Raw genomic sequence first — 70,225 nt, 5'->3', positions numbered from 1 at the left:
ATCCCCCAAACCCTAAGTTCATCTCCTCCTCTCAGCCGCCGCTCTTCTCTCTACCGAGTGTCCCTCCTCCCCCCCCCCCCTTCTCTTCTCATTCCCCTTCCGATCTCCCTCTTCTCTCCCTCCCAACCTATACCCCTTCTCTCCTCCTACAGCAGCAGCAGCAGGCTGAGCCCGGCAGCAGCAAGCGCCCGAGCCCGGGGCCTCAACCACGGCAGCAGCAGGCGCCCGAGCCCGGGGCCTCAACCACGGCCGCTCTCGGATCCGGCGACCTCAACACCGGCCGCCCCCGGATCCGGCGCCCCCGACCAGCCCCGCCGCCATGGATCCGACGACCTCGGCCCCCGGCCCTTCTCCTCCTGCAGCAGGCACCTCCACCACCCTCCCGACCCCACGCGCCGTCGTGGGAAGCCGCCGCCGGATCCCGTCCCCGGCCGCCTGCCTCGCGCTGCCGTCCGGATCCGGGCTCCTGCATCGCCAGCCGCCGGTAACCCCCCATCTGTGTGTGCGTGTGTGTGTGTGTCATTCTCTCTCACTGTCTCTCTCACAGGCCCCGACCATCGCCGCCGGATCCGGCCTCCCGTCGCTGTGTATAGCAGATCATGGACATCGGCTTTTCTTTTGTGATTTGTTTTTGTAATCTCTGTTGTGAATGGATGCGACCATGTAATTTTTATTTCTAATTCTATTCTGCTGTGAATGCACGCAACTTGATTGCTAATTATCTTCTGCTATGAATGCATTCGACGTTTTGATCTTGATTTTCCCGTACTGCTGCTACTATCTCTACTGCCATAATAATATGCTGGCCATGAGCTTTTTTTTAATTTCGCTCTAAACTCATCACCGTCGGTCACCAAGTAGGCTGCCCGCCACCGATGATACCCATCATCAGTAACACGAAATTAGTAACGGTTGCCCCGACCGTTACTGATGTTGTTTTTCAACCGTTATTGATAAGCCTTTCTGTAGTAGTGTGAGTTCATTACATATGTGTCTAGACTCCTACAAATTTTCAAATACAAATTCATATGCAGAAATTATTAATATATGGCCATCAAGATTGTTTTTTTAGAGCGGCCATTAAGATTATTAAGAGTTTAACAATGTACCCTAGCACTGAAGAAAACATCAAAATTCGCCTCAGCCCGGCAGCCGGTGCCCTAGCCGGCACAGCCCGCAACCCATATTTGTTCATGTTACTGGCTAGGTTTGTCCAACAGCCCGTTGAATTCAATTTCGTACACAGGGAAAAGAAAAAAAAGGCCATGATGCAATCAAATAGGCCCATATTGGATGCGATCAAACAGGCCCATGAGTTATTTCTTCCTGAGATAACAAGTATCCTCTGTCCATAAAAGGATGTCGCATCCTTCCTCCCTTCTAGTTCAATTTAAATTTTGCTAAAAACCCCTCAAACATGCGGATCGTTTGAACTTTGGGATTCAAATTGAAAAATCAAAACTGGAATCTTCCCCATCGCCGTCCCGCAGTCCCGCTACCTTCTCGTCGCCGCCAACTTCCGCAGTCCGGCAAGTAGAGCTCCCGCCGGCCTCATCCAATCTCGCGGACGCATCAAATCTCATGGAGCCGATCCAATCTCGCAGAGGCAATCCATCTCGCGGGCGCCTGCATCGCGAACGCCGGACCTGGCAGATTGCAATCGCGGAGGAGCAATCGGGCGGCCGGCCGACCGGCTTGCTAGCGGTGCTCCCTCATACGGCCGCGCCGCTCCCGCGTGAGTCTCCCCCGCCTCCGCAGCTCCCTCGCCATCTGCCGCCGAGGAAGGAGGTTGCCGAAGAGGAGGTCATCGCCTTCTTCTGAGGACGAGGACGAGGTGGCGCTTGTCTTCCTCTGCTGCCGAAGAGGAGGACGTCGCCTTATTCTGATCTTGATCCTCATTTCATACTCTGCAGCAACAAACAATACACTTGTTTAGTTCATAATCTTCAGAGCACCTGCAGTTCATACTCAGCAGCAACGTTCAATGGAGCAATAGAACTGGAACTGGATTCTTCTGTGATTGAACAATACACAAGAGTATTTGTCCAAGATCTATAGAAACAAGTTCAGAACTAGAACTGGATTCTTCTCTGATTGAACAGTACTGGTCTTTTCTATAAAAACAAGTTCAGAAATATGGAGTATCTGAATAGAGAGATTCAAAATGCAGCAATTTAGCTTTTCTAGGAGTTGTGTTGTGTCTGTCCTGTTTGTGTGAACAATGGGAATTGGTTCTTGACAGCTCTGAATTTTGATGACAGATGAAATGTTGGTACATGGCTGTAGAGTTAACTGGTTATGTTGTGAGTTAACTGAATTTATTTCAGAATACAAAGATTGAGGTTGCCGAGTTAGCATTGTGGAATAAAGAGGCTGTATTTGTTTCAGAATACAGAGATTGAGTCTGTGTCCCTAGTTAACATTGTGCACTGGAATAGAGTTAACACTTCAGAGAACTATAATAGAGTTAACTGAATTTACTTTTAACTGTTAACAGTAAACTTCTCTGTCTGAATAAAAACAGTTAACAGTTCTACCTGTTAACTGAATTTGTCCCTAGTTCAGTTCTAGTTCAGTTAATAGTTGTGCCTGTTAACTGAATTTGTCCCTAATTTCAGTACTGGTTGAACAGCTTCATGATATACATATTGTAACAGTTAACTCAAGAATTCAGTTGATGTTCAGATATTTGTGTGATGATGATGTTCCTCTACAGAATTGGATAACAACAATCTCTGCAATTGTGTGATGATGTTCAGAGAATTGTGCCTGTGGTAGTTGTGTGATGAATGTTAGCTGTAGTTGTAGTTTCAGTAACTACATCAGTTGTTTCGGTAACTAGTTGTACTTGGGATGATTTCTGTGATGATTATGGGATGATTTCTGAAAATATTTTCAGGAACAAGATGGCTTCTGGGCTTTGGCTTAGAAACTCAAAATTGTAGATGCACTAGTGCCCTGACTTTTGATAATTGTAACATGGCTTAGAAACCCACTGTGAATTCTGCTTTGGCTTAGAAACTTCAAGTTTTGAAACTTTTGAAGAAAATATTTCAGGGTCAAGATTTCTGCATAATTCGGTTAATTAGATTCTGCAAAAAACAGATCTAAACTACGGATAAACTGGAAAAATCTCACCGAGCAACCTTAAGCTCTGATACCACGTGATAGCCTCGAGGGTGTCCCGATCTTTCGATGAGATACCTAATTATCGATTTGGTAGGAGGTGACGTTGACGATCCGACTACAACCTAGGAGGCAGCGCCTTAGCGATCGATACACCAACTCCAGAAGGTTATTGATCCCGCGGGGGCACGATCAACCTGACCACGAAGGTCTTTGTTCCTGCAAGCAATCGAAGAACAAGCAAGAACAAAATGAAAAGCAATCTGAAATTGCGAATAGGAGATATGAAGATTCACGAATCTGAATACTCAATATAGTTGGAGTCTTGATGACGGTAAAACAGGTGGTCTAACCGACACACGCGATTACACGAAAGTAGCAAAGGCTAAACTTTATCTAATCAAAACCCAATGCTCCATAGTGGGGCTCATGGGGTATAAATAGGAGGGGAACTAGGTGGTTTTCGGCCAGGCCCTTGTGGGACTCCGAAACGGCCTAGGAATCCTCCTAAAACACAACGAAAACATCTAAAACTTGGCTGGACCCTATTACATGGCCTTAGGCCCAATAAAACAAGGTTATAACCCTCATCTTTGGCCCATATATACCTATTGGAAGGGGAATCCTCCACTTGGCCGAAATCCAATTGATGAAGAGGATGCGGCCTTCTTCTCATCTCTTTATGGCGGTTTCAATGTTCTGAAATCAACACTTGAGCTAACTCCCGCCACCTTGCTGCCACCTCCATGGTTTGCTGTCCAACGCTGATCCTTGAGGTCCAAGCTAGGTCCTTCATTCCTAAAACACATAAAAGAACCCATCTTAGGCAGCAGCATATTCTCATTAATATTAAATGAAGTACCGAGGAACGAAAGTACCTGATAATTTAGTTGTCGTGCACGACCTCTAGTAATTGGTCCATGTATCTCCGGTACTTGAGGTGTAGGTGCTGTAGGAGCTGTGGTTGTATCATTACTTGAGATGTCCTCATCAGGGTCAAGATTTCTGCATAATGCAACATGGATAGTTAAAATTATGAAAAATGAATTTTCTATTGTTCAGTTAACTGAATTTTCTGAGAATTTCAGTTAATTCAAGAATTTGTGATGAATATACGTGTACATGTAATATTCAGTTCACAATTTCAGTTTATTTTATAATTCACATGCTACCTGTTTGATCTGAACTGAAACAGATAACAGAAATTAAACCAAAACAATGACAAAAGTCAAGAGATGCATACCAGACCACGTTGAACACCATCAGGTTTGATCATAATGTAGCTATGCTCAACATCCTGCAGGAAAAAAAAATCCAGTTAGGAGTATAGAACACTGTCAAGTACTGCAAGGGGATGATGGCAGAGCAGAGGCACTCACTGACATCATGAGAATTCAGAAATTTTGCATAGAGATATAGGTTCAGAAAAACTCAGCAGCTCTTGTGTTTCTGCTAGCTATAAACTTGATCTGTTCTCCTGACAGGAAGAACTTGTTTGCTTCGGCTTCGCACTTCTAAAATTCAGAACTGTAGAAGGGGTTAAGTAGAATGGCTGAATAGTTATGAAGTGACAATGGTTGTAATGGTTGCTATTATTCTTGCAACTACGTTTTGATAGCTAGAAATCTTGAGTAGATGAAGCTTCTGATGTCAACATTGATGTAGTGGTGACTGTGAGTTATTGTTTCAATTTTTGAGTCAAACAATAGGAAATAAATTTGTGTACTGACTGGCAATGTCCAGAGGGTTTCGGACAACAGGCAATACCATCTGCAAAATAGGTGCCAAAGAGTTGAGGATGGCTCTAAGATAGCTGTTGGCTCCATAATTCTTTCAGAAAGTAGTCACTTCTTCAGTCCTGTGGGAGGTTTCAGCGGCTGGAGGAGGCCGCGCCTCAGAGATAGAGGGGGCCGGCGAGCGTGACGGCAGGGAGTACGGCGGAGGCCGCGAGCGAGCGCTATGACAAGGCGCAGGGCAGAGGCGGCCAGCCCGCGCGACGACTGGGCGCACAGCGGAGGCGGTCAGCGAGCCGGTGGGCTGGGTGCAACGAGAAAAACCCAACCTTCGACGGCGGAGGGAGGTAGCGAGGGCGAGCTATCCGTCGCGGCGTGCGGCGTACGAGCGGAGAGGCGGCGTGCGGCGAGGAAGAAGAGTGTGGGAGGACCGCCTGTTTGGTCAGGAATTTTCCGAGGGTTTTTTGAGCGCGACATCCTTTTATGGACAAAAGAAATTGAAATTAGACTACTATTTCAATCCACTAACCTATTCTATATAGATTCAAAACTAATATAACAGAAAGAAAAGACTCTGAAGTGTGGTAGAAAAAACTACACTTTAAGATTCCAACCGGATCCTTTCATTTAAGACTTGGATTTTTTTTATTTAATCCTTTTTTCATTTCTTCAATGATTAATTGGAATTCCAATTAATTATTTTGGCACTGTTTTTACATAAATAATAAGTAAAAAGGCAGTAGGAACTAAAATGAACAGTGCAGTAGCGATAAATGCGAGAATATTGACTTCCATATCCTTTTTATTTTTTTTTCACAATAACTCGGGATGTAATCCCATGGAGAAGAAAAGAGGGTATCCTGTAAATTCAAGGGTGAGACTTGCATTCAGAGGTAGCGCATTTTTGCCTAAAAAAAAAAGTACTAGCGCATTTTAGTCGACGAAGACTTATTCAGCATCACTCCTGGTCCCGTTTGACGAGCCGCACCTGTAGCCCTCCTTTAATCTTCATCGAGCCGGTCATCTCGTACTCCGGCGGCGACTCCATGCTGGCCACCGGTGCCTCCACGTCGATCCTGAACCTCCTGATCACGGCCCCCGCGATCGTCTTCATCTGCAAGTAAGCCATCTCCTTCCCGAGGCACGCCCGCGGCCCGGCGTGGAACACCGGGTACCTTGCCGCGTCCACGGGCATGAACTCTCCGCCATCACCAAGCCAGCGCTCAGGCACGAACTCCAAGAAGTTCTCGCCCCAGAGCTTCTCCATCCGCCCCATGGCATACGCCGAGTAGTTGGCGAACCAGCCGGCGCGCACCGCGGTACCGTCCGGGAGCACGTCGTCCGCGACCGCCATTCTCCCGTTGAGCGGCACCGGCGGGTACAGCCGCATCGCCTCGGTGATGGCCGCGTGGAGGTAGCGCATGCCTTTGATGTTGTCTCCCTCGCGGGAGACCTCCTCGTGGACGCGGCGCTCGCAGCACGGGTTTGCGGCGAGGAGCCAGAAGAACCATGAGAGGGCGGAGGTGGTCGTGTCCTTCCCGGCCAGCACGAAGCTGACCACCACGTCCCGGAGGAACCGGCGCTTGGCCTCCGCCGTGGGGAACATGGCGGCCAGCTCGCTGCTGCAGCCTTCCTCCTCGTCCATGGCGGCCATGAACCGCGCGAGCAAGTCCGGATCGCCCTGGTCGTTGTTTCCTTGACGGTTCGCTAATTCCTCCTCCTTGGCTTGGATGGCCGACATGGCGTGGGCGTCTATGACGCCGACGGCTTCTCTTAGCCGGCGCGAGTTCCCGACGTTGAGGAATTTGGTGAGCTTCCGCAGCGGCGTGGACGGCGTGAGCGTCCGCATGAAGGAGATCCGGACGGCGGTCTCGAAGGCCGCGAAGAGCGCCTCGTGCCGCGGGACGTCCGCCCACTCGAGGAGCGTGGCGCTCTCGACGCCGAAGGCCACGTGGCAGATGTTGTCGAACGCGAACCGCCGCAGCGCCTCCTGCAGGTCCAAGACGGATCCCGCGGCGGCGGCGGCGTCGAGGAAGGGCAGGAAGCAGCGGGTGAGGCTGACGGCGAGGACGTCGCGGGTGAAGCGGCGGAGGGAGCGGGAGGAGAAGGCGTGGGAGGCTAGCTTCCGCTGGAGGCTCCAGAGGCGGCCGTCGGCGCCGAAGAGGCCGTCGCCGATGAGGTCGAACTGGGCTTCGCGGAAGTGGGCGCCCCTGTTGTAGTTGACGAAGTTGGCGCGGAGAAGGTGGTCGACGCCCGCGGGGTCGGCGGTCGTGACGGCGTGAGAGGCGCCGAAAGGGCCCCAGGCTTCCATGGTGTTGGACGGGGCTGCACGGAGCTGGTCGGCGTACCAGTCGAAGAACCGCGCACGGTTGCGGATGAAGGAGATCGTGTTGCCCAGGACGGGGTTGGGGTGCGGGCAGTGGGCCGTTTTTGATTTGGGAGCGGCTCGGCGGCGCCGGAGGTAAAGGAAGACGGCCGTGATGAGGAACAGGAGCGCGTATAAGAGGTTCTGACTGACCTCCATCTCCATTATCGCTGCGTACGTGCCGGAACTTGGGATTTGGGAATCAGGTTCGTTCGTGCTTACTTGTAGACCCAGGAGGGCTGAATGTTCATCCATCGTTCACTTTCGCTGCTCTTCCCGTTTGTTTTTTCTCACCGTCGGTCTTCGGACAAGGACATACAACACAGACTTAATTTCGTCCCCGTGACAAACGGTCGACGACTTCAAATTGGGTTGGATGTTCAATGTTTTCTACCAATCCTATCACCGCCGGTCACGATCGGTGGAGCAACAAGAACTAGAACAGTAAACAAAAGTCGCCCAACTTATCCCACGAGGAAGCTTGGCGGCTGTTTCCGTTTAGCAGAAAGTCGCCCAACTTATCCCACGAGGAAGCTTGGCGGCTGTTTCCCATTTAGCAGAAACAACCAACGGTCATTTTTCTTTAGTCTCGAGTCAAGTCACCTTTATTACTCTACTCAAAATGGTAAGAGCGTTCCTTAAAAAAAAATGGTAAGAGCGTACCCTCCGTTCCTTAAAGATTGACATATTAGCTTTCACTGAGACAAATCTTTGACCACAAATTACTATGTTAAAGTGTGATTTATATGACATGAAAATAGTATCGCTAGATTCGTTATCAAAATTACTTCATGATACTTGTGGTTTCATGTCATATAAATCATACTTTAACATAGTAATTTGTGATCAAAACCTTGTCTTGATAAAAACTACTATGCCAATTTTTAAGAAATGGAGGGAGTACTAGCTAGTACCGAGTACAATTCATGCGCTGCCTTGTTCAGTTTCTTAATCTTGATCATGCCGCTAATTCACGAGCGATCCGGGCTCTCCCTGCCACTAGGTCTGGACATTTACTCGGTACTCGACGAGCAGTTCTACTCGTTTGGTGCTCGGTTCGTTAGACTAATAGGTAGAGCACCTTCTGAAATTCGTTAACACTAAAGAGCCTAAAGAGCCAACCTGGCGAGACTCGTGAGCATGCTCGTTAAGTCTGTCTTCTGTCGATTGATCGAACGAACCAAACTTACTTAGCTAATTGATGCGCTATTCACGACCATCTAAGTCACGGGAAGAATCAATGGCTTTTCTTAATCTTATTCACTTTCTTCTAGTTGGAGACACTTTCTGTCCTGACCTCGTTAAGAAAGCGACTCCATGCAATTTCATTATTCTTATTCTCATCCATTTCCCTAGAATTTATAGCTTGGAAATACCTGGCCAACTTCGCCAAACGAGCAAGGGTTCTCGGAATTACAAAAGAGGAAAATAATTGACCAAATTTATAAAAAATACACGTAAAAAACACGCAAAACTAGATCTGTTGTACTAAATTAATCTTTATATGGTCCAGCCTTTCAATCCTATGTAGAGATAACCGAGCAAACAAAATTCAACACGATCTAATTAAGGTATCAATAGAACATAGTCAAACCAACAAGGTAGTAAGTCAAAGAAGTGGAAGGATTAAAAGAAGAGTGAGTTAGGAACAAAAGCGGCATGTCACGAATGGATAAGTCAAATGGTTCAACACACAGCATGGACCATCACTCAACCACTTGATCCACCACATGCCATGAACCAACAATTTTACTCTTGCTCTCACATTCTCTCTCCCAATAATTGTAGCCATGCTCTCTTATCTATATAACTCCATGAGGCATGATTCGCTCTCACTTGAAATAAAATCAAAGGTAGAGGACTAAAACTGCAAGGGAACTCTAGCTTTGAGATCCGGAGAGCCCCGTTCGACTTGGACTGGACATCAACAAAAAAGTTTAGGATTTCGAGGGTATCCACCTCATAGCTCGGGAAGCCCGTGTGGCCTGAACTCGAGAGGGTTCGGACGAATTCCTAACCTTGTACCTTGAGAAATCCTGTTTGGTCCAAACTCAAGGATAACTTTCCCTTGACATGTTTCCTAGCATAGGATTAGGTCACGCCTTGTCGGGTAGACTGAACCTATTAAAAAACATTGTTGTGTCAGCTTTGTCAAATATACAACGACCTAACTCGTTGTATAGGCCACTTTATACTTTTACCATAGTGCATCGATACTCTCTATACAGAGTGTTGTTTTGGTGCAACAACAAGATCTAAAGCGCCGCTAAACAACAAGAACTCACCGGTAGATATGTCAACGATCACCAGAACCATGTTATTGGGACAAGATTCCAAAGAGAAAGGGAGACGGCTTTGATCCTACGGAAGAACAACATGCCACTACAACCCTACCAATGTCACTCACACATTGGTCCCTCCAGAAGATGCCGGTCCCCTGCTGTCAACGCCAATGCTGGCCCACGTCCCATCCATGGGACCTAGTCCCTTCATCCACAAATAAGTGGACATATATGAATTTTAAGAAAAATTATGGAGTGAGGTAGAAAGTGCATTGGAGAGGTGTCAACCATCATCTATCTCCTCTTTAATTCTCCCACCTACAATGAACTAAGTGTATGTAGAAAATGAAGAGAAATGTTATTGGGTTTGATTTCTGAGTGATGAGATAGAACCATTTTTTCTTATTTTAAAGTGCTTTGGAACGAGACAATCAGACTCTTTTGTGGACAAATTTTAAAGCTAAACATCCACTTATTTCTGGACAGAGGGAGTAACTCCAAAGCAATTCATTGACGGGTGGATTCAATAGGCCCTTCAAGGGTGTTTGATTGGCCAAAATGTTTCTTGTCACTGCGTGAACACTCAGTGTGCAATGATGGTCACTTCTTGTTTCCCGCCAATGGAAAATCGCTTAAGCTCCATTCCAGTCAAATGTGACACAAAACTATTGGCTACCCACAGTACTGATTAGTGCACTAGGCACCCATCACTGGTTGTTTCATCGAAGTGTGATCTGAAAATTACCACCGACGTCATGGGTCTGCCGAGGATGATGATCATTGACATCATTTATATGACACGTCAGTGCTGACCGATCAGCTGTAATGTATTTTGTACGTAGCAGTGGTGAGTCCAGTTTGTCGGGCAAAATAAAATGTGGCAAAAATGTCACAAAGTTTCTGTTGAAAAGTAGAATGTAGCAAATTGTTTTAATATGGGTCGAAACTGTCTGGATGTCACAAGAGATGTATGTGGATTTATTTTTTCGAAACGGAGGAAAAAGTTTTGTCTCATTTCATTAATTAAGAAGGAGGTTTACAACACGTATGTACTCCCTCCGTTTCATAATTCTTGTCTCAAATTTGCTCAAACATGGATGTATCTATTTTCAAAAAGTGTCTAGATACATGTACGGAGGTAGTACAAAACAAAGCAACAACAACATGAAGGCATACTCTCTCGACCAAATATTCCCCGAGGTTTTTGGCCGCGAGATGCCAATTAGCCGTTTCTACCTTCATTCTGTTGATGATGATAGATCGTAGGGTGGCCATGTTCCTAAACATCCTAGCATTCCACTCATTCCAAAGCTCAACATCTCGATCTAAGACGATGATCGTCCACCAATCCTTCACCGAGGTTGTGAGGTTGTGCCATCCCAAAGGTGAGGGTGAAATTTCTTCGGACCAAGCCAATCTTGAATTGCCGACCAAATTCTTTTTGAGAAGCGGTACTTGAACATTAAGTAGGCGGCCGGCCCATTCTCCTGCTTGCGCAAAGCCAAAGGCCGTTAAAATCTAACGGTTAGATCAGCCTATCCCTCCAATCTCTACGTTTGGGTAGAATCCCCGCACTCTCAAACTAGTCATAGTGGGAGTAACAAAGCTGGTAACTAAAGTGCCAACTAAGCAATTTTGATGATGTGTCATGTTATTAATGAGGAAAGAGAGGGTCGGGGTAACTAGATAGGTTATCATCACATCATATTTCCCAAGATAGAATTAGTTTATAAAGCTAATAAATGAGGTTTCTATGTTACCACTAATATGTTACTACCCACTATTGAAATAGTAACATAGACTAGTAACAAATTCATGTTACTAGTTTTTTTTGACCAGTTATATCCATGTTAATAGTTTATGTTACTCCCCGCTATGACTAGCCTCACCGCCCTGCGACTTTCCTCGCGCGGATTCCTGGCTCGATTGGCCGACTTGTCAGTGAGCTGGTGGTAAGACGGTTCGTCGCGTACGTGTCGTCGGCTCGTTGCTCGTGTGGGCTAATGGCTCATACCGAGCTCACGAACGATTTCAAACACAAAAGCGACCACGTGAACGAAGCTTTGCTCATCAGACCGTGCGGACGGGAGCCATTCACCAGAACCGAACCGGAGCGGTGGAACTGCAAAATGTGGGAAACTGGCAAGTGGGGCCGGCTCTAAGCGTCCTTGTCTTAGCTTAAGACCAGACCACGTGGGTCCCACAAAATTGCCACGTCGGATCATCCTTATCCAATCAAACTCGCGAGCCTGACCAGGACACTGGGTAATTTGCCCCCGACACCCACTGAAGAAGTGAAAGATCGGTATGGTCGACTAGAGTGGGGGGGGGGGTGAATAGGAGACTAACAAATTTTAGCTTTTCTTTTTCTTTTCTTGAAAGATACAAACACTTAATCCTAGGGTTTACTAGATTCTCTAAAGTGAATGCAACCCTAGAATGAAATGCAATAGCCGAAGTAACAATAAATAGCAAGAATGTAAGGGGAAATGATACCACATGTGGAGACGAAGATTTCATCGGAGTTCCACCTATTGGGATCGGTGTACGTTTCCGTTTGGAGGAGTGCTCAACCGCAAAGGTAGAGACGCCACGAAGGTTCACTCTATTCTCCAACTCACCACACCACAAAGGTGGGATGAGCTCTCACAACACCACAAAGGTGAGTTCTACTAATGGCTTCCTTGAGGGCGAACGCCGAACCCTTACAAACTTGATCGGGGCAAACTCCAGAACTCAATCGGAGGCTCCCAATCCAAGCCCCGAGCTCCTCAATCACCAAGGGAGAACTCGAGGTGAACGCTTCCGTCTAGGTTTTCTTACCGAAATCTACCACATAGAGAACATTTTCCACATATCCAACAAATGCTACTTTAAGAGTCTTGCTCCACAAAAGGGTCACACTAGTTGTGCCAAAGAAGGAATAAAAACCCATATGTGCAAGTTGAAGTACCGAAAGTAAATTGTATGAAAGTGACTCAACAAGCATGACATTCTCAATGGATGTATCCGAAGAGATGACAACCTTGCCTAGTCCCAATACCGTTGATTGTGAGGAATCTCCAAAAGTAACTTGCTTGGGCCTTGATGTACTCATTTTGGCGTCCACAAGCAATTCTTTGCTTCCGGTCATATGATTAGTGCATCCACTATCCACTATCCATGAAGATCCACCGGAAGCAACCTCCTACAAGTTTAAGCTTTGGTTTTAGGTACCCATCTTTGAATGGATCCTTTAGCGTTAGCAACAAGGGTCTTAGGAACCCAAATAGACCAATGAACATATTCATAAGGAGAACCAACAAATTTGGCATAAATATCATTAGTACGACAAAGAACATATGAGGGATTGAAATCCCCGACACTATTATCATAGGTGGCCTTGCCACCCTTCTTGTTCTTTGGCTTCTCCTTTGCCGCCTCCTCTTCCTTCACAAAATAAGCATTAGTGTGGAGAGAAGTCTTGGCCTTCTTGTTGTTGTTGCTCTTCTCATTGGGGTTGTACCCAATTCCCTCCAATTCAAAAGTTTTTCTATGATTATTCAAAAGATCATAAAGGTTTTTCTTCCCTTGGAAGAAAGTGGCTAGGACCTTTTCAAGTTGAGCCTTCAACCTAGCATTCTCCTCAATCATAGATGTATGCTTACAACAAGGGTTAATTGAAGTATCTTTATCATTAGAAATTAATTCTTTAACAAGAGAATATAGAAGATGATCACAAGACTCTTTGAGAGACTTGTACTCACTTGTCAAAGACTTGTGATCCTTTCCAAGTTTGTCAAAGTCCTCAAGGAGGTTCCTATGACCATTCTCAACTTCACATATCCTGCCCAAGTACTCATTAGCAAGGGAAATAGCATTATCATATGAATCTTTAACTTTAGCAAGTTCCTTAGAAAGCGACTCCTCAATTTGCTTCCCTATTTGCTTGTTCTTCCTCAAGAGCTTCATTAAGCTCCACAATCTCATGAGCGGCAACGCACTCAAGTCTTACCTTTTCATCCATTAGCTCATCATGTTCTTCAATAATAGCTTGAGCTTCACCTAGTTTTTCCAAGACGTTCTCAAACCTCTTTTTGGTCTCACCTTCAAAGCTTGTCATGAAGATCTCGAACGCATTCATGTTATGATTAACAACACTACTCTCCTCCACACAATCAAATAGAGATAAACTCTTAGGAATGACATGCTTGGTGGGAGGAGGGATTACCGAAGAGGTCTTGGCCATGAGGCACTTGGGTGAGTGGTTCTTGTTCTCATTGGGGGAGTCGAAGAGAGATGGAAGTGAAGGAGCTATTGCAATGTTTGCCTTCTCCATGAACTCTTCCTCATCATCATCTCCGTCACCCAAAGTATATTCTTCTTGAACAAGAAGCATTCTTGGTTGGCTCTTCTTCATTGGTTTCTTGTGGAAGGAGGGCTTGGTATTCCCCTTTAGGATAAGGTGACCACCATTCTCCTCCCTCTTCTCATAAATACACTCTGCAACAAAATGGTCATTGTTACCACAATTATAACATTTACGAGATCTTTGACCTTTGGGCTTGGAGCTTGAAGCTCACTTGTTGTTGTAGAAGTTGTTGGGGTTGAAGGTGTTGGTCTTGACAAACTTCTTGTTCTTCCAAAAAGCTTGAGCCGCAAGAGCCATATGATCACTAACCTCATAATTGCAATTTTCTTCCGTGATCTCAACCTCTTCTTGTTGGGGTGCTTCACATGGAGTTGAGGTGGGAGTCACGTTGGCCTTCAAAGCAAGGTTTGATCTTTGTGAGAGAAACTGGGCACGAAGGAGGTTGTCCTCGGAGGTCTTCTTTAGAATATCCATAGCCACAAACTCTTCCATCACTTGACTTGGAATCAAGCTATAGTAGTCATTTCTTTGCCTAATCATTGCGTCATGAACCTCTCGGTGTGGGGAGATGGCTTCTATGAATAGACGCTTGAGCCATTCATCATTGATGTCACGACTTCCATGGTCCTTCATTTTGGCTCCAAGAGTGATGATTCTCCTACATAGCTCATCCGGAACCTCTCCATCCTTCATGAAAAAAAAATTCTATTCGTTGATGACCACTTCAAACTTTGACTTTTTGACACTCTCATTGTTGTCAAAGTGATCACTAATGAGCTTCCAAGCATCTCTAGCGGAATCAACACCATGAACAAATGTTCTATACTCCAAGGGTTGAGCCTTTAGGAGTATTCCAATGACATGCTCATTGAGTTGATTGTCCACATACTCTCGTGGCGACATGTTCTTTGGATCATAAACAAAGTAACCTTCATCAACAATTCTCCACAACTTCGTTGATGTGCTCTTGAAGTGAGTCCTCATGGAATGAAACCAATAAACGTAATTAGTAGAGGTTAGCATGGGGGGTTCACCTTGGTTATACATAGGTGGCAAATTATGGTGGCGATGATTATATTGAGGTGGTGGAGTCACCTCACTATACAACCCATAGCCACCCCTACCATGGGATTTGGTAGCACTCTTTTCGATAGCCTTAGCCTTGTTACGGGCTTCGGCATCCGAATCTTTCTTAGTCAAATCCACCGCACTTGGTGGCTTTGGCATGGAAGGGCTCGGTAGAAGAAGAAGAGGCTTTGTTAGGTAGGTGCTCACTAATCTTTTTGTCCACACTACCTAGAATAAATTTTTGCATGCTATCCAAAAGCAATTTGATGGATTTAAAAGTTAGTGGAGCATTATCATCTATCACCTCGGTTTCTTGGGGTTTCACGGTGGGTTCCCCATCATCGCCGGCCATACTCTTAAGAGCGGTAAAGCCCTAATTAAGAGACGAGGCTCTGATACCAATTAAAAGATCGGTATGGTCGACTAGAGGGGGGCGGTGAATAGGCGACTAACAAATTTTAGCTTTTCTTTTTCTTTTCTTGAAAGATACAAACACTTAATCTTAGGGTTTACTAAATTCTCTAAAGTGAATGCAACCCTAGAATGAAATGCAATAGCCGAAGCAACAATAAATAGCAAGAATGTAAGGGGGAAATGATACCACAGGCGGAGACGAAGATTTCACCGGAGTTCCACCTATTGGGATCGGTGTACGTCTCCGTTTGGAGGAGTGCTCTACCACAAAGGTAGAGACACCACGAAGGCTCACTCTGTTCTCCAACTCACCACACCACAAAGGTGAGTTGAGCTCTCACAACACCACAAAGGTGAGGTGAGTTCCACTAATGGCTTCCTTAAGGGCGAACGCCGAACCCTTACAAACTTGACCAGGGCAAACTCCACAACTCAATCGGAGGCTCCCAATCCAAGCCCCGAGCTCCTCAATCACCAAGGGAGAGCTCGAGGTGACCGCTTCCATCTAGGGTTCCCAACAACCCAAGAGAAACGAAATCCACAAAGAAAATAAGGGGAATCAACTTTTTGACTTGGTTAAACCCTAGATCAAGATCTTCTCCTCCAATCCTCAAAGAATCAAGAGTTATGAGTGGCTAGGGAGGGAGATCTTGAAGATTTAAGATTGAGGTGTTCTTGAGGTGAGAGGTGTTGTTCTTGGTTGCTTGCTCGGTCATTTGGCTCGTTGGGGACGAAGGGGTATATAAGTGGGTTCCAAAAAATCGAGCCGTTATGCATTGGTCGGGATAGGCGCTGGATAGCCGGAACTTCCGGCTGACTGGAAGTTCTGAATATTCACCGGAAGTTCTGCATATTCCCCTAGGACTAACAGAGAGCACCCGGAGGTTCGAGCGGAAGTTCACCCGGAACTTCCGTCGCCTGGAAACAATGATGCCAGAAACACACCCAGAAAAATGTTTTCTTCTCTCACCTTTTTGGGTAGGCCTTTTAGTGGGTGCAATTTGGTGTAGATGTGTACGTGAAATTGATTCACCCGTTACCTTCCCTTGTGGATCCCTATTAATAGTACGGATGTCCTACGACTCAAATCAACCGAAAAAGCCGCTAAACACCACTACGCTTCTTTCCTTTTTGAGGGTCCACAATTCATCTTGTGTCGAGTTCTTTATAAACCCTGAAATGCTTAGCACAAGATTAGATAACAAAACACGTTGTCATCACCACCAAAACCACTTAGAAGAGAAATGCCCTTTCAAGAAGCTCGCCGCCGCCGCTCCCGCCGGCCGCTACCGCCGCTCCCCACGGTCCCTGCCGCCGCCGCTTCGCATCGACGCACCCGATCGAACCGCGTCGGCCGCTTCCCATCCGCACGCCGGCGCAACCGAACCAGGGTCGCCGCCGCCGCTCCGCACGGTGGCCGCCGCAGCTCTCCAGTGTCGCCACACTCGAGGTAAGCATGTCTAGCCCCTGCCAGCCCCGTATTGGACCCTGAAATTAGGCATTCAGGATTCCAATTTCCCCCAAATTTAGGATTTGGCAGGAACCCTAGGTCGGTCCGAAACCAAAATTGAGCTCGAGTGCCTTGCAGAAAGATGGGGCGAAGCGGATTTACGAACGACGGTGGCGAATCTAGGATGTCCTGGCTCCTGGATTCGGTTGGGAGTAGCTCAAATGGCAGTGTGGACAAGGTGAATCAATTCAATTTGCAACAATTTGTCGATTCGATTTTGTTTGGTCGTTTTGTGTATGTCCGTGAGCTCATGTAGTAGTATTGGAATTGTATGTATCACAATTTGGGCTACTTCGACCCGGACTACCTTGTGGAGCATGAGTTTGATGATGAAGAGGAGCGAGCCCCTCTTTAGCATAGACAGAATGTGGAAGAAGAGGGCCAGAATGCTGTATTGATGAAGGAGACTCGCTTGCTGAAATCAATGGTGATAGAAGAAGAGACGATGAGCAAAAAGTTTTATGAAGCGATGATAAATCATGAATTTGAGTTAGCTTTCCAGGACCAATTGGTAGAGGAGTTAGAAACCAAGATTGTTGAAGGGAAAAAGGAGAATGAAGCCTTGATGTGTGAGGTGCTAGAAGGCAAGAAGAAGATGGAAGATGTGAAAGTGTTTGCCGTGGCACGCTTTAGTGTTGCCATAACTCTATGTGCTGTGTTGTTTTGCCTCTTCGAGAAGATGTAGCTTATTGTAATGAGTGGTCCCTCAGTGGTCCCTGTCACAGGGCACTTTAACTTTGTTTGCTCCTGGTCTGCATGACCATATGCATGAGACTGTTTTGTTCGTTCGTTGTATGCATGAGAGTGTAATGTTTGTTGTTTGTATGCATGAAACATTTGAAATGGCATGACTGGAGAAACTGCATCGTTGCAAATACGGGCAAATACAGGGGAGCAAACAGGGTTAACATAGCGTAGCATTGTACTAACATTGTACCATTTGGAGTTTTTTAGTTTGAATACAAACCAAAATATACAGGGGCTACCGAATATATAAGGGTTAAGAGCTACTACACTGGACCAGTTGCTAATTAAAGATAAGACGTTCGTCGACGCTTGTACCCCGCCCCTGTCTCCATCTTCGTCCCTAGTTGCTGCCGCTATACCAGGTGATGCCCCCTCCTAGTACCATGAATACCGTCGCACCAGCAACAGCTCCCGTGCAAGATAGATCGTTGGTGATGTATGGGACGTCCAATGTAGGCCAGACGGACGGCGTCCATTGACATTAGCGTACACGGCGATGCGCTCGTCGGTAGAGAGACAAGCGGCTTGCGAAATGGCAAAACTTGAGGAATCCACTTGCAAGTACAAAGTGCCGCCCAGAGAGACGCCCACGTGCAAGCTTGTTGGGGCACACCGAATTGCATTGTAGCTTAGCGCCACAGACAGTGCCGCAGTGGCGACGGTGACAACCAAAGGGGAGCTAGGGGTTTCCACCCGGACAGGGGAGCCCCCGATGTTGAGCACGACTGCTAGGCCGAGCTTCGTCGTTGAGGTACCTGATAGGGGCTTCGTGTCGGTGGCTAGCTCGATGACGGCCTTGGCGTGCTCGATGATGGTGGTAGCTTGGTTGATGGCGGCGTGGTCGAGGTAGAACCGTCGCCCTTGCTGAGCTGCGCGGAGATCGACCGTCGCGAGGGGCCCGCGCACCAGAGTAGCCAAGTCGCGGCCACGGAGCTCTGATTCCGCCGCAATGGGGCGCGAAAGAGGCGGCGCAAGGACAGCAATGCGAGGGTACAAACGGAGTGCGTGTTGGGGGCGACAACGAGAAGGCGGAGCCAAGGCATGGACGGGAGCGGCATGGCTTTCGGCCGTTGGTTGGCAAGCTCAACGGAAATGAAAGCTAGGGTTTAGAATGGGGAATTTTGGGGGATGAGGGTGAGGTCGGGGATGGGGGCGCATGGGAGAAGGTGGCGGGCCCGAGAAGAAGAGGGGTTGACTTCTTTGTTCAAAGCTTGTTAAAAAAGACTAAGGAAAGGAAAAAAAATTGCCCCTGGACCAGCGCACGAATGGAGAGGCGACTGGCCCAATTTTTAATCGCGGGCGGGGATCGAACTCGGGTCACACAGGATAGAGAGAGGGTCTTGACCAGTGGGGTACATGTGGTATCTTGTCAGGTAAAGGGACGGATTGTTTTTATCCGTGTAGGGTGGGAAAATCACGACTGCCAGTGGTGTTGGCGCATTAGTGTCGCTGAACTTGTTGACCGCCACTGATAGACAGGTGAAAATGTTGGTTTAAATTTGATGTATTTCGGCAAAAAAGATACCAATTTGATGTTTTTAAGATATGTCAATTTTTGTGTGGTCTCCTCATATGTTAATAGTTGTTCTCAAATAAATTCAGATTTTGTGGAGCAAACTTACTTTATTTCGTACTTATTTTCGATTTTTAGCAATTTTCGGCGGTAAATGAAAAAATCCATTTTTTCAATACATTTTCCATCAGATAGTAATGTAAGACCGGTCCATTGAACTCATTGTAACCTAATACAATTGAAATACATTGGTTCCAATAAAAATTAAATGTTTTATACCTTGAATAGTGTAATTCATAGTTAAGCCGAAATTAAAATAATGTTAAAAATATGATATACTTGTTAGAAAATTATGTTTTTTTGCGTGTGCCAACATTTGGTGATGTATTCATCACATAAAAAAATCAGAACAATCTAAATGTCACAATGTACTTCATGTACAAACTACCACAAGCCAACACCTCAGAGAGATATTGGAGATACGAACACTTTTTGAGATTTTGATTTCATAACTTTCTCCAAATCTTGTGAAATTTGGTGCACTAGCCACATTTGGTATGTGATGCATGCATGCAAAAGCATTTTCAATTTGAAGGTGTTTTCCTTTTTTTTTGAATTTCAAATTCATTTAAATTTGATGTGATGGCCCAAAACGATACCAAATATTGGTTTTCAAGTTAGGAAACAGCTATCATAAGTATGTACACACGGTTACTACCCAACTCATGCAAGAAAAAGTGAAAGAAACATTAGACTTTTCAAGATATGAAAGGATTTGAATGGATTTAAATCATGGTCAACAAAAGTCAACTTTCTCCAATGGATTTGAAATTTCAGGGGTGCTCTTAACTTTTCATGTCCATTCTATTTGTGCAATCAGAAATTGATTTGGGGCAGGTTAGTTTTCGAAGGTTCCTCCAAAATGACACATTTTGTAGTGCTTAAGGCTCAAAAGGTACCAAGTTTCAGAAGGTCAACGAAAGTCAACCTTTTCCGATGAATTTGAAATTTCAGGGGTGCTCCTAACTTTTCATTGACATTCCATTTGTGCAATCAGAAAGAGATTTCGAATAAAGTTGAATATGGAGAAATAGAACTAAGCCTCAAATATCACTAAGTGCAAATAAGTGCCCGAAATCTCAAATAATGTCATGGTACAACTCAGTACAACAAATCTCAAATAATATCATGGTACGACAAATCTCAAATAATGTCATGGTACAACTCAATACAATAAATCTCAAATGATGTCTTGGTACAACTCAAAATCAAGCCTTCTTGTACAACGTATCAATGGTGGCGGTCCGCTTCCTTTTCTTCGAGGTGGTGCTGGCTGCCTTCCTGTAGATGGTGGATCTCTTCTTCCCCGAGGTGGTGACGATGATTTTCTGAGCGTTTCTGATGGTCCTAGGCTTTGGGACAGAGGTGGTGACACTCCTCAAAGCATGTCGGGACAAGTCGAAGTCATCATCTTCACTGGTTTCAGTTTGGACAGTGGGGGCAGTTGCTTCAGTTTGGACAGTAGGTGCAGGTGCTTCAGTTTGGACAGAAGCGGCAGTTGCTTCAGTTTGGACGGTAGCTTCAGTTTCTTCATCCAGGGCTCCCCAATCATCCACAGCTTGGAGGGGCTCTTCATCTGAAAAAGACTCATCTTCCGTAGTAGAATCTTCTTCTGAAGTTGAATCTTCTTCCTAGCTAGGATCTTCTGAAGTTGAATCTTCTAATTTGAGCTCTTCTGGATTTCTGGCATCTTCATCTATTCTTTCCTCTTCTTCTTTTCTGGCTTGTTCTTCTTCAGTCTTCTTCTTACCACGAGGCCTGTCATCAACATGAGAAATATGTGGTGCCATTATGTAAAATACAATTATGTAAAAATTGGGAAAACAATATAAAATAGCTAACCTTGGAGGTCTCGGAGGAATGTAAGCACACTTCGAGGAGCCATCACGATGGCCCAATATTCTACATCTCTTGCACCTCTGTCGTTATTTTGGAGGTTTCACTTTCCCATCTGCTTCAGCTTCAGCTACTTTGCTCCCCTTCTTTTGCCCTTTAGTTCCTTTCTTTCCATTTCGCTCCAAAAAACTTTTGAAGCGCACATGTTTTGGCTTGCCAGGCTTTCTAGCTATATTGGGGGCAGCAAGATCGTATCCAATGTTCACTTCATGCCATTGAGATTGGTCAGTAAGTGCCGAGATCTCTCCTGCATATGCTGCCTTAAATCGGTCAATAGAGTAATAGGGATGCAAATATTGACCCATCATCAAGTCAAGTTTCGCTGCCAGTACCACAAGAGCATGGGGACAAGGTTTTCCAGTTGCTTGCCACTCAAGACAGGTGCACTCATGTAGGTCAATCTTCACTACATGTCTCCTCTTCTTATCAGTGTCTAAAACTTCTGCAGTGTAGGGGGAGGCATTGACAACATGAAGGTTCCCAAGCCCTCCGCTCCTGCATACCACCTGCTGGACAACTGATGGTAGCTTATCACCATGCAACATACTGGCAAGAGTTTTTCTCTTACTCCAGAGATTCATTAAACAAATCCTCAGAGTGTCCATCAGCTCATGCACAGGAAGATCTTTGATATCTTTTATCCAGGCGTTAAAACTTTCACGCAAATGGTATTGATGTGATCAACCTTTATATCAGTGTTGTAGGCACTCCTGTACCACAACAATGAATGGTAATTCTTCAGATAAACACCAAATTCAGGGCTCGCTGCCAAGATCTTCTCCATATGATACTGGAAATTGTGTGGGTTGTAAGCTCTTGCCGCTGGCCACATCCTTCCAAATACATCTCCTTGAAATTTCTTGATCAAATTAAGCCACAAATGGCCGAAGCACTCCCTCTACTCTGCACGGGGAAAAACCTTGTGGACTGCATTCTCCAAACCCTTTTGTGCATCTGTGCATATTGCTAAGGGATGCATTTCTCCTAAGGCCTTTTTCAGTTTACTCATGAACCAAGTCCAATTAGCCTCTGTTTCTAACTGAAACAAAGCATGAGCAACAGGAAACATCCGGTTGTTCCCATCTAAAGCTACTGCAGAAGCCAGCTGCCCAGGCCACTTCCCATCCAGTGCAGTGGAGTCTATGCTAAGGTATGAACGGCATCCATCTTTGAAACCATCCACACAAGGCTTCATTGCAATAACGAACCTACCAAAGTAAACATTGCCATCTTTTTCATAAGTATCAATCTCTACCACATTCCTAGGACTCCTCTTTTCCTCTCTGCTTTGAAGTTTAACAACATTCTAATGGTGTTGCCTCCAATCACCATAGAGTTCCTTCATAGCTCTTTACTTCCCTTTCCAGACAGTGTTGTAACTTAGTGTGCATTTGTAATCCTTCTCCAACTCAGACTTAAGCCATTTGGCAGTTGAGTTTGGTTTTGTACTCAAAATCTTCATGACCTTCTCTGCAACCCATGCTTGAGAAGTCATCCTTGTCACTCTCCTAGCAGTTGTCACACATGTATGATCATGTGGCATCTAATTAACCATAACCGTAGTTTGATCAGGCATCCTTCTTGCTGACATGTACCAAGGACATGGCTTCTGTTCCCCATCCACCCCCTTGCATTTCACGCAGTACCTGCTTTTCGATGTCCAGGCAGTATATGTGGCAAACTCCTTATTGACAGCAAATGTCTTCAGTGACATCTTCAGTTCCTTCATAGTTGGCCACATCTTGCCCATTGCGAACTCAGGATGCTCTTTGTCATACACACACTATAACTCCACTTCATGGTCACCATCCACCTCAGTACCGGCCTCCTTGAATAGCCTCTTGCAGGCAGCTTCGTCAGCAGCACAACTTGCAGAAGGTACATTAATTGACGGCCTAGGCAGGGGTGGCAACACTTCTGCCCCTTCTTCCTCATCCTTGTCCACCGGAATTCCATAAAGAGTGTAAAATTTAGCCTCCGAAATTGATTCAGGAGCAAAGTCTGTGAACTCCTCTAAGATAATTTTGCTCCAATCAACATTTGGACCTTCTCCCCCAGGTCTCAAATCAGCAGGCACATGTTTCGGGGCCCAATTCTCCGGATCCCTCAGTGGAGAACTCCTAGCTAGGAATGCTTCATCATTTACCGCCTCTGCTGCCTTAGATTCAACATATCCTACAACCGAGTCTGCAGAGGCTCTAATTAGCTCCGCATAAATCCTAACATCTGGAGCCTCCTTATCTTCTGTCCGCCCCGATTTGATTGCCGCAACCAGCTGAGGGGTAGTGGTGATTCTCACAAGCTTCTACCGCTTCCCATATGAACACAACTCAACCTCCTGCCCTTTACCCCAAGGAACAATTTTCCCAATTTCCTCTATGAATCTCCTGACAGTGATGTCCCCCACTTTAACTTTCAAATTAACCATATAATTGCATTCAATTACATCCTCGCTACCGTCACCAAGCTTCGCAATGCATGGGCGGAACTTCACATGCACGTTCTCAGTACCATTGTCCTCGTCAGTCCTAGAATGAACACAAAATTAATCTACCAATGCGCACTCTACTACAGCTAAATTGAACCGAACCAAAGCAAATCCCCATGGAAGAAACAAAATTGAAGGTCCGTACAGAAGAAATTAACTGCTTCCAGCTTCAGGCGGTCGATCCATCCTTCCAGTCCACGACCTGGCCAGCGGCAGCCGAATACGTGGATAGCAAGGGAAGGCTAGACGGCAGCTGGGGGGGATCTGGCGGCTGGCGGATGCGCGGTTGCATGGCGGCGACGCAGCTCAGTGGGAGGGGCGCAGGTGCGTGGCGGCGACGAAGCTCCGTGGCGGCGGCGCCGGCTAGGGCACACGATGGGGAAAATGTGTACGACTGGAATGTTCGGGCAAGGCCGCCCAGGTTGAAGGATGATCCGACGTGGCAATTTTGTGGGACCCACGCCGTCTGATTTGCTTCTCCGTGGGTCCCAGCGGTGTCATCTGGTCTTAAGCTAAGACAAGAACGCTTAGAGCCAGCCCCACCTGCCGGTTTCCCACATTTTGCAGTTACACCCCTCCAGTTCGGTTCTGGCGAATGGCTCCAGTCCGCACGGTCTGGATGAGCAAAGCTTCGTTCATGTGGTCGCTTTTGTGTTTGAAATCGTTCGTGAGCTCGGTATGAGCCGTTAGCCCTGCTTGTGTGGGTCGGTTCGGGGGCACATGGTGGGCTTCGTGGGCTTTCTTTCGGCCGCCTCTTTCCTCCTGTTTCTTTCTTTCGGCAAGGGCGGCTTCTTCCGATTCTTCGCTGCTAGCGGCTGCAGTGCCGGCAGCTGCTGCCCTTGTTCCCGGCCGTCTCGGTTTGTGACTTTGCCGCTGCAACTCTTCCCCCGATTTGCCAGTGCGTTCTGCAGGTTCGTTCCCCCTTTTACCTATCGGTCTAGATGCTGGTTTGCAGGCGCTGCTTCGGTGCGCTGCCGTGCCGCTGCAGTTCGTTCGCGCCGTGCAGGCGTGCATCTGTTGCCTCTTCTTCGGTTTGTCCTGCTGTTGTTGATGTGGATGATGGTTTGTGGTTCTTATGCATGTTCCACTGCATCGGTTGTTGCTCGTAGTTGTTTTCTTAGTTTTTTCCTTGCTAATTAGTCTTTCTGGTACCGCGAGTTCTGTCGGTAGGCTCTTCATTGACTGGCCCATTTGGGGCGGCTCATGGGTTGCTGGCGTGAGCTCTACGAGGATTATGAAGGAACCCAAACTTCATGTAAGGGACATTGCTTGGATCATTTTAAGCATATATACAAGAATTGAGTTTAAAGAGAGAATTTCTTTTTCTTGCAGCATGGTAGGGAATCCACTTATCTGTGGAGCAGCTGCGGAACAGGATTGTTATGGAACTTTACCAATGCCAATGTCACACGGCCTGAATAACACACAAGGTATGCCCAGTTAGTCATGTTCACTGATGATTAGCAGTGGGTACATTGTGTACGTCACCCATTAATCTGATCTAATTGAATGGGAAGTTATATTGGTGGTCAATTAGAAGTGATTTTTAATTGAAGTGTACTGATCTGTGATAGTAATGGTTGCAAAAGATACACTAATGCCAGGAAAATCTAAGAGTCACGAAGCTCCAATTGCATTTCGTTGCACGACTGGCTGCATCGACATCCTTCTCTTGTTTCGGGGTTGCTATTCCGGACTTCTGATGGAGGCACATAAAAGATCAACATATTCTTTTTGATGTTGATGGCAGGTACGTTTTTTTTTTTACTAAATCCAGGTTTGCTACGTGATATAATTTGAATTCAGCTTGATTTTTGGTTAAAAAAAATCTGATGGTTGATGCAAGCACATTCTCTACACCACTTCAATTTTCACTCTCGGAGTGAAGATTTGTATTACTCGGTTTTCCTTAGATTTATCTAGATTTTATTGTTGTGGTAACTAATTTTTACCTCCGATATCATGGTTGGTAACTAATCCAGATGAAGCATCCTAGATTAAATTGTACCTTTGTTATTAGTATGGTCATATGTAGCTACTCTTTGTTTCAGATTGTCTCCTTTTCTGTGTATAAATAATAGAATCTTATATGAAAAAGATCTATCTCATCCAATAAGAATGCACTCTCCAATACTTGTGAGTGCAGTTCTTTCCTACTGTACCAGTCTGGAATGATATTCTTTAGGTTTTTCATTCATGGCCTGTTTCCTGTTTCTCGATAGCCATGATGCCACCATGTATTTAAATTTTAAAATTAGTAGCCCAATTTTATTGTTCATTTCATGAATGCATGATGGATGCGTTTTGTGTTAAATAAGACACACGATTGTTTTTGAGTTTGCTGTTATGTTACCAGGAAAATCAATTTATATTCAGACCAAGGGGCTTAAGCTTTAGTTTCCTTAATTGAAGCATCCATGTGATTATTAAGTATTTCTATTGTGCAACTTATTTGTGTATTTAGTTACTTCTACGCTTTTTTGTTACAGTGTGAAAGTAGGCGGCTATGTGAACTCCTTGGATGTGATCCAGGCAGCGATAAAAGATCAAGAGTCTATTGCAAATCACAGCTCAAGGTCAGGGTCGTGCTGCGGTAGGTTGATATCCAAAACTTGTCATCTGCGTTTTTTCAGGGCTGTTCCCAAACCTATCCATGGAGGAGGCTGTGGATGTATTCTGATTGAGCATGCTGGGCTTAGTTGCTTACAATTACAAGGCAGGGTGATTGACTTGAACTATTTGGATTTGTGAGGGTACATCTGGGATGGTGTTAGTTCGTTGATGGCATCAAAGGAAGATGTGTGTACTGCTTTTAAATGGGATTTGTAAGTAGGGTATACATGAAACATCTCATTGTTTATCTTCTTTTTTCTGAACGTTTAAGATCTGAGTCTTTAATAAAAAGAGGTACAAGTAGTAAATTTGCATGACCCCAATTATTCTAAAAACCCAGTGCTTTAAATAAATAGCCAAACTCCTACAGAGGTTTCAGGGAGTTCAGAATGATCAGCACCGAAATCCTTTGCCGGTTTCTTTTCTGATATCCAAGTAGCAACTGGCAGTAATTAAGAAGGGTTGTCCAAAGAAATTAGTACATTTGTTTTAGCAAGGGCGGATCTCCGGCCGCCTCCCTCTTCTGACCAGGCGAATCTACCCCTGGTAATTTCCATCTCCGTAGCTCAACGGATCCACCCTGATTTCTCCTCCACGAGCTCCCTGGCAAAAATTTATAAGCATGTGCAGCAAAAATTTATGAGCATGGAATTTTTGTTCTTGTTCCTATCCATGACCAGTGGTAGATATAGATTTCTGTTTTAGTTCACTGAATGTTGATGCTTTTGTTCGAACACATGGATATGCACACGGTTCCATTTTCTGAATCTTGTATCCTAGATGTACACAGGTCATGGTAGATATAGATTTCTGTTTTAGTTCACTGAATGTTGATGTTTTTGTTCGAACACATGGAACACACAGTTCCATTTTCTGAATCTTGTATCCTAGAAGTACTTTACAATTTGAGTCAGGTGGCATTTTCTCAATCCCATAGGGTTCGTGGTGTGACCATTGGCCATTGATTTATCTGGGCTTGCATAAAACTGCATGGTATGGTTCTCGCGGTCGCTGTGTCGCTGCTGCTTCTACGAATTTGCCATGTGTGTGCATCTTTCACTTTGTTCTAAGGTATGATAGGTGTGTGCTTTGTTGTGCATGTGTTGTATACTGTGATCATCTTTTCGGCCGTTCTGATGCTTGCGTGGATACTTGAACGTGCTTGTTTGGTAAAACATATCAAGCTCTTTATCTGGCGATAAGATAAATTTTTGTGAGCTTCACAGACTCGTAGATAGGCCTCCAAACTGTGTGCCTCTAGAAGCACCTTATGACATCAGGTTCACAAGATTTATGATGGTCCATTTCAGTCTGATTGTGCTTCCAGGTTTTCTATACCAACTGATATACGAACTTTATATCATTAGGTATTACATGCATTTGTTAAGATAATGTGGAAAACATTGAAGCGATGTATATTCCTTATAATTGTCCACTGCACATATCGTCAAACCTTTTTTATTCAAGGTATGAAGGTTCTAGCCGGTGGAATATATTTGTTTTATGACATTCAGCCCAGTTGAACTATGCAATACTAATTGTTCTTTTTATGATTATGCAATCTGTTTGTACATGGAATTTTGATTTGGCATAATCTGTTCTGATTCTCATTACATGAATGTCAGACTGGGTATTATTTTCCTAGATGACCCCCCTTTAAATTTCTTTACTTTTTTGAATGGCCTTCATTGTATCTAGGAAAAAGAAGACCAGCCGCTTGCTACTTATTATTCCCAACAAAGCTAAACCACAGATGATAAGAAATAAAGAATGATGAGGCGAGGATATCGACTACCCCTTCTATTTCACCAACTCCATATATTCTGAAGTTTGGATCTTTTTGCGTTGAAGTTTCCGCTAAGGAAGAGGTGAAGCCCAATTTTAGAACACCACCAGTTTTGAAGTTTGGTTCAGTTTAGGATTTGAGTTGTTCGAGTCTTTTATTTCCTTAAAGTCGGAAGTGTTTTACTTTGTTTTTGTTTGATGGTTTTTGGGCGTGTCCAAAACCACTTTGAGTCAGCCTTTGGGCCATAGTTGTGGCGTGGGCCCTGGCCCACCCAATTAGGATTAGAGTCACCCTATAAAGGGTTTTTGATAGCCCTCGTTGTAAGGAGGTTGAATTTTTGAGATTATGAATATACCAGAAAAGTCCCAATGTTTGGGGGTGCATATCGTCGTGTTTGCTTGCTGATCTTGAAGATCTGATGTTATGCCATGCGGTGGAGTTGATTCTAATCAGTTCCAACGTGAGGAATTTGAAGGGATTTGATCTGGATTACTTCAGATTGATTTCGCTCGGTTGCTGACCTGCTTGTTCGTCGATCGCCGTGAAAGATTGGGCATAAAACCCTTTTGGACCAGGTTGATCCTTATCAAAGAATTTTACAATGGATTATTTTTCCAGATCACCCCCTTCTAACATTCTATATTTTAAATGGTTTTCCTTCAATATATCTAGGGAAAAAAGAAGAGCCTGAGTATAGTTTGCTGACTGTTATTTATGCCAAACAAGGTAACCTATTGATCAGGTCCAAGCTCATGAACAGAACAGGTCTCGGTACTGTAGCCTTGTTAAGGAGGTGCAGCGCTTGTTAGTTTCACAAAGAGAGAATAAGTTGTATAAAATTCAGAGGTCACAGAATAGTGTTAGTCATGACTAGCAAATTATGCTCGGTCTAGCCAACGGACATTGTGTTGGTTAGGGAGTAATCCCTTAGAGGATGCCCCACATGTAACAGTTTTGTGATCAATGAAATCTCTTTTTTTCACAAAAAAAAGGTAACCTGAAATGATTAATAAGAATCTCCCTTGCCACTGGTATATGTCAGGTATCATCTCTTCTGTTTCTTTATGCAAATTTCTCCTTTTAATTTTCACCACTCATGCTCTTATAGTCAGTTCATACGTGAGATTGCCCTCCACATGGCAAGGGAAATGACATAGACTGCAGGCTGCAAAAACATATACGGAGTACTTATTGTTCTCTGCCAGCCTCTTTGCTGCCTCAGGATTTCATACTTACGAATATACATGGTATTTCAAGTTCCATTTCTGTATTAGAGTAGAGGTGCAGGTAATGTCTTCTAGCATTCCATATTTAGTCTTCAGTTGGAATTTTTATCTTGCTGGTTCCTTCAAATAGCGCATGCATATATATCATTTCTACAGTAGAAAAGATAAGGCTGTTATCCATTCGGCCATCTTTTGTATTTTCCGGTCATTTTTTTTATAGAAAACGCAAAAGTCTTGCGTCTCGATGCATAGATAGATAAGAAAGAGTTATGTATAAGGCCACGGAGGGCCACACCCGAATACAACACGACGCACCTAACTAAGATCTAGCGGCAGCAGCGTCCCCAGGCCCACTGCTGCCGCCCTAGACCACTGTCGAGCCTCCGCCTTGATCAGGTCGAGGAGGGAAGCGATGTTGGGGGGAGAGTTGTCGAAGACAGCAGCATTGCAGTGTTTCCAGATCGACCAAGCCGTGAGCAAGACCACCGACATAGTGCCTTTCCGAGCAGAAGGAGGGAAGGAACGGACAGCTCCCTGCTACCACGCTGCAAAGAAAGGAGGGGTGGATCTGATCCAAGAAAGGACTTCATGCCAGATAGAGCGGGAGAATGGGCAGTCGACCAGGAGGTGGTTCATGGTCTCCAAGAATTGATCGCACAACAAACATCTAGGGGAGTGCGGCAGCCCATGGCGTGCCCTCCGCTCGGCCGTCAAGCAACGGTCTTGGCAAGCAAGCCACATGAAGAACTTGACCCGGGGAGGGGCCCAAACCTTCCAGTTCAGCTTCCAAGTTTCCAATGGAATCCCTCCCAGGAAGAGGGCCTCATAACACGACTTGGAAGAGTACTGACCGTCGGATGTCCATCTCCACCGAATGACATCCGCCGCGTCTGTGAGCTGAACATTCCGGACCAAGTTCCAAATTTGGATGTACTGCCAAAGAGCCAGCGGCCCAAAAGCCCCACGGATGTCACGGATCCAACGTCGATCGGCAAGGGCTTCAGCAACCGTGTGGGACCTGCGGGTGCGTTCCGAGATGAGCAGGTAAAGGGCAGGGGCAAGCTCCGAAATGGCCCGGCCGTCAATCCACCGGTCTTCCCAGAAAACGTGGAGGAATCATTGCCAACCACCATCCTGGTCGAGGCAAAGAAGATGCTCCGCTCGGTGTGGGAAAACTGCAGATCGAGTCCACGCCAAGGGCGTTGTGGGTCATTCCTCATGCACCACATCCAATGGATGCGAAGACTGACAGCCGATTTGGCAAGGTCAGGGATGCCCAAACCACCGTAGCGTAAAGGCCGGCAACATTTAGCCCAGTTGACGTGGCAGTGACCGCCCCTAGCATCAGCCCGACCCGACCAGAGGAAGCCACGCAGGATCTTCTCCACCTGCTTTTGGACCTTTCGGTAGAGGCCTAACACCGTCAGCTGATGGAGGGGAATGGCTGACAGGACCTCCTTGACCAACGTTAGGCGTCCAACCTTAGTCATCATCCCTGCTTTGTAGGTAGGGAGGCGGTCAGCGATCTTGTCCACCAGGGGGGTAAAGGCCTCCGGGGAGGGTTTCCAGAGCGCCAAGGGGATCCCGAGGTATTTCACCAGGAAGGGGGGCAGTGGGCAACCCATCGTGTTGGCCGCCTCTAAACCAGTGGGTTTCCAGTCATTATGTGCAATCAAAATTTATCTACATTTTGTTTTTCCGAAATATCATGTACCAAAATTGCATAAGTGATCTATTGGTTTGACAAACTCCTTGCACTCACAAGCTAAACTCGTGGGATGTTGCCCATTAAAGGATACTCCAGGGAAACAATCCGTGAACTCAAGGCAAGTATCTGAGTAACATCATAGGTCTACAGTTTGTGACATGAACAGAAACCATGAACTCAAGTATTCATGAAAAGATAGGGTGCTTTCATGTTCTGGTTTAGTATAATCTTTGATTATCAGTTTCGTAACTAGCTGCTAGGTTCTCTTTTTGATCGGTAATCTAGACAGTATTTAGTTGGATAACTTACTGCCGAATAATAGTATTGCCCAATCTATTAATATTTGTTGCGCACAAATGTCTTCAAACTATCAAGTATGCATGTAATGTTGTAAATGCTGCCATGTTCTTTCTGGCAGTGTGTCCTTTTGTGCTGGTCATGGATTCTCTATTGGATGTTACGAAGCATCTAAGTAAACCAATTGGTTGTTGTTGAGAAAACCAGTGCTCACATATATTACCTCAGATTTACTTATGTATGTACTCCGATTTACAATTTCAGTCAGTTCCATGCACAGAGCGCTTAAGCTGCAACAGATTCCCTTCCATTTAAATTGATGTGGAAAGTTTCTTTGGCTCGTGCTTCAAATAAGCATTCTGACTAAAGTGAATTTGAAGAGAAGGGGCTGGGAAGGAGAGTAACAATTTGCTTTTTTGCTCCAAAGAGGATCAAGAGCATTTGTTTTTCTCATGTTCTTTGGCCGGATATATTTGGATGGTTGTTAAATGCACTTTTAGTTTTAATCAGAGTCCGGCTAATTTTAAAAAGATCCTGGAAACATGGAGCTTACATTTCGTCGGGAAGGATATAAATCTTGTTGTTTTACGGATTGCAGCAGTCATTCGGGTCTTACGGGAGACTTGAAGTAAAGCTTGCTTTGAGAATTTGCCTTATGACCCAACTGTTGTAATGTTTGATGTGTGTTCTATGATAGATCAGTGGTCCGGTCTTTAGAGAGGTGAAAGCATGGAGGCGCTCCTCCCAAGACTCGCACAAGCTGTGGCGAGTAACGACCGAAATGTTTAACGTCTCAAGGTTAGGCTCGCCTAATGAACTGGAGCATTAAGCAGCTGTGAAGAGTTGAATATCTGGATGGTTTTTTTTTTCTATTCTTTATGCTAGCTGGACAGAATCCTCTGTTTTTTCTTTTCTTTTGACAGCACCTATTGTGTTCTGTTTGTTTCCCTACATGTGTGGCTAACTATAGATGGTTTGTTTGGAGGCCCTCTGAAACTTATGTAAATTCTATGGTTTCTTTATATGAAATCAGTGAGTGTCCCTCTTTCTTAAAAAAAAGGAAACAAAAAATTTAAAGCAAGGTCATGTCAAATGTGGGATATTACTCCATTCTTTTTATAACGGACAAGATTAATAATGAGTTGTTGAGAATGTTCTGCTATCTGTGGATCTGAACGCAACTTCTCATTTTTGTTAATGTTTTGAATTGATCTAATGCTTTTATGCATATTCATCAGTTCTACGATGTAGATACCCTTGCTTCAGCGGAAATCTAAAATTTATGGTAAAACGAACTCACAACAAAAATACTGATAACATGGAAGATAAAAAAGATCTACAAGTCTAGTCTAAGGTCCATACACGGTTATGAAGAATAACGCACGCAAAAAGCTTGCAATTCGGAGGTGCCAAGCCCCCCCCCCCCCCCCCCCACCTAATTTATTTCTTCTCCACAATTATTTTTGGCAAACCAAAACTAGTTGATCCATAATTTTTGTTCTATAAATTTTTCCACTGAACTAGATACTTTCCACTGAATGAACAATGGATTCAAGAAGAAAATTCTAAGACAGAGACGGATCACGACAGTATGAGAGTCAATTTGGTCTCCAGTAGTCCAATGACAAATCGGACTGAGGTGGCAGTCTACCACAATCAGATTGCCCATTCCAGCAATGACATGTCAGACCACCAAACCCCTGTCACAGAAAACTAAACTAATCCTAGCATATTGCAGTGGTGGAAACATTTATCCTGAGCTTTCCAATCAATCTTCTTGATAGACAGATTCTCGGAGCTTGATGGCTCAGTTAATCAAAGCCTCCAACCAATCTCAAGATTAAGTCATTAAACTAACCCCTTATCGAGTGGCATCAAGGAAATGCACTGAGTTGCTGTGCCAATCAGGATGCTCCAACCGTGGGATCAAGCTATCAAATACAGCTTGATAGCTGCTCTCGGGTGCATTATATTGCCCCTTTTCAGGTCAATGAACAGATGTGCGCAAAAGGGGTTGATGTCGATCAAGATGTGTACGCGCCGGGATTGACTTATAACCTTCGATTGAACTGTGCCGTCCACATGCAGATGCGATCTGGACTAGGATCCGGAACATTTGAGAGAAAGATTGATTGATTGGGAGAGAGAGAGAGAGAGAGAGAGAGATCAAAGAGCGAGGTGCTGAGTTAGCTGCATGGCTGGCGTTGTCATTGCTAGCTACTTTAATCGGTAGAAAGTCGGCACCCGGCAATCGGCACCCACAAGTCTTGCCTCCGTTAGTGGGGGTGGCAGGGTTATACTTCTCCGGCGTCCTGCACAAAGGCTCAATGGTGTACATGATTTGTGAACCATATGGCATATGTCTGTTTCACCGCCGGGCAGACATCAATTTGTGCGTGTGCACTCTGTGTGGCTGTATGTTTTCCCAACATCGTTGGCTAAGGATATAGCAGCGGGAAATGATCAAAAGTTTAAAACAAATTGGTTTAAATGTGTGCAGTTTTTGTTGATGCAGAAGTGTGAAGAATTAATACGACAAGGTTAGCTTGGTGCAAATTTATCACAAAAAGTCCACATTATCCGACTTGGTTCACTTCCTAGAAATACCCACGACTGTTCTGAACTGATTTACTTTACCATTTATATGCACATAATGTATGCAAACTGTTTCTACCACACATCTCCAGAGACCAGCAGTCACCTCCTCGTCTTTCATAGCTCACTAGTATGCTGTATGCAACAGCATACACTGCCCCCTTTTGATTGAGCACCAAATCATCATGAAAAAAAAATTGGAAATGAATAAATGGGGTATGTCTAGAACACTCTACCATATTTAAAAATTTAAGTGTAATCAATATGTTTAGTAGAACTAACAATATTTTCTTTTCAAAAAGAAAAGTAATTAGTTGTGAATGTGACATTTTAATATTTTATTTTGTTTCCTTTTGATTTGTGAAGTATTCTTTTTCACACTTTACTCCTGAGGTAGAATAAATCAATTAGGTATTTGAGATGTTAATAGGTTAAATCGGGAAGATCTCAGAGAGCAAATTTGTGAAGTAGGTCTCTATACGATAATATGAATCGGAGGGAGTATATTAGATCCCAGAAGTAGTAGCTCTTAGTTCGGCTAATTTGGCATAAATCAGTGCGTCTATATGTTTGTTTCTCGCCCCTCCCTACCAGATATTGTTCTTTCCAAAGGTAGTCAATCTTCACCAGGGGACAAATTACAAGGAGCAGCAACTCCAGCTGGAGGGAAAAAGGATTGATGAGTGTGTTATGCCCTTTGAATTTCCAAGCACGTACACACAGGAGCTGGTCGATCGCATCATGCGAGAGCATTTCCGCACCTCCGTCCAAAACGTAATCTTCTTTCTCCCCTAATGATGGAGAAGGCCACTAAGCCAATGAATCATCAGGTGCATGAGGTAGCTAGCCAGGTTGCATATATCGACGAGCGCCTATAAATCGGGAGCGTTGTACGTTCTAGTCCAAGAAAGCCCAACACAGCCACCACCCACATGCATGCACGCAAAAACAGTACTACTGCGAGATTACAATTAGCCAGGACAATTCCGTTAATCCTACTGCCCGCGTGAACAAGCAGTAGATCAGCAGCCAGCAATTAACATGGCCGTGAAGATGGCGTCGGACGGGCTGTGGCAGGGAGAGAACCCTCTGGACTTCGCGATGCCACTCCTCGCGGTGCAGATAGCCGTCGTGCTCGTCGTCACTCAGGGATTCGCCTTTGCTCTCAAGCCTTTGCGCCAACCTAGGGTTGTCGCCGAGATCCTGGTATACATGTGTTTTGCTAGCTTTTGAGTGCTCGGGTATATGTGTACTACATTCCTTAACTATTAGTCGATCTACACGAGCATCGTAGTCGTGCATATATATGTTGGTAAAGACCGACAAGCCGCAGTTAATTGTGGCGATCGATGATTAAGGTTAAGCATGGCAATATATTGCTACAAATTAACCATATGCAAACATAAATAACCAAGCGCAATTTACGGCCCTTTTCGTGACTTAATTAACTGCATGCTTCTAAACCTAATGTGTAATTTTAGGGCACTGCAAGTAAGTTTCTAAGTTAATACATATCCTTCCTCCGCCCCAAATTAATTCTAGATTTTTATATAAATTTATGTCATTTATTTTGAAACCGAGATAGTAGTATAAGTTCGTGCGATGGTGGACGGGTGGAGTAAAAGAAAGACAGCTGATTCATCGAGAGTGCATGATATGTTCTGTAGCCGTCCTGCTGCGCCGTCCTGCTGCGGTGCTGCCCTGCATCAAATTTGACATTTGCATATTTCTTTTTCACCGCACTATCTCAAAAGAACAACGACTTGGCATTTTCTAGACCATGTAAAATGGAGCAGTCCCCGTACTACTATCTCTTATATATAAAGGCTGGCTAACTGCTGCCGACTAGTAAGTTGAAAGGCTGATGTCATCTCGATCTAGCAGTGAGATAAGAGTACTTGAAACATTGTTCAATCAACTTATAAAAGCTTGCATGTCGTTCCTAAAAAAAAGCTTTGCATGTCCAATTGCACAGGGCGGCATCTTGCTGGGCCCTTCGGCGCTGGGCCGATGGGGCGCCTTCCACCGCACGCTCTTCCCGGCGTGGAGCACCGCGGCGCTGGACACCGTATCGGGCCTGGGCCTGCTCCTCTTCCTCTTCCTGGTGGGCCTGGAGCTCGACTTCCGCGCCGTGCGCCGCGTGGGCCCACGAAGCGCCGCCATCGCCGCCGCGGGCATCGTGCCCCCGCTGCTCGCCGCGCCGGGCGTCGTGGCGCTCCTCGACCTGGCCGTCCCGGCGCCCGGCCAACGCCACACGTCCTTCTTCTCCCTCTGCGTGTTCCTCGGCGCCGCGCTCTCCGTGACCGCGCTCCCCGTGCTCGCCTGCATCCTCAAGGAGCTCGGCCTCCTGGCCACGCCCTTCGGGGAGACCGCCATGGCCGCGGCCGCCGTGAACGACGTCTTCGCCTGGGCCCTCCTAGCCCTCGCGCTCGCCGTGTCCGGCGGCGGCGGAGGCCGCGAGCCGAAGGGGGCCCCTCTCGCGCCGGTCTACATCCTCGTGTCCGGGGCCGTATTCGTGGCGTTCATGATCTTCGCGCTCCGGCCTCTCATGGCCGCGCTCAGGGCGCGCCTTGCTGATCCGTGCGGCTGTGCCGAGAGCGACTTGGTATGCTCCGGCGCGGTGGCGTGCGCTCTCCTCGCGGGCGCCGTGACGGACGCCATCGGCGTGCACCCGGTGTTCGGCGCCTTCGTGTTCGGGCTGGCCATGCCCAGGGAGGGCGGCCTCGCGGAGCGCGTCGGCGAGAAAGTGACGCCTCTGGTGTCCGGGCTGATGCTGCCGCTCTATTTCGCCACGAGCGGGCTGCACACGGACGTGGACAACGTCCGGGGCGTGGCCGCGTGGGGCATGGTGGCGCTCGTGGTGGCCGTGGCCCTGCTGGGGAAGTTCTCCGGGACGCTCGCGGTGGCCCTCGCCGCGACCGGCATGGCCAGGCGCGAGGCGGCCGCGCTGGGCGTAGCCATGAGCGCCAAGGGACTCGTGGAGCTCATCGTGCTCAACATCGGCAAGGAGAAGAAGGTGCTGGATGACACCACGTTCGCCATCTTCGTGATCATGGCGCTCACGACCACGGTCGTCGCGACGCCGCTCATGACGGCGCTCTACCGGCAGCCGCCCACCGCGACCACGCCAGAGATCGATGGAGCCGAGCTTAAAGGAGGGGACGCCTGCCCAGCGTAGCTGCACCTGGGTCTGTGTGAATGCTATTGTACTATTTGAGCGTTTCAGTAAGCTCCTCGTATGTACTGTACTGTATTATCGTAATCGTAGTAGGATATCGCAGCCATGTATTGCCTGTGTTGCTCTGATTTTTTAGCCATCACTGTACTGAACTTCGCAATGTATCATTTCTTTTTGGGTTTATCGATGTAATGTAGCAGTGCGTTGCAGCTATATACACCTGAATCCTATTCACATACACCTATAATCAAAGGGTACAAGTGCGTTGAACTGCAGCAACAAACTAAAGTTCCATGCGTAGTATGGATCGAACTCGGATGAGTTGTTTAATTCCGATACCAGCGGACTCGGATTTCACTGTTTCGACAACTTGAGTAGGCGCGCGTAGAGCGCTCCAGCTTGAGTCCGAGTCGGTCACAAAGTTAAACTCGATATAAATATAGCGCCACGGCCCCCATAGGTCAAGCACATCAACACAAGCGCCAGATTAAGAAGAAGAAATCATCGACAACAACACAAGCACCAACGAATCAACAGCGAGAAGTTCTTGCCCTCACGCGATGGGTCAAGGGACTTCGTCTCCGGGCAACTACGACGGATACCGTCAACGGGCCATCGACGAGGAGTTGGCGGCCGAGAGGGGCAAGGCCTTATGGAGGGACCAGCTCAGGAAGCCCGGTGGCAAAGACTTGCCCCTGCTGGAGACGTATCGCCAAGTCACGTTCCACGAAGCCTGCAGCAGCGACGCCCTGCTTTCGCAGCTGTCGGCGCTCGACGCGTCCACGCCGACCTGCGTCTACGCGAAACATGTCACCAAGCACGAGGCCAAGCTCACCAACGGGCGCTTCTCCGTGGACGCCGACAGCCCCGGCAGGCACATCGCGGAGATCTTCACGGACCGCGAGCTGGACAACCTGATAATCGACTGTTACAACTCCAAAGGACGAGAGATGCCCGTGTTTGATCGTGACGGGCGCCGATACGACTTCGAGTTCGTCTATTTTGAGAATAAGTGGTCGAACGGTGTCTACAGGCTCGTCGGCTCTGGGGAAGAGTACAAGCGCTTCATGGTGGATAACAACGTTGTTCGCGACTTCGGGGAATTGGGCAGCAAGATGATCATGCAGATGTTTGCGTTCCGCTCGCCAAAGCTGCTGCCCAAGGGAAAAGGCTTCCATGGCCATCCGGATGGAGCCGTTGGCATGGTCATCCTCTTCTCCGAGACCAACCAGCCTGATGAGGACAGAGACCAAGACAACTGCTTGTACGAGGTGCCGGACGATGACTTCATGACGATAAACGAGATGCTGGAGCACTACCCGGTAGCACCAGAAGGCTATACGTTGGGGTATGCGGGATGTTAATAGTGTGTAACAAATCATGCAACAGTATATTCTGGTATTGTAAAATTTCCGTTCCTCTTTGCCAATTTTTTGAACTGTAACATCCACTTCAATTCAAATTTATATGAGTTCAAATATTTTAGATGTATATGCTCTTAGCTACCGGCCCTTGCATGACAGCAAAAATATTCCTTCACAAGTATAGCTTGATATGTTTTTCATTGTGTTGTAGTAAAATAAAACCCTTATATAGGTCGGGCCGTAAATCCTACGTGACGACGACCAAGTCAACATTCCGCAAGCACGAGTCAAAGACACTTACGTGGCGCGGTCAATCCTACGTGGCTGAGGAAGACTAGTCAACGACTCAAGCCTCTCATGCCATGGTCAAGGGATCAAATGAGTTAGAGTGGGGGCAAGAAAAGTGAGAAGAGGGGGCCCTTGGTCCATGATGGACCATGGACCAAGCCCTATTTTTCTCACATGGTGCATACAAAAGTTATGTACCAAATGAGCTACTTTTACCATTTTGCCCTACTTTTCTCTCTCCCTCAAGGATAGCCATGGTCATTTGTCACGGACCCCTAGGCTATAGATACCCTCCATGGGGGCATGTATCATTTACTCTCAACTTAAATAAACTCAAGGGGAGAGGGCTAGAACCTCTTGCAAAGAGCTCTAGTTTCGAGATCCGGCAAGACGCATTCGGCCCGGACTCGAAGGAGAAGGGATTGGGTTAGAATTTCAAGGGTATCCTAACCTCGATACTTGGAAAGACGCGTTCGGTCCAAGTACGAGGCGGCCCCGACAAACCTCTCGCCAAAAGGTGTCTTGGGAAGATCCGTTTGGCCCAAGCCCTCGGCTAACAACCCCCTCAAAGCTTTTCCTAACATAGGACTAAGTCGCACCCGCAGGATCGACCGAACCTATTCAAAAAAAAATATCGACGTGTCAACCTGTCCAAGTGTACGGCAACCTTCACTGTAAGACCGGCGTAGACGCCCTACATTTATATCCGCACTTGTGCCATCGAGCATTAACGCCCCTTACTCTAATTGTTCACATTGCAAATTGGCTACGTACGAAATCGGCCTTTGACCTTTGTAATCTCAGGTCTCAACCATCTTCTGACAGCCTTTCCCCCGTCGTCAACCCAACAGATTCCTCTGCTACTTGAGTTCAAGTCCTGACGAACTTTAATTTGAGTATTCCAAAAGAAGATTTTGTCATACCACTATGATTACCTTTCCATAAGTTCATAGCATATTTCCGTAACATATAAAACGGTCATATTAATGTTTACAGCCAAGTTTCCAATTGTGCTGAGAAGCTAACGACCAGGCACCAAATTTCACAAAGAAAAGTTAACAACAATCACCAACAGCCATTGCAGAATCACAGATAGCAACAGATTCTCAGTCCATAACAAAATCATTTCAACGAACACACTGCAAAACAATGCGATAAACAGATATCTCATAATTAGCATTGACGAGTCATATAAATGCAGCAATTTGCAGGGGCAATCTTTCAGGTTAGTAAGTTCCATACAGAAGAAGCTTCAAGTTTTGGCAGTAGCTAAACTTTAGTACAACCATCAATCCAAGAAGTACATTTGACAAAGAAATCGAGCGGTTTATCCATACAAGGTTCAGGTTTCACTGTGTCTCCTTTAGCCTCAAACAGATAACCCTCCAGAAGCGCTCGCTCATGCCACATCTGGCGGTGAACCACCAGGAACTAACTGCACAAGGAAAACAGATATGGCAAAGATGTTAGCGGGGCAATTAGTATTACATATCAGCCTCATCATTTTATCACAACCAGAGAGTGGCATTCGAAAATAAATTCTTACGATAGCTATGTTGTTCCCATTAAGGAGGATCTGGTCAAGTTTCGTTATGCGACGGCCCTCAGCAGTATACTCACTGTAAAACAGTTAGATGATACAATTAGACAATACACTTTCAGAAGAAAAGTCCTTGGGAAAATAACTTAGAAGATAGTATGCAAGAAGTGCAGATGGAGAACAAGTAAACATCAGTCTTAGTTAATGAGCGTAGAAATTGACTAGCTAGAAATTCTAACAACCATCGATTGCGGAGTACAAAGTGCTAAGCGCTGATGTTTCCCTGGCCATCAGATGCATGCGAAGCTAGCTCTACGTACGATTTCCCTCAACGATGCATCAGATAGTCATGATATTTTCTTATGGACTTTTGCCAATTAAACATGATTTTCAATAAAGAAGAAAACTACATGGACAAATGCAGCACCCCAAAATCTTTCATGTACTGTGAAATCAACAAAAATTGAAAATCCACTAAATGGCTTTCAAGTAGTGCAACATTTGAGAAAAACTACCGCCAGCCACTTTGAAGAACTTCAACACTTTATATTATAAACAAGTAGATAATATGAAGCAAAAACTTAATTTTCTATTCCACATAACCAACCCCCTCCCAGCCTTCTTCCTACTCTTGTCTATCTCCATTGTATCAACAAATCAGGACACATTTTTCTGTCCGTCACAACATAAAAATTGGTGTTCCGACGTTGTGCCTCAGGTCAACTGTTGTGGCTTATGTGGAAGCCACGAATGTCGGTGTGAACTACACTGTAGCACCACCTGCATCAATTCCCTTTATATCTACTACAATGACCACTACTACATCGTGTTGTATCAATAATGTTGTTGAAACTACCTGGTTTTGGATCTATGACAGATAAGATGAAGCATCAAAACTCCAATGAGCTTAGGATCCACCAGATACAAGATGTTCAATTTTTTGTCCATTCATGGGAACTATTTGTAGTCATATTGACGCATTGTAAATATTCAATAAAATTTCATTATGAACCATTTACGTTTATCACGTATATGACAGTGCAGGTGTGTACTTCAAAATTGAAGTCATTACAAGGTGATACACAGGTCTAAAAATAAGCCAATGATTCATCAGTCCAAATAAACCAGAATCACCCTAAGATTTTGAAATAACATAATTAACTGAAATGGCATCGATCTAGAGAAACTAGGGTTTAGGGTTTGGGTGATTTTCACTTACTACTCAGTGACGTCCTCAAGGACCATGTTCACGTAGACATCGAACCCGCAGAGGGTGCCGACGAGCTCCTTGTCTCCCTTCATGATCACCCAAATCTTGGATCCGATGCATCGGTCGATCAGCTCTGCTCAGTTCAAGCAAGCACCCCCGCGCGCAGCCGCACGCAAAGAGTTAAAAGGGGTGAGTTAAGAACTCGAACCCAGGAAGCCAGGAAACTAGACGACAGACGATGTAGATACGGAGAAATCAGAAGAAGCTTGCGACATAAAACGAGGTTCCATTGCGCACCTGAGGGGAGGAGCTGGGAGGGGTTGTTCTGAGACATGGCGCCGCCTCCGGTGGATCGGTGGAGGGAGGGGTCGAGGCCGGTAGGAGGCGACGAGAGGGGCTCGGCTGCAGCGGAGGCGGAAGAAGAGGACCGGCGGCGGAGGAGGATGGGGCTGGGGACTGGGGCTTTTTGCCTCCGCGCTGGATAGGTCCGCGCTATCGCCGACGCCGGTGTTCAGCCCAGTTTACATCCGGGCCCAACAGAGGTTGTCAGGTCGGCCAGTTCCCCTCGAATTCGCTAAAAAAAAAACAGTTTCCCTCGAAGAAAAAACAAAAAAAACCTCCAACATGGAGGCACCAGTTCCCTTAAAAAAAAGGAAAATAGAAAAATCCGTTTTAAACCCTCATCTCGTAGACAAAGTTTGAATCGAATCTTACTTTTTAATCCCTGAACTTTGAACCCTAACATTATTGATCCTGATTAATTAAGACACTTAATTTCAGAAATCGTGTTTGGTGGACTGGTTCTGCTAACATTGTTCTGGGATTGATGAATAACTTTACAAATTCTTATGGTTTCCGTCTATGTTGATGATGGTCTTATTGAGTTTGTTGGTTTTAAAGATCTTCATGTTCTCGACTTGTATAACACATCTGAAGATAATTTCTAACCATTTGGTCATTGACAATGTGATGGAGATCTCTCGCCGTCATTGGGTCACCATGTTGTGCAGATCGAAGAGCTTTGATGACCCCACGCGCTGGTCATGCCATAGCACAGCAACGTATAAGACCATTTTGTTATGGTGGACAAAACATTTAAAAAAGGCAAAATAATATCAAAAGTTTCTTTGATAAGGTAGGTAAAATTCAGGATGGCGGTGGGATGGGTCTGGACGGACGGACCAAATCCATATCAATATCCACATCCATCTCCAAATCAATTATTCATCCATGAAAGTAACGGTGGATCCAAAACAATATCCACATCCATATCCACTGGGTATCCATGGACATCCATGGATGAACATAAAATGGCTTAAAATAGCCATAAGACAATATTCATATAGAGATCGATATAAAGCCTCTAAACTATGCAGTTATATCGTGAATTTAGAACGGTTGCAATAGCATAAGACCATGAACATTTGTCCAATACTTCTCAAAGTTCACTCTCATTGACTCCGACATAGCTCTTATAAGAGGGTGGTCACTAGCTTGCCTTAAGTATTGCGAAATGAGTTAAGGTTAGAGTTAAGGAGGAAGGAGAACTATTTATATTAGTCATATAGCTAAATAATGTACTCCCTCCGGCCGGAATTACTTGTCAAAATATTACATGTATCTATACGCTTTTTACTCATAGATACATCCGTATTTGGGCAAATTTGAGACAAGTAATACCGATCGTAGGGAGTACCTACATGTTAGTATTTTTTTTGTTTTATTAAATACCGTGTATCCATGGATATCCATGAATCAAATTTGCGATCCATGCCCACTCCACGAGTTGGTGGGTATCCGTTCATGTATATCCATGGAGCAAGATCGTGCTACATACCCGCGATCCATGAGCTGGATATCCATTTTTTGAGTATCCATTGCCATCTTGAGGTAAAACAGAGGAAACATTTCCACCGTAGCACTTTGAAACCACATTGAGTTTCATCTCGGTCTAACCCAATCGAAGGCTAACCTCCAACTAGGTGTATCTCCTTACTATGCTTCGGATCACGGTATAAATTTTCAGAGGTCACCAAATTTCCAAAAATCATTTTGATATTATCTACTCCAACATGGAGGCGCCACATAGTACTGACATATAAGACCATTTTATCATGGTAGCCAAAAGACTAGAAAGAAGCAAAATCATGCCAAAAGTTTTTTAATAAGGTGAAACGGAAAAAAAAATCCACGGTAGCAAATTAAAACCACATTGAGTTTCATGTCGGTCTAACCCAATTGAAGGCTCGCCTTTGACTAGGTGTATATCGTCTCAGATCAGGGTTTAAATTTCAAAGGTCGCCAAAAATTCAAAAACATCTTGATGTTATCTCGACCAAAATCTATTGATTTTTAGATGATTTTTATCAAACTAAAATTCTACAATTTTAATTTTTGTTTCAATCCTAATAGAGTGGCCCCACATTTACACCTACATGGCCACTCGATGCGGTCGTTGGCAAGCTGGTATGGCTTAGCCAACTCGAGTGCGGTGTTGAAAATTTTCAAAGTCTAGGTGTGTACAAAAATTACTAACTCGAAATTTCAAAACTAGTGAGATGAAATTTTAGTCCTACTGATTAAGTTTGATCAAAACCTGTCTAAATTCAATGAATTTCGGTCATATACAAAAATGATTTTTTTACCCGGAATACAAAATTGATCTTTGAGTGTTGCAAAAGTTTGAACTCCCTTCTTTGAAACGTATTCAGTTTAGGAGATATGATTCCGATGTGGAGGTGCCACGTAGACCTAGCGGGTGGGGCCACTCTTTCGGGATAGTCGAAAATTTTAAAACTGGTAAAACTGTGCCAAAAGTTTCTTAGATTGGTAAAACAAAGAAATTTTGGCTAAAGTGGTAAAATGTATCACGAACTTTCTTTGATGGATAAAATCTGAAATTCACTCCTTTTTTATATAGCAAAGAACGGCGCCTTGGATCGGGTGAAACTCACCGTGATAGTCCCAATCTGTATTCTTGTAAACGAGTGTGTTGATAATCGATTTCTCCCTCCATTTCACAAAGGTTGGCGTATTTTGTTTCGTTAAGACAAGGCTTTGACTAATGAAAACTCTATTCATATGTGTTTTTTCATACATGAAATTTATATATTCTCTCCTTCCAACAAAAGATGTCTCAAGTTTGTTAAAATTTGAATGTATCTAGACATGACTTAGTGTATAGATGCATTCAAATTTAGTCAAATTTGAGACATCTTTTGTTGGACAGAGAGAATAAATGGATTCGTCTTTAAAAGTTCTTGCTAATGATCATTGTCTTGTATCATATAACTTACTGCACATATTAATAGAGTAAATCTTGGTAAAAGGCTTTTCTTAACGAAACAAAATACGCCAACCTTTGTGAAATGGAGGGAGTAATTAATTGCGGACCTTAAATGCTTCATGCTTATCTTTACTTGCATAGAATATCTAGGTTTTTGGACATATTAAATCCCTATATCTATCAGAATTATGTGAGTAATTTGTGGATGTTGGAACATATATACTCACTCCGTCTGATATTGAGTGATTCAAATTTGTCCAAATATGGACGTATCTACATCCAAAAAGCGTATAGATACATGTAATATTTTGTCACTTAATATGGGACGGAGAGAGTAAGAAAACATTTTTACATAAAGAACATTTTTGTATTAAAAAACAATTTCATGAGCTATACAAAAATCATTTTAATCCTATAAACAATAGACAAACTAGTTCAAAGTGAATGACACGTTTTCTTGTCTCGTGCTATAGTAGGATTTTAGGGGTATAAGTTTCTTTCGGACATGATTCGTGACGATAGATCATCTAGACCTCCCAGCTTGCCAAGCGGAGCACACAACGTCTTTTGCTTCCATACAACTCGTGCTTAAACAATTTCCCGACGAGAAGCTGGTGTCCAGATTTGCACTCGCCTTGTGTTGTTTATGGCTTGACTTCCGCGATTCGAGCTTCTCCGTGAGCCGGAGCCAGGGCAAAAGGCATTTTCCCACCGAGATCTGGGAACGCGACGACGCACTCCAGAGTCCACCGAGGCTGGCTCCCGCCGCGTGTTCGTGTAATCGTGTTGGTTCATCTCGTGCCATCCATTCCCCTGCGTGAATAATCAATCCCACCTCATTAACACCTGCCCTCCCACGTGTCCTTCCACACCCGGAGGTACTTCCAGCATAGAACACGAACCACCACCAGCTCTCTCTCTCTCAGTCACTTCTCTTGTCGTTCCCCTCCTCTTGGATCGAACAGGCCGGCTGAGAGCAGAGGATCGAGATTTGCTATTGGGTTAGGGGGACGAGGGACATGGAGAAGGAGCAGAAGATGGAGGGCGAGAGGGCGGCGGCGGCGGCCACGCAGCGGTGGGTGATCGGGGTCGGGTTCTGGGTGCAGGGGTTCCGGCTGTTCCCGTGGCTCGGCGTCAATTTCTTCCTCAAGGACGGCATGGGCGTCGCCGCCTCCTCGCTGCAGATCCTCCAGGCGTCCGCCAACCTGCCCATGGTCGCCAAGCCGCTCCTCGGCCTCCTCTCCGACGCCGTCCCCATCCGCGGCTACCGACGCCTGCCGTACGTCGCCATCGGCGGTACGCCCCCCCTTCCTCCCTTTCGCCCCCATGTCCTTGCATTGCCGTGTCCCAGATCTGCAGGCGCCAACTTCTGTAGCGAAACACCATGATCTCCTGCGTGATTCCATACCCTACTTTAACAGTTAACGTGGAATGTTCGGAACCACCCTCGTGATACAGAATCGTACTCCAATTCTGAAGATTTTTTCCACCTTTCCTGCTCATTCCTTTTATGACACGTTAGGTTGAATGTGCAATTTCTCCTCTTTTTTTTAGCTGCAATTGATTAGTGAATGTGTAGGAATTCTCGTATGCCAGAGCAGAGTCGGCTGGAAAGTACAATAGAATATCTTTCTCTCTTTGCGATTTTATCTGGAGAGAAATTGAAACGTCAACCGCACACATTCTCTTCTTGCGTGTTGTTTCTACATGTTCGTCCTGTGGCGAAGGATAACACCGCAAAGAATATACTCAAACACATGTCCTCTTGATTAATTGCATGCCTTTTGTTTTCTTTCACTTTTCCTTTTCTCTTTCTGATCATATACCATCACTCTCCATCTTCTTTTGTGCGATTAGGCTTTCAGAGCAGCAACTTTTGTCCCACTCTCAACCACGCAGTCCACTTTAATGTGTCATGATGAAATTCTTAGTGTACCGTCATATTCGAGCATCAGGAAACTTAAGGCTGCACATCCTCACATTCCACGCTTAAGTAATACAATTTCTGCAGTGCCATCATATTTTGATTGACTAAATGACTGCCATCATTTGGGTCTTTGAATATCACTGTCTAGTTCGCATCATTTAGTAGCTAGCTCCGTCTTTAAATTCCCTCTATTAATTAACAGAAAAGTGCAGTATGGCAGATATGCAAGAGGCACAATTAAGTAAATTCAGGAAGCTAATTGGCATACATAACGACTTTGGTGCCTTTAATATCTTGTCTTGCCTTTATTTTGGGCATAAAAGCCCAACTAAGCGATCAGGGGTTGACATGCCAAAGCTTGGAAGTTTACTGGTACTTTGTTGATATAATTGGCACGATCAGATACTCCCTCCGTTCCATAATTCTTGTCGAAATATTACATGTATCTAGACACTTTTTAGGAATAGATACATTCATTTTTGAGCAAATTTGAGACAAGAATTATGGAACGGAGGGAGTACCTAATAAAAATTAGTGTAATTTACTCGTGATAATCACTGTATAGAACACCATAACTGATGCTTCTGGAAATGCTTGCTTTATACTACACTCAACTGTTTCTCCTTATATAGCTGACTATAGTTCCAAATTTGTAACATACCTTGTTATTGCTGTGGTTGCAGCTCTCTTGCAGGCAGTATCATGGGTAGGAATTGCCCTCTGGCCATCTCTTTCTCTTCCAGTTCTTACCATTTTTCTCCTCTTGAGCAACTTTGGTGCATCAATATGTGAGGTTGCCAATGATGCCATTGTAGCAGAGGCCGGAAAGCAAGCGGCCTCTTCCTCAGGGGGACAACTTCAATCTCTTGCTTTTATGTTTGGCTCTTCCGCTGGTGCGTTAGGAAACCTTCTTGGTGGCATTGCTCTCAGTTACTTTTCTCCCAAAGCCATGTTTCTTTTTTTTGCAATCCTTCTCGTGCTCCAGTTCTTCACTACTATGGCTATACCTGAGAGCTCCCTCAAACTCCCAAAGGCAGCTACTAATACATCAGTGGTCTCCAGCATCCGCAAACAAATCAAAGAGCTGTCGAATGCTCTCTGTATGCCTGAAATATTTTGGTCAATCATATGGTTTTCAGTGTCATATGCTGTTATACCATTTCTACTTGGGACCATGTTCTTCTATCAAACTGAAGTGTTAAGACTTGATTCGTCAATTATCGGTTTATCCAAGGTTTTCGGGCAAGTGGCTCTCTTGGCTTGGAGCATGGCATACAACAAATGCTTCAAAACAATTCCTGCGCGTAAGGTCTTATCGGCTCTGCAGTTCATCACCGCGGTCATAATGTTGTCAGATGTGTTATTTGTTCAGGGAGTATACAGGAAGGTCGGAATACCAGATTCCATGTACACCATTGTGTTCTCAGGGCTGCTAGAGGGTCTTATGTTGTTCAAGGTGCTACCTTTCAGTGTTCTTATAGCAAACCTTTGCCCTTCTGGGTGTGAGGGATCGGTTATGGCCTTTGTCATGTCTGCGCTTGCCCTCTCAACTATTATCAGTGGATATCTTGGGGTTGCGCTTGCTGAATTCATGGGAGTATCTGGGGATGATTTCTCAGCACTGCCGCTTTGCTTGTTGATTGAGGCTGCGTGCACAATGCTGCCGCTATGTTGCTCATCGTTGATTAAAGAGAGGAAAGAAAAGGAGAAGAAGGAACAGTAGAATATGTCTGTAGGATCCAAAGATGTTGTATTGGTGCCTATGAAGTTTTCCCTCGAGCTTGTTGGTGCCATTGCCTAGATTTCAGTTTCACAATATGATTATGGCCGGTGGAAACAACCTAAGAGAGGATTAGGTTCTTCAGTTTCCTGTGCTCCGAGGCTTCCCAGGAATATATCTTAAAAGGGACAGGAGATATACATGTGTGCTGTCATTCTTCTGTAGATCAAGCATTATTTTTTGTAACTAGTTTTTCTTTTAAATTATGAAACTAGTTTTTTTCCTGAAGTTGTGTAACTAGTTGAAAAATCATGCATATTGTTTGTTCTCTTTATGATATATATATATGATCTCTGGTCTGCTAGTAGTCACATTTCTATCTTCATAGACGATTCAATACGTTATCTTTATATTGCAAAAATTAGTACTTCCTCCGGTTGGAATTAGTCTCAGATTTAGTACAATTCCGTCCGGAGACAGTAATTTAGACGAGCATGAATTACTGAGTAATGGTTCTCAGTTTTTCAGACTTTCATATATGAGTAATGGGTCTCAGTTTTTCATACTTCAATATATGTAACGATAACAGTGCTCTACGTTACCGGATGAAACTCAAGGCCAGAGCTGGTTCTGGTGACCTGAATTTGTTCTGTTCATCTCTATCTCTACTGTTTATAAAGGCACCAACATGTTCTTTTCAACGTCCACCTCACTAAACGAAGACAAAGTATTAATAGCCCCGCAATCAGACTCTCTAAACATCAGATTACTAGTTAACCGTGTGCGTTTAGTGATTACCTGTTGAGACTGAAATAATTTCACCTGCAGGAGAATCTTTCAGCCCCTCGTCCGAACCATTTTCTTCCTTCTTTTCTCCTCGCCCATCCAGACTCCAATGCCGCCTCCTCCTTCCCTTCCCCTGCGGCCGCCGCAGCCTCGTCCCCCTCCGCCCCCCACTCCCCCATCCTCCTTCCCTTACCCTGAGGTCGCTGCCGCCTCCTTCCCTCCGCGGCCCTCCTCTGCCGCACCTCAGCCCGCCTCGCCTGCTCGCCTCCACCTACGATCCGCGGCCGCCGTCAGGGCCACGGGACGAGGCGCCACCTCCTCCTCCCCTCCGGCCGTGGCCCTCCTCTGCCGCGCGTCAGCCCGCCCCGTCTGCTCGCCTCCACCTACGATCCGTGGCCATCGTTAGAGCCACGCGATGAGGCACCGCCGCCGCCGCTGATCCCCCCACACGAGACCAAGAATTCCGATCACGACCCTGCCACCTGATCTGCTGCACGCCGCCGCTATCCACTTCTCCCCGGCCACCTGATCTTGCTGGACAGGGGAGTCTCCGCACCTGCCCAGGGCAGCGCGTGCCCGGCCAGGGAAGCTGCGCATCAACCATGGTCGTCTTCACGTTGGGTGCATCGTTGTTTGATCGTTGTCCACAAGCATTCTATATTTCAGGTAAGACATTTCTCAACACATCAATTGCTCACAGACCCACCACGTGTTTGCTGAAAATGCCAATTGATATTCCGGCTGTTTACAAGCATTCTAGATTTCAACTGCCAACAAATCCATGCTTTAATTTCTCCATGGTTGGTATGTAGTGTGCAGGTTTGTTCTTCAAGTTATGTTACGAATTTAAATACTACTTCATGTTGTAGTTTTTTATTTGAATGCCTTAGGTTTGTACCACATTACTGTTTCACACCCATTTAAATGTAGTTTTAGAGAAATGTATGTTGATCAGACCACTTCCTGTTGTAGTTTTTTATTTGCGTAAGTGCAATAAGATGAAATAAATACTATAGAAGCATGTTTCCATCATTTCGCTTGCTGCTGATCTATTCCATTAGAGATGAGATGGATTTATGTATTAGTTTAATTAGTCAATTGACATCTGTTGCTTTTTCAGGAAAAGGGAAGCTGGTACTTCGTTTTTCAGGACGACGGAATATATTTGTGAAATAAAATAAAATACCGCTTGTACTGCTGAGGAAGACGCCTGTTTTCTGATTTTGCAGAAACATTGCAGGTGGCTTGTACAGCTCCTTATGGCTCTTGATTACTTGCATGGAAATCACATTCTTCACCGAGATGTGAAGGTCAGTACCAGTGCGATATTTGGAGCATGTGATTATCTTTCTAACATGTTGTAATAATGTGCACCGAAGCTGCTAATTCGTTTCAGTGCTCCAATATTTTTATTTCCAGGAGCCAAACTATAAGACTTGGTATGTAACTTAGTCCCTTACAAAGTACAGTGCTTTATGTATGAGTTCAGCAATACTGATAATGATTGTAATTCTAACATAAAAAATGCTGGTGACTTTAGGCTTGCAAAAAATATTGACTTCTGATGATCTGGCATCTTCCGTGAGTACTACTCCCTCCATTTCACAAAAGTTGGCGTATTTCGTTTCGTTAAGACAAGCCTTTCACTAAGAATTACTGTATTAACATGTAAGTTATATGATACGAAACCATGATCATTAGCAAGAACTTTTAAAAACGAATCCATTGATATAAATTTCATGTATGAAAAAAATACATATCAATAGAGTTTTCATTGGTCAAAGCCTTGTCTTAACGAAACAAAATACGTCAACCTTTGTGAAATGGAGGGAGTAAAACATTTGTTCTCTTTCTTGTACATGTTCGATGGTGTTTTGACCTCAACACCGGATGGTACGAACACCAAGTTACATGTGCCCAAAACGTCTTGCTGATATGCCATATGGTAGCAAATCTGACATTTAGTTTCTAGGTATGTATGCGAAATCACTTTTCTGAACCTAGATAGAGAACTTGCAATTCAACATTTATATTTGTTTTGTTTCAGTATGTTGTATATGCGAAATGGCTGCTCTCAGGCCTGCATTTAAAGCTTTGTAAGTCTCTACTTTTCTGGATCTATTTGGAGTTGGAAAGTCATCCTGGATCTTCTTTGCTATGTTGTTAATCACTGTCCAGTTTGTTCATGACAGGTCATGGAGCTAAGCAAAGCTGAAATACTTTAATTCTCAACTGATATAAATACAACATATTTTCAACTGATATAAATACAATACAAGTCATACTGACTACCAGCATTTCGTGAATATAAATCAACAATATAAGATTCCTCTGATTCTCTTGGACTTAAAAGATCCCATGTAACGCTTAAATTACAGAACTCTTTCTGAACAAGAAGTGATAAATCTTATGGATTTGTGGACTAAACAACATGTTCTTCAAATTTATTTTTTGCGAGCATTTGCAGATGCAGTGATGCCATGATGGCGAATATGTTTAACATGTGATGCACCTCATTATGTCACACTTTCATTCTCTCAAGCAATGCTTGGCAGGTGTGCATTTTCTTTACTCTTCCCTCGTTTATCAGATTATGCATTTTTATGCGAATAGGTTTAACATGTGATGCACCTCATTATGTCACACTTTCATTCTCTCAAGCAATGCTTTGCACGTGTGCATTTTCTTTACTCTTCCCTCATTTCTCAGATTATGCATTTTTATCCTACAGTGATCCGTTAATTGGTTTTGGCTTCAGATCTGTTACCATATTTTATTTTTCTTCTTATCCAGTCCCTTATTTGATTACTTGATTTCTAATTACTCTAAACATGAGTGTGCAACTATAGAAAGAATAGATGATGAAGAATCTGGAGGAGAAAGTTCTTTATTTTGAATAGAAAGTGATAAATTCCAAGTCTGCACCCTCCAGGTGATAGTGCCAATGGTATTCCAAACGCTACAGAGCTTGGGTTAAGAAGAACAAGGGATGTGTGTGTGCATTCAGAATTGGAGACTTTTGGTTGAGTTTTTCATTTTTTTGTGTATCGAAGGAGATCATTTTAATTGTTGTGGGGTTTGTTCGTACATGTACATGGATTGCATTATCATGAGCATGTGTTATATATGAAATCATTTTTATTTGTGAAGTTTGTTGCGAAATATACATGTCAAGAAAACTGATTTAAAATATGTAAACAATGTCACGCTGCGACCCAAACTATAATTGTAGATGCACGCTTACATCACTCAACAATTACACCTATATTAAGTGTCTCAATGAAAAAAGATAATAAAAAGCAGCTTACTTAAAGAGAAGGAGATCCAGAAGACATGATTTATATTTTAGAACAGAACGTGCAGGCACATGCTCGCTTACTAGTCTTTTCAATAGCGTAAAAATTATTTAAAAATTTAAGAACAATGAAACACTACGGCTGTTTAAATGTCTACTAGCTAAGCTAAAGAATGTAATCGGCTATAACAAGTTATTCGACTTATCTGGATATGCTCAGCCCTGAACTGTTCGTCTTAAGCATAGGGTATATTTTGGGGCCAACGGACTTGTACAATTATCCTGCTTTTGAGTTTGGAAATATCTGACTAACAGCTGAAAAATTCACGTTGACAAGACAAACGACTCCCGAAACACATAAACCTCACAAGAAAAAGATAAAAATTTGTTCCTACAATTGTTCTCCCACAGAATGGGCAAGAAGAAAAAATAATCAGTTTTCAATTATTCCACCAGAACAATAACAAATTGATTCTACTAGGAAAATAGCAAGGAAATAAAATATGGCTGCGAGATATTATTGCATGGACGATAGCCTTATGGACCACGGCCAGACAGTTCGACGGCTATTTGCTGCAGCCGTCGAAAAATGCACGAGGGGCTAGCTGCCAAGCACCCGGAAATCGGCTCCAATGGGTAAATGGTCGCTAGGATGGTGGAAGTTGGGCAGGCCTCCTTCCACATCCGCGGAACCCCCTCGTGGGACACGGAGTAGGCTAGTAGGTTTTATTGCACTGCCGTCCGACAAGAATATGTAGTCAAGTGTTCCAGTAAAACCTGGAGTGCAATTTGTGAACTCGGGTTCGCCTCCGTTGGCAGCATATAGGCTGCACAATTTGATTGGGGGCTCATCCGTAGATTCCGAGCTAGCTGATAGAAGGTAATTGTATACCTGAAAATGATGATAAAAATGAGCTCAAGATGAATAACAATTTTAGGAAGGGCAGCATCAAAATAAATAACCCAATAAGCAAAAGTTGTTTTTCAAGAAAACGATGTGCACATCCAAGCCCTCAGGGAGGCAAGGCCCCCCGTTCTAGCACCGTCGAAGGTGCAGGCATTCTTGTGCTTCCAAATCGACCAGGATAGAGGAGAACAATGGATGCCAGGCCTTTGCGGAGCTCCTGATGTTGTATTTCCCCCAAATCTAGTCGCATTTTCCCAGTTGGAGTACATAGATGTGGAATTTTGCTTTCTATGAATAAAAAATCATCGTGGCTTGAAAGCATAAAGCATAAAGCAGCTATTGGACGACGCAATGCTACTACTCTTTCCACAAGAATATTTTCATCATGATAACTTGCTACACACATAACTGGACTAGATATTCGCACATGGAGAAAGTTCCCCATATCTTTCAGTAAAACCATTGAACTAGGAGAATTGCATTACATTTGCTCAAGTCATTTGATCACAAGTCAAGTGGACTGGATCAAGTTGATGAATAAGATACTCAGCATGCGCTGTTGATGAGTCCACAGTACTTGACATTAACCTGTGTCTAACTAGACTCTACAATCTACGTTAAACTTTAGTAACAAGAATCATAAACAATAGCTACAAAGCACTGTGGACTCCTTTCAAAATCATTAAGCTTGAGACAACAATGCAGCAAAATGCAAGTCATACCTTATCACCTGGGGTGGAGTTGAAATCACCAGCAATGATCACAGAAGGCTTACAGGTAAACTTACTCGAGATAATATTCTCGAACTCAGCTACTTTCAAAAGAAGATACTTTGCTTGAGCCAACTTCACATCAATCCATTCTGGATCCCTGTAAATCCAGCATAGTATGAATAAGAAACCCGATATGTGCTGAAACCTAGCTTCTATCTAATACAGATGGATAAAACAAAACAGAAAATAAATGAGTAAACTAGAAAAGCATCTTCAAACAAAAAAAGTAGAGAGCATGGGCCATCTTGCTTGCCAATAAATATGAGTGTTCGCCACAATTAAAATATGATCACAAGGATCGCTAAGCTTGAAAGCAGCAAGTAAACCAACACAGTCGCGCTTCAATCTCACACGTGGATCATTTGGATCTCCACACTTTCTATTATCTTCCTTTCCACTAGATTCTGTAAAGACATACATAACAGACTTAAGTACATCAACAAGCCAGGAAACATATCCAGCCACAGTACAGGCAAACAAAATTGGAGCACTGGAAAATGACTAACAACCGTGCATTTTCTCAAAATTCGCAAATATTGTTTCTTCTAATTTTTGTGCCTTTCCTTACCTTGGCTATTCTCAACATGGAAGAAAACTGAAAAAAACATGTAACTGCATGCTTTTTAAGGAAGGCCAGTACATATTACAAGCACAAGAAAATTTAAGCCCGCATACATCAATCATCGTAGAATTTTATGTTAAGTAAAAAATTGTTAAAAAATGTCAGATAACAACATTCTCGTCTCGAACACATTACAAAACCCTTAGTGAGTGTGCTACTTAAGCAATTGAGTTGGATATTTTTTAAGGTGCCCAGTTATCCTTTAAAAATATGGAACAATGATTGTTCTCAGACTTAAATGAATATCCACTTTGCAATAAATAAGATCCGGATATAATGTTCTTGCATAAGGCCTGAACATAGTAAAAAATTACTAAGTTCTAATACGAATCCCGAAGGTAGAACGCTGAGGGCTTAAACGGTAACCTGTACTCTGTTCCTGGCGCGCATCTGCATTCTTATTCTTTGCCAGTCTTCTCGTCCTCTGTAGTCCCTGCCTCAAGTTGCAAATGTGAGCAACTGATCCAGTATCTAATACCCGAGAAGACCGGCAAGGAAAACATCTATAACATGTATGACATTCATACATGGACTTTCCAGTCTTCTTTTCTGTCGGATACTTCTTGCAGTTTTTCTTACAACGACCCTTTTGCTTATAGAAGAAACACTCGGTATCTTAAGTGGCACCTTTTTTGGCTTTGTGTTGGTCTTATGGGTGCCCTTGCCTTTCATTTTGGCCTTGCCCTTAATGAAATTAGAGGTTCTGTTCTCCATCATCACATCACATGATTGGTGTCCTTCTGTATCCCAATTTCTACAGTCTTGACATTGGCGAACAATTCGTTCATACTCTTCTCCATCCCGTTCATGTTGTAATTCATGATAAAGCCACTAAAGCTCGGCCGGAGAGACGCTAGTAAAAGATCGGTACCCAGCATGGCGGGGATCGTAATTCCCCAGGAAGCAAACTCTGCATGTACGCAACCATCCTGAGTACACGCTGGCTTACCGAACTAACCTGTCATCTTGCAATCGAACAAGGCCTTAGTTCAAACCTTGCTTACTGCTGAAACAAAGTGTTTAGCTCCAAGATAATATTCTAGACAGCAAAGCTATCAAAGCTTTGTATCAGCAACAAGGTCCGAACGTTATGAGGTAACTAAGGATTTGTTCGATTGCAAAATGGCAGAAGGAAGTTCGTACTCAAGATGGTTGCGTATGGGCAAATGTTGGATTCCTTGGGATTTCCGACCCCCGCCATGCTAGGTATTGATCTTGTATTGGCGTCTCTCCCGCCAAGCTCTAATTGCTTCACCATGAATACAACATGAACGGGATGGACAAGAGTATGAACGAATTGTTCGCCATGCTCAAGAATACAAATATTGGAACACCAAAAGGACATCAATCATGTGATCATGGTGAACAAAACCTATAGTTTCAAGAAGGGTAAGGCCAAGGTCACCAGTAAGACAGACGCAAAGCCTAAAAATGGCGTCACTTCATATACTGAATGTTTTTCTTCTGTAAGCAAAAGGGTCACGACAAGAGAAACTGCAAGAAGTATCTAGCATAAGGGGAAAGTCCAACTCAGGTATGAGTGTCATAAATGTATAGTCGGTCCTCACCGTAATTCTTGGGTATTAAATACCGGATCAGTTGCTCACATTTGCAACTCGATGCAGGGACTGCAGAGACTGAGAAGAATGGCAAAGAATGAGATGCAAATGCATGTCGGGAACCGAGTACAAGTTGCCGCTCAAGCTGTTGGTGTTCTACCTCTACATCTACCTTCGGGATTCGTATTAGAGCTTAGTTAGTAATTGCTACTATGTTCCAGCCTTATGCAAAAACATTATATCTGGATCTTGCATATTGCAAGGTGGATATTCATTTAAGTCTGAGAACAATGGTTATTCCATATTTTTAAAGGATATGTTTTATGGCCGGTGAGAAGAAACAAAAGGTTAGTACATCTCTCGGACGCCCCAATCCTAATTCATTCCTTTTGCCTTGGTATAGATAAATAATGCAGCTCCAATTAACTCAATTGATCGCAAGAAAATCAACACTTAGTGAGTGTGCTACTTAAGCAATTGAGTTGGATATTTTTTATTTTAAAGATTTAATAACTGGTTTCTTATTTTTAATTGTCCAATTCACAACTTAAAATGCTCAGTTTCCATGTTAGGAGTACCCAATAAGTGATCTGCAAACGATTATCAGGTTCAACGACTGTTTATAAATTACCTTCTGTTGGTGAAGAATTATTTGAAGGGGCGCTATTTATAATATCATTAGGACCATATGTTTCCACCAAATCATTGTAATGTATTACTTCCTTCTGGATCAGTTCCACACTGTAAAAACAACAAAATAGTCAGGAAAAACAACATGATGATGAAATATAATAATTTTACGACACTATTTTTTCATATCCATTATCCATCTTTCGACACTTAATTACAAGACGTGTTCAAAAATTGAATACACAACTTAGATGATGATATTCACATTAAAAGTGTAAGCAGTGCAATCATAGCAAAATAGTAACAAACATATTTGCAGGGAGAGAAGTTCAGCAAGGACTTGTCCTGACACTAGTAACATGTACATCAGTTAAGAATACAGGTGTACCTTTTGGGTTTATAGAATATACCACATCCATCCCGTTTGTCCCCAGATCGCTGAAGGTAAATACTTGAATATCCAGAACTTTCCATGTTCTTCTTGTAGAATGTTTCGTATTCATCCAACTCCTGCCACAGCCACATATATTGCTTACAAGCGTGAACCGGGAAGTGTTAAGATTGATCTAAAATCTACATTAAAAGCATCTCCAGTGCAATAATAGCTTCAAGTAGTATCTCTAGAAGAAAGTTTGTGTAGCTAACACTGAAAACCACACATTCCAACACATAGCAGCTTCAGAATGCATCCACAAAATCTGAAGCAAAGCAACACTCACATCCCAATACACAGCTTTTGATGGGTCAACAAAATCTGAAGCGAAGCTACAATGCCTTTCTCTGTCGCACTAAAAAAGAGGTAGCAGAATAGCTCTTGGCTTGGCCCAGCTAAATTAGTTGAAGCTACTAGGTTCTAGAAGCTACCATAAACCTATTTGAATGTAAAGAAACCATCTGCGTGAACAATTTAGGCTAGAGGTATTGTCCACGATCGAGAATCGAGACGCTAGAGCTATATCCTATAACAGAGGACATGTCAAAAGATTGCAACGATCTCATCACATATAAATTGTAGGAACATAACATGTGGAGATGTGCATCTTTCTGGAATCACAATTTCAGGCAGTGGATTGTGTACCAACTGATACATAGTCCCCCCCCCCCTCCCACCTCCATTCTTATACAAATCCACGTCAGTTAATTCGGGACGGAGGGAGTATATGATATATCCCCTTCCTCATCAATCCTCACATCTTCTCTGCGCCTCACAGCTGCCGCCAGATCAGGACATCCACAAAATGACCATTGCATCCGCATTCATCACTGCTGATGTTGAGTACATTTCCCCCGGCTGCACAATAGCACAAGTACCTTCCATCACCACCAGAATGGCCGCCTCCAAGGGATATGACATCAGTCGTCATCCTGCTTCCCAAGTTTACATCAATCCTCACTGGTGATGGAGGCCACACCTCCACTGTTTACACCGACTGCACTGGATACACCAGACTGCACGTAAGTACATCACCACCAGAATGGCCGCCTCCAAGGGATATGACATCAGTCGTCATCCTCCTTCCCAAGTTTACATCAATCCTCACTGGTGATGGAGGCCACGCCTCCACTGTTTACACCAGCTGCACTGGATACACCACAGACTACACCTAGTACATCACCACCTATGCTGCTCTCCCTGGTATGCCATTGATGTATCTACTGGGGAAAAACTCAGAAAATTTGTAGAAAAATCAACCCACCTAATATCGCATTACAAACATCATCGTGCATGCCATCAAGTTGTTTTTTATTCATTCACAAAATAAGATATGTAGACGTTACATAAATCCTAGATAAAATTGAATAACATAAAAATGATCAAAAAACAATAATATTTTACATATTACTAATAACCCTAGATATGGCCACACGACAGAAATGGGGGTGATAAAAACATCATAAATGAGAGTCAACCTGTATGCACATGACGTCAGCATTAAAACTCTTGAGTTCTGTTAGAACAGCTTTCGAACGAGCTTTCCACCTATTTTTCCAAACATAGAAGGAAAAATGAGCTCCAGAAATGATAAGAACCATAAACAAGAAAGGAAAAAGAGAAACTCGTCTTTCATCCTAAAATAAAACTAGCGCACAAAGCAGCAACCAACTTCCAGTTTAATTGTGAAAGCCAGATACTCTTGGTAAATGTAAGCATAATAAAGCAATTTTATGCCTAACATGGCAGGCATGGGCTGTGGTGCTCAAGTTTACCCTCAACTATGTAGGAGTCCTTGTAAGATATAAATTTTAAAAGGGGTACTTTATTTTAGATTCATGGTTATTAAGGGTCACTAATTTTGTGTGGAGGCACCTTAGGAGGATCACCACAGCAAGTGCCATGCTTTAAGCCAAGGAAAAGGTAACCAAAAGAATCGGATATTCAAATTGGGTAGCTATTACCCTTGGTTTACTGTCGCAGATTCACACTGCTTTCATCTGAGCTAGTCTTGTTGCAACCCGATCTGACTTCAGATTGCCACTAACGCATATCGCCAGAGAGCTATGGCAATCGATGGCCTACGAACAGCGAGATCCAGCTCATTGATGGTGCTTCACTACTCCTGACGGCTGATGCTGGTCTAGCATCTCGCCTTTCCTATTGACGTGACCATGAGTATTTTAATACGCTTATCGGTTTAGATGAAAATAGTACCTCGATATAAAATTGGTACAAATTTTATTATGAATAGCTTGCCAGTAAACCTATGGAAATACCCTTTTGTCACTTTGAGTTTTAAAAATGGAACCAAAGCTAACATTTTGGCACTTTTAACCCCATAAGTTCCCTACACGTGCACTCCCATTGATATTAAATTATATTTCAGTGGTAATGTGAAAATCAAGAAAACGCTACAGACCTACAGTAGTGGTGATTGACATGTGTGTCCCTCATGTATTATGTTTACACGTTCGTTCAGTGCAGGAGATTGTGTATTTAAGGGAGGAAAGGGGATCGACTAAATTAAGTTACATTAAAAATGTCTATAGACTATACTGACAAGAAAATCATGAGTTCGGTGTATCCAGAGCATCCAGGCCCACTATGTTTCTAACCAGGGGCTAAAATTTGAAGTTGAACCCTTACCCTTAAATCACGGGACGTGGTGTTTAGTAGCCTAAATTATCCAAATCAATCCTCAAAACTGCTTTTGCCCCAACAATGGTTGATTCTATTTGAATATTCAACATTACTTAAGCTGTATTAAGTCTATCGAGTAAATATTCGCCGGGGGAGATGAATTTCATGTGCACACTAGTTACTGATCACCAATACATGTTTCACTTCTTTCATACTCCCTATTTGCTTAGAAAGTAATGCTGTAGTTTTGCATACTAAAATTGAAGTACTCCCTCTGACCGGAATTACTTGTCGAAATATTACATGTATCTAGACACTTTTGACACATAGCTACATCCGTATTTGGGCGAATTTTAAACAAGTAATACCGATCGGAGGGAGTAAAAAAGTTATGTTTAATTCATTTGTGCTTAGTTGTCTTTATACCAATGTGGGATTCAAGAACCCCAAGTGGAGATGCTAAATGTGATTACAATTCACAAAGCATGCATTTAGGTTGTAGTTTTCTGGATGATATTTCTGAGGTGTTAACTGCTAAGAACTACTACACTAGTCAGTACAACTTCAATACATCGTACTCGAGCAACCAGAGTCCTTTTTCTCGAAAAGTAAGGCAAAACATTCAGGTGGCGTTTGTATTCTCGGATGCCATAATTTAATTTAAAGATGCCAAGGCGTAAGGTAGGAGATTCCATGATTTCAATCAGAAACGATTAAATATCAAAATCCAACATTATTCTACGAATAGTTGAACAGTTACGAGCTTACTTGAGAGACGCGGATGGAGAATGAGGGAAAATTGCGCTCTTCACATAGACCTATGAGAAGAGCAAATAATTAGGCGGGGCTAGGATCACTGTATTTTCAGAAGAGTAAAATACACCACTAGTCCGTAAACTCGGCATAAATGAACACTTTAGTCCACGAACTGGGAAAACGCACTCATAAATCCCTAAACTGGGCTTACTGTAACACTTTAGTCCAAAAACGGCTCGACAGGGCTAAAACACGCCACATGGTCGCCACGTCGGCTTATGCCAGGACCGCAGGTTGCTATTTGACTTTCTCAGGGGTTTCTTGCAAAATTTTGAGAGTATGCTTTCATGTACATCTCTCTTGTGTAACTTCTGTTGATCTCTGTCTCAGGCTTGATTCTTTCTTGTCTCATGCAAGAAATAGCATGGGCTTGATCACCAAGTAGTTAGCACACTTAGCAAAATTGTTGCAAGAAACCCCCGAGAAACTCGAGTAGCAAACCTTGGTCCTGGCCTAAGCCGACAGGGCGGCCAAGTGCGTATTTTTGCTCCGCCGAACCGTTTTTGGACCGAAGTGTTACAGTGAGCCCAGTTTAGGGGTTTATGTGTGTGTTTTCTCAGTTCGTGGACCAAAGTGTTCATTTCTGCCGAGTTTATAGACTAGTGTATTTTACTCTTTTCAGAACTTCGATCAGGCATAATCCATAGCCTGAATCGTCAGAAAAATAACAGCAAAACGCAGCACACCACCATACCTGGGCCAGTATGTTGTAGGAAACCAGCCGGAACCGGTACCCTTGTGCCCCTGAAAGCCAAACCAAAACCTGTAAACACTCCATACAGGAGCACGTCGGAGGTTCTCGAATATATTTAGGAGCAGACGAGTCACGGCTGCAGAGGGCAGATAAATTTTACCGGCATCAGATTCGGCTTGCGCGGTGCGGAGAGGGGCAAACCTGGGCGATTGCGTGCTCATCCGCCGCTTGCAAATCCTGAATCGCGGATAGCACCATGAACCGTCGTTAGGAATATGAGAAGAGGAGATAAAATCGGAGGAGCAGGGATGGGGAACCAGGGACTGGTGCGTTGCTTACGGGCGGAAGGAGAGGCGGCGGCTGCAGGGAGGAGAGGGGCTGGATTTGGGGAGGCGGCGGCCGAGGAAGAGGGGGAGAGCCGCCCAGATTGTCTGGGGTTTTAGCATCGATGGTTCCTCTGCTTGTTTGCGCGTAGACAAGAGGCGACCTGCCGACCTCTGCTTCTGCCGTTAGGTGAGTCCGGATCGGACTTCTTCCGCCTTGTGAGTTGTGAGAGGCCTCCTTTTCCATAGCCCACGGTGGTGCGGCACGGTAAGCCGAAAGCCGGTACATGCGCCGATGCGCGGCAGCCACGGCTGCGCCCCGAGCTGGAGTTGGATCTCGATTCCCCTTTGGACCACTCTGTGACGTGCCTATGTGTAGGATTGTTGTCCTGTTGTTAAAGTGCACCAAGCCAAAAAAAAAATCATGGCCGGAAATTTGGTCTTTATCAGAATGTTTGTCAATTTTTGGCATGAAATTGCTACTTTGTCAACTCTAATTTATTTTTTGTCAAAATCGGTCAACTCACGGACAAGCAAAAAGTTGTATTTTGAGAAACCAATTTTTCCGTAGCCAAAGCTAGGCTCAAACCAAACGACCCATAGATCCCGGCATCGATCATAATATGTTCAGCTTGGCGGCAAACAAATGGTTGGCCAACAAATTAGGGCAAACAGCATCCCGTTTGTGTCTCTTTTTATTGTCAATATTTTTGTATTGTTTACTAGTTTAAGCAAAACAAAATCAACTAGCAAATCTTAATGACCTAGAATCTGAACATCCCAGGATTCTATTTGCATCCCTACACCAGATGACATGTACTGTTGCACAACGTCACGTCATTGGCAATGGTAGACCCATGCAACCGACAGTTGCCGGTTTGGGGAATTTGACACTTCCCTCTTCTTTTGTGGTACGCTGACGCTTTGGTCTCACTTATACCCCACTAACAAAAATTTTGCTCCAACTCCGGTGGTATTTTGATGGTTTGTCTTTTCACTGGTTAGGTTTCCATGAATTGTCTCTAAAATGCCACTCGAGCCGAAACAATAAAATTGGAGAAGCTATCACTCTGCCTCCGTATCCCTCATTCCCTCTTCGGCTTGATGATGCAATACCTTCACAACAATTACAACAGCTCCCCCCCCCCCCCACCCACAGACACCCTACTTGTAGGCACCCCTTTCTCTTCTTGTTGCTGACATCCCCCATTCTTGCTCCTAACTACTATCGGGCAGAGCTCATAACTCTCTTTTCTCCTTCTGTGACCGGCAACACGGTTTATGCTTCGTGCTTCTCATCCTTCCTCCTACAACCTCTCTCTCCCGCCTTGTGATTTAGTTATGTCGAACTACGTAACTTGGTTGGTTTTACAGGAACATACCTAACTTGGATGAGGGTTGGTGGATGATTACCTTCGATCCAATTTCGAGTGTAGTATACCATTTCCTCTGGTGACCTAGGTTTATCGAGCCAGAAGTGTATGCTAGGTGAAGGCACTTCTTCGAATCTTTCTTAATCGCATTGAGTTCTTGTTCACGGACAACACAATTTTCTTAAGAGGGTTGTTATCAATATGGAGGAATAGCCCAGGGCATTTGTTTCACCTGCAGCTTAGTGCACATGTAATGGATTGTGCATTAGGCAATAAGCATCGAAATATACTATTATATAATTGACAAATTTATAAGTGGGTGACGTGCCCGTATAACACCACAACCTACTATCGCGGACTTGTAGATCATATTGCCCAGTCTTAGTCCAATTCCTGTCCAGTGGGGTTGTTTCGGTTATTTAAGGTTAATAATACAGTACCAACATGTTAGCGTTCATGACGTCATTGTTTTTCCCCAGAGAATCGGATCCAACTATCCTGTTAACTTTATTGATTAACACCTTTATGTATGTCTTCCTCTTTTCCCTGCATGTTACGTACTGATCTTCGATTACCTGCAAGTCATAGCGATTGAGAAAGAGACACGAGCCAAATATATTGCACAATGTATATGGACAAATCAAATCGTAAATATCATTTTCATGTGTTCATGGGGCTACGAGAATCGGCCTCGGGCCTCAGCCCATGAGGACTACTCACAAATCAAAGGGATTCTAAGAGAAATTCGCAGGATATCAAACAATGTCCTTCTTGTTTTTTTAGATCAAAGGCTTTTTGCCCCGTTCCATTTCCACAGAAACGAAACAATATTTGTCAGTTTAAGCTCCGATTACAAGCACCAGGTGCTGAATTGCATAAACTCTAAGGAGCAGGGTCTACCAAAAACACATAAAGGGTAACAGGGACTACTTGCAGCTATCTTTTGACTCTAGCTTTTTTCAATTCTTGTTTTGCTTCAGAATAGCTTCAGAGTAAACTTCGGTTCCAGTAGGTTGGGTGTCCCAGGCTCCACTACATATGTTCGACGTTTCTTGATCAGCGCAATCGGGGAGCCTCGTTGCTTTGCATTCCATCAGGAGCAGGCACCTGTCCCAGATCAGGCTGTCCCTCTTTGGGCAAAGCGGTTGCCAGCGCTTAAATAAGCGAAATAATTTCATCCACATGACCTGTATATTTAACCAAATATGACGGGCAAATAGAAGATCATTACGAAATTTCCAAATTGTCCAAGTTAAAGCAGCAGTAATCATGTTAGCAACACCTTTCTTTTATTGCACAGCCAATAAGTGGCTAAGTGTTGGTAAGAAGTAATTTCAGGTTTGTGGATAATATCCACTAGAACATGAAGCATTGCTCTAGCTACCTTTTACACAATAAAAAAAGAGGTGGTGAACCGATTCTAGTTCACTACAGAAAAGACATGTTTTGTCGTTTAACTCTTGTCTTTTGCCCAGGTTACCTCTAGTAAGTAATCTATTGTTGCTCAAAAGTCACAAGGGCATGCGAACTTTGGGGGGAATTGTGATGTTCCATAAGGCAGGCACATAAATAGAGCACACTCCCTTGAAATTAACCACAACATAAAGAGATTGTGAAGAGTAGATACCAGAGGTATTGAGCTTCCAGAACATCTGATCCTTCTCTGTATCGAATTTTACACTAGTCAGGATTTGAGATATAGTCTCCCATTGTCCTAGAAGCCTAGACCCAAAATTTCTCCTAAAGGAGAGTTAATTTCTATCCCATCCCAGACAGCATCCAGAGTTGCCAGCTGCTCATTACAAATCACATATAAGTCCCAGAATTGTATAGCTAGGCTAGAGCCTCCAAACCACTGACCTTCCCAAGAACGGATGGATTTGCCATCCCCCACAATCCATTGGTATCCCAGCTTGGCAGCATTGCTGGCCCACATTATTCCTTTCCAGAAAGTAGATCCAACCTCCTTGTCACAAGCAAAGATGTTGGGGTTTGAGGCATCGTAGTGAAAATCTACAATTTGTTTCCATCGTAGTTAAAATCTACAATTTGTTTCCATAATTTGTTTGAGTCAAGGGTTTATCTATGTATCCATGAAGCAAGTAAGGTAACATTAACGTCTCTTAGGTTAGGAATTCCTAAACCTCCATATTCTTTTTTAGTGGGCATCATTTCCCAGTTTGCTAGGTGATATTTGAAGTGTCCCTCATGGTTGTCCCATAAACAGTGTGACATTTCTGAATTGATAGCATGGATGGCCCAACTTGGGAATTTAATGAAAGAAAGTAAGTAGATAGGAATGCTTGCCAAGTAGGCTCTGATTAAAATGATCCTCCCTACATAAGAGAGTAGCCTACCTCTCCATCCAGCTACACGTTTAATGACCTTATCTACCACAGGTTGAGGTCCTCTTTTCTCGGCTTACTATGATGTAAAGGTACTCCAAGATATGTAATTGGTAGCTCACTTGTCTTACAACCAAAGATTTGAGAGTGAGTTAATTTCCTCTTCCTCTAAATTCATAGGGATCAAGTCAGATTTATGATAGTTAATTTTCATCACAGAGATCTGCTCAGATTTATGTCCTTCTTGTTAATCCAATGAAACTAAGAAGCATTTATTTTTACCCCTATTTTGTATCGTTGGTAGTCCAACAACTTGCTTCTGATCATTCTCCAACATGTAGCGTTGTCCATATGTTCAGAATTGTGAAGCGGGTGGCACTACGAACCGATGCTCATTTTAGTTGGGGCAACAACTTTGTGCTGAGCTATGTAGTTGTGTCGAAAGTCGAAACGATGTTGTGTTTAGTAAAAAAAAATATTATCGGACTCACTAGATCTGTATTTTTTTTAGGGGAAGCCATTCGGCGAGCTTTATTGATCATCAAAAAAAGTTACATCGTTTATCAACATAGGCAAAATAAAACTAGGGGGATCATCGTCCCAAAAACAAGATAACTTCGAACAAAAACTATTCCTAGCTAACTCATGTGCCAACATATTAGCTTCCCGAGGACAATGCTCAAAACAAACCTTCGTGAATCCCGATGCCAAGATGCGACAGTCGTAGAAGATGGCTGCCGCCTGGGTAGCCGAAAAACCATCATCTAACAGTGTCTGATTGGATAATAAACTTCGTGCAACCAATATGTTGAGCCAAAAAGATACCTTCCCTGAGGGCATAAGCCTCAGCCATCTTAGCGTCTGAAGCAAAAGGAACTTCATGGCAAGCTGCAACAAGGAATTTTCCATGGGAGTCGCAGATCACAGCTCCAATGCTCCCACGACCTTCATCAATGTCAAACGCAGCGTCGACATTTATTTTCAGGAATTCTTCCGTTGGCTTAGTCCAGCCAATATTCTTCACTTTTGCCTTTTTCTTAGACGCACACCAGTAATTAGCAGTCAAGGCTCCAATTGCCATGGCCGATCTATGCGGAGATTGGATAGCTTCATCATGCACTAATTGTCTTCTCTCCCACCAGATGTACCATGCACCAGTGAGAACCAGTTCCGGCATTCCAATACCGCCCAAAGGATCCCAAACATCAGTATTACAAATAATATGCTCAAGTGCAATAGTATGCTTAATTCCCAGGCACTCCCAGACCTGCTGAGCTCACTGGCATGTAAACAACACATGCATTATATCTTCACATCCGGCTGCACAAACAGGGCAACCGCTAACTGTACTTATATGCCTACTAGCAACAATGCCCAAGCATGGAACAAGACCATGCAGGGCCCTCCAGCCATAGATCTTAATTTTTGCAGGAACACGAAGATGCCAAAGCTTCTCCCACGCCGGACTACTTTGAGATCTTCCAGCACCCAGACAATTTCTTTCCTTCCTTCCTTCCAAACTGATAGTCCCACTCAGCATGGTACGCCGAACGAACGCTGAAGAGGCCGTTCTTCGTATGGTGCCAAGCAACGAATTCTTCCATTCCAGTCGGAGCAATCGAGATCTCAAGAATTCTATTTGCGTCAATGGACCAGAACACATCACGTACCAGTAGCTCATCCCATCGTCCAGTTGCCGGATTAATAAGATCCGAAACTTTGCTTAGTAGAACATGACCACGAGGCATGACAATTTTCCTTGTGGGGCTAGTAGGAACCATGCATCTTCCCAAATGTCGATCTGTGATCCATCTCTGACACGCCAAATGCAGCCACGGTTAAAATTTTCCATGCCCGTGATCACACTTTGCCAGGTGAAGGAACTACCGCTTTTCAGCTTTGCTTTCAACAACTTCCTGTTCGGGTAATACCTCGCACGCAGAACTCTGGCACATAAAGAATCAGGCTACTCCAATAAACGCCAACATTGCTTAGCAAGCATTGCTTTATTAAACATGTGTGAAAGGGAAACCTTGCCCCTCTATGGGTTTTGATGAATGATGACAACATGGTTGAGAAACTAATAAGTTACACGGAATGTTTCAGGTTTTAGTTCCTCAGAAGAGTTGGTTTAACCAGCATCGATGACCCCTAAAAATTGAAGTACAGGTATTGGCGCGAAATATGAAGAACTCAGTGAAAAACGGTGAAGAACGTGAAGCATAGCATTCTTCATAAGTCTTTCCGTAGCGTTTTCCTTCACTTGAGTATAGGAACGCTGTACTATTAAGGGGGGTTTGAAGTGTGGAGCTGGTTTAGGTGAAACCTATTCTTCATGTTCAGCTTAGGCGAAAACCATTTTCTGTGTGAGTGTTTTTCGCCGGAGTGAAGAATGAAGCATTTCAGGCTTCACAGAAACTTCCACGTGAAGTCTTCACTCTGATTTCAAATGTGTTTGAAAATCTGTCGCTTTCGTGCTTGACCACCTAATCTAACCGTTGTGAGACAAAGTGATAAAGTGTGAGCTGGAGTCTCAAAGTTCACTTTATCCAATGGGTCACAACGGCTAGATCAGCTGTGGCCAAGGCTATATAAGACGACCCACCCCGAAGGAGTTCGGTGGTGATCCCGAGTGAGTTGTTTTGAAGAACACCTGATAAAACCCTTAGAGCTAAACTGAGTGTGAAGAATGGGATCCCCTCTCTAGCCGAGCACTTGAAACTTGTTACTCTTGGTGATTGGCATCATCTAGACGGCTAGGAGTCAGTGTTGAAGAGCAACCGAAGATTGTGATTTGCCATCAACCAGTCTGTGAAGATCCGGAGATCACTTACTACCACGAGTAACTGGGCGAGACTTCGGTCTTAGCTCAGGAGGATTGGGTGGACTTGTGTGTCCGCGAGTCTTGTGTGACTCAGCTCCCTCAACGGAGACGTAGGATTGTGCCAACAATCTGAACTTCGAAAACAAATCCCTGTGTCTTCAGTCTTGGTGATTTCGTTCCTCAACTTTTGCTCTTTGTGAAGTATAACTAATTCTTGTGTTCTGTCTTCATTGCTGCTGCTAAACCTGTTCATCTTTTTTTTTCCGCTGCAACTCTAAAATTGATGTGTAATCTAAATTGTTGAAGTACTGTGACTGTCTTCAGTCTTCAGTCTTCATTTCGAAGAAAGAATTAAAACTGGTCAGATTCACCCCCTCTTCTGTGACATACTCGATCTTTCAATGTGTAAATCTCTAAATCCCATACCTCCTAGCTTCTTCGGGATACACATTTTCCACCATGCCAACCAATGTATCTCCTTTTTCTGGTCACCATCACCCCACCAATACTGCGACATAGCATCAGTAATTCCTTTGCAAATGTTTTTTGGAATCTTGAATACTGTCATCGCAAATACAGGCATAGATTGGGCAACGGCCTTAAGGAGCACTTCCTTTCCACCGGCTGACAACATCTTCTCCTTCCATCCACTGGTCTTTATCTTCACGTGTTCGATCAAATGCTTAAAACAATCACTTCTATCAGTTCCTACCATAGTAGGAAGCCCCAAGTATTTATTATTCAATGACTCGGTCTTCAACCAAAGTATTTGGACTAAAATAGATACTTGATTTAGCGTCACTTACAAGCTGCCATGAACTTGCATAGTAGGAGTCCAGAATACGCTTGAGAGATGAAGCACTATGCATATCAGCCTCCATCAAGATCAAGGAGTCATCCGCAAAGAGGAGATGTGAAACCATAGGTGCATCACGACACACACGAACTCCCACCAGATCTCCCGACGTCTCAACATGATTCAATAAAAAAAGATGATAATCCTTCGCACATAAGAGAAACAAGTAAGGTGAAAGAGGGTCTCCTTGACGGATCCCCCTAGTAGGAGTGAACCCCTTTGTAACATTTGAGTTGAACCGCACACGGTATCGCACGGAGGACACACAAGCCATGATGAGCTTCACCCATCTTGGGTCAAAGCTCAATCTCAACATCATTTTTTCAAGAAATCACCATTCAACACGGTCATAGGCCTTGAGCATATCCAGCTTCACCGCACACAGCCCCTTCTTCCCCTTCTTCTTCTTGATCGAATGCACACATTCATAGGCCAGGAGGATATTATCAGCGATGAGTCTCCCAGGAACAAAAGCACTTTGATGTTCATCAATAATATCAGGTAGAATCACCTTGAGTCTATTTGCAAGCATCTTTGAGATCACTTTGTAAACAACGTTGCATAAACTTATGGGCCTAAACTGAGACACTCGCTCTGGATCATCCACCTTGGGAATAAGGACAACCATAGTTTTGTTCTATCCATCAGGATCTGTATTTGTTTTACGCTTCTCAAACTGGTGGACTGGAAACTGTCTAGGGTAACGTGTGGGCGGTTGAAGGAGTGGTTCGAAAAGGGCTCACGTCGCATGGACATGGTCTGGTCTATTTGCGGATCTACGTGCATCATAGGTGCTTTTACTTTGCTTTCGTCTTTTTTTCGAAACCGGAGTCCTTAGGACTCAATCCATTAATTAAGTAAAAGAGAATTGCCCAGTTAATTTGCGGAAAACCGAGCAAAAACCGTAACAACACGTCCACAAACACCTTGGGCAACTCTGACCGGCCTGGCTACCAGCACACACACTACACAAACCATCACAGCGAGGGACCGTCAGAGTCGCCCGCGGGTGTCATCGTCATCACACATCACTTCTCAAGCCGGCGACTCCAATT

The 70,225-nt window shown here is 44.1% G+C and overlaps 5 protein-coding genes, 2 long non-coding RNA genes and 1 other non-coding gene across 8 annotated transcripts; 4 read left to right on the top strand and 4 right to left on the bottom strand.

Annotated features, from left to right (window-relative positions):
• Positions 1-5,515: 5,515 nt before the first annotated feature.
• Positions 5,516-7,567, bottom strand: LOC100839994 (cytochrome P450 94A2). The gene has a single exon (XM_024460229.1). It carries the CDS (start codon positions 7,477-7,479, stop codon positions 5,818-5,820), a length of 1,662 nt encoding a protein of 553 aa, XP_024315997.1. The 5' UTR covers positions 7,480-7,567; the 3' UTR covers positions 5,516-5,817.
• A 16,725-nt stretch (positions 7,568-24,292) lies between these two features.
• LOC112271079 lies at positions 24,293-26,367 on the top strand. The gene is made up of 3 exons (XR_002963888.1): positions 24,293-24,808; positions 24,886-25,303; positions 26,043-26,367. It is a non-coding gene; the product is annotated as an uncharacterized LOC112271079 (long non-coding RNA).
• An 8,290-nt stretch (positions 26,368-34,657) lies between these two features.
• On the top strand, positions 34,658-37,200 carry LOC100839082 (cation/H(+) antiporter 20). The gene is made up of 2 exons (XM_003566249.4): positions 34,658-34,984; positions 35,754-37,200. The coding sequence occupies exons 1-2, from the start codon at positions 34,820-34,822 to the stop codon at positions 36,954-36,956; spliced, it is 1,368 nt and encodes a 455-aa protein (XP_003566297.1). The 5' UTR covers positions 34,658-34,819; the 3' UTR covers positions 36,957-37,200.
• Positions 37,201-39,758: 2,558 nt separating this feature from the next.
• Positions 39,759-41,879, bottom strand: LOC100837074 (sm-like protein LSM5). Its single transcript, XM_003568495.4, has 4 exons — positions 41,656-41,879; positions 41,368-41,491; positions 40,155-40,227; positions 39,759-40,043 (listed from the first exon to the last, which is right to left on the bottom strand). The coding sequence occupies exons 1-4, from the start codon at positions 41,690-41,692 to the stop codon at positions 40,008-40,010; spliced, it is 270 nt and encodes an 89-aa protein (XP_003568543.1). The 5' UTR covers positions 41,693-41,879; the 3' UTR covers positions 39,759-40,007.
• A 3,475-nt stretch (positions 41,880-45,354) lies between these two features.
• Positions 45,355-48,662, top strand: LOC100836764 (probable folate-biopterin transporter 7). The gene is made up of 2 exons (XM_003568494.3): positions 45,355-45,940; positions 47,255-48,662. The coding sequence occupies exons 1-2, from the start codon at positions 45,664-45,666 to the stop codon at positions 48,292-48,294; spliced, it is 1,317 nt and encodes a 438-aa protein (XP_003568542.1). The 5' UTR covers positions 45,355-45,663; the 3' UTR covers positions 48,295-48,662.
• A 1,534-nt stretch (positions 48,663-50,196) lies between these two features.
• LOC112271053 lies at positions 50,197-50,650 on the top strand. The gene is made up of 3 exons (XR_002963841.1): positions 50,197-50,387; positions 50,474-50,516; positions 50,618-50,650. It is a non-coding gene; the product is annotated as an uncharacterized LOC112271053 (long non-coding RNA).
• A 2,025-nt stretch (positions 50,651-52,675) lies between these two features.
• Positions 52,676-62,063, bottom strand: LOC100836451 (carbon catabolite repressor protein 4 homolog 4). Its single transcript, XM_003568493.4, has 10 exons — positions 61,789-62,063; positions 61,610-61,686; positions 61,450-61,499; positions 60,708-60,757; positions 58,775-58,844; positions 57,252-57,373; positions 56,865-56,974; positions 54,306-54,456; positions 54,002-54,149; positions 52,676-53,264 (listed from the first exon to the last, which is right to left on the bottom strand). Exons 1-10 carry the CDS (start codon positions 61,893-61,895, stop codon positions 52,974-52,976), a joined length of 1,176 nt encoding a protein of 391 aa, XP_003568541.1. The 5' UTR covers positions 61,896-62,063; the 3' UTR covers positions 52,676-52,973.
• Positions 55,625-55,811, bottom strand: MIR9487 (microRNA MIR9487). Its single transcript, NR_127089.1, has one exon. It is a non-coding gene; the product is annotated as a microRNA MIR9487 (primary transcript).
• Positions 62,064-70,225: the final 8,162 nt, after the last annotated feature.

This window comes from Brachypodium distachyon, chromosome 2 (assembly GCF_000005505.3).
Source record: "Brachypodium distachyon strain Bd21 chromosome 2, Brachypodium_distachyon_v3.0, whole genome shotgun sequence".
In the NCBI taxonomy this organism is placed as follows: domain Eukaryota; kingdom Viridiplantae; phylum Streptophyta; class Magnoliopsida; order Poales; family Poaceae; genus Brachypodium; species Brachypodium distachyon.
The sequence above is the reverse complement of the archived record's forward strand: the minus strand, read 5'-3'. Positions and strand labels throughout refer to the sequence as shown.

Excerpts from the sequence above, each read along its gene's own strand:
- LOC100839994 (XM_024460229.1), bottom strand. The coding sequence starts at position 7,479 with ATGGATGAACATTCAGCCCTCCTGGGTCTACAAGTAAGCACGAACGAA.
- LOC100839082 (XM_003566249.4), top strand. The coding sequence starts at position 34,820 with ATGGCCGTGAAGATGGCGTCGGACGGGCTGTGGCAGGGAGAGAACCCT. Across the intron at positions 34,985-35,753 it reads GGGTTGTCGCCGAGATCCTG|GGCGGCATCTTGCTGGGCCC; the intron begins GTATACATGTGT and ends CCAATTGCACAG.
- LOC100837074 (XM_003568495.4), bottom strand. The coding sequence starts at position 41,692 with ATGTCTCAGAACAACCCCTCCCAGCTCCTCCCCTCAG. Across the intron at positions 41,492-41,655 it reads CTCCCAGCTCCTCCCCTCAG|AGCTGATCGACCGATGCATC; the intron begins GTGCGCAATGGA and ends TGAACTGAGCAG. Across the intron at positions 40,044-40,154 it reads ATGGGAACAACATAGCTATC|TTAGTTCCTGGTGGTTCACC; the intron begins GTAAGAATTTAT and ends TTCCTTGTGCAG.
- LOC100836764 (XM_003568494.3), top strand. The coding sequence starts at position 45,664 with ATGGAGAAGGAGCAGAAGATGGAGGGCGAGAGGGCGGCGGCGGCGGCC. Across the intron at positions 45,941-47,254 it reads GCCGTACGTCGCCATCGGCG|CTCTCTTGCAGGCAGTATCA; the intron begins GTACGCCCCCCC and ends CTGTGGTTGCAG.
- LOC100836451 (XM_003568493.4), bottom strand. The coding sequence starts at position 61,895 with ATGCTAAAACCCCAGACAATCTGGGCGGCTCTCCCCCTCTTCCTCGGC. Across the intron at positions 61,500-61,609 it reads GCAAGCCGAATCTGATGCCG|GGGCACAAGGGTACCGGTTC; the intron begins GTAAAATTTATC and ends TTTGGCTTTCAG. Across the intron at positions 58,845-60,707 it reads TCTCCATCCGCGTCTCTCAA|GTGGAAAGCTCGTTCGAAAG; the intron begins GTAAGCTCGTAA and ends TTGGAAAAATAG.